At 55.5% G+C, this 61,809-nt stretch overlaps 1 protein-coding gene and 1 long non-coding RNA gene across 5 annotated transcripts; one reads left to right on the forward strand and one right to left on the reverse strand.

Moving 5' to 3' along the window:
- The first annotated feature begins 28,459 nt into the window (after positions 1–28,459).
- C32H15orf39 (chromosome 32 C15orf39 homolog) lies at positions 28,460–42,431 on the forward strand. 4 transcript variants are annotated; one of them, XM_072809715.1, is made up of 3 exons: positions 28,460–28,640; positions 36,494–39,213; positions 40,983–42,431. In XM_072809715.1, the coding sequence occupies exons 2-3, from the start codon at positions 36,546–36,548 to the stop codon at positions 41,348–41,350; spliced, it is 3,036 nt and encodes a 1,011-aa protein (XP_072665816.1). In that variant the 5' UTR covers positions 28,460–28,640; positions 36,494–36,545; the 3' UTR covers positions 41,351–42,431. The 4 variants fall into 4 exon arrangements, with proteins under 4 accessions (XP_072665816.1, XP_072665815.1, XP_072665818.1 ...); XM_072809714.1 differs by lacking the exon at positions 28,460–28,640 and adding an exon at positions 33,586–33,742; XM_072809717.1 differs by lacking the exon at positions 28,460–28,640 and adding an exon at positions 33,586–33,742 and having other exon boundaries at positions 36,494–39,265; positions 40,983–41,121.
- On the reverse strand, positions 39,850–48,512 carry LOC140623322 (uncharacterized). Its single transcript, XR_012022972.1, has 4 exons — positions 48,383–48,512; positions 45,458–45,595; positions 42,892–43,132; positions 39,850–40,303 (listed from the first exon to the last, which is right to left on the reverse strand). It is a non-coding gene; the product is annotated as an uncharacterized lncRNA (long non-coding RNA).
- Between the last annotated feature and the right edge of the window lie 13,297 nt (positions 48,513–61,809).

Genomic DNA, 61,809 nt, shown 5'->3' on the forward strand with positions numbered 1-61,809 from the left:
CTGTACAAATTACATAGTGGTCTTGCCTCCAACGATATCTTTCTGATGTCACTTCTCACCCTAAATTGAGTCCAGTGACTCCCCTGAGCCCACACAACCCCTCTGCTCACTCACAGCCCAATCACTTTACACTGAGAGCCCCTACTCACTTATCTGTCTCCTCTAGACACACAAGACAAATAAGTCTCCGAATCCCTGGAGGGCTGGGCAGAGCTTACATGTACCCCACACCGTATGTATTTAGCGCATAGCAGGTGCTCAGTAAATGCATGTTGAAGTGAACAGTCCAGATAGTCGACGGCCTGGCCCACTTCCCTATATGATTCTGGCCAGAGCTGGGCTTCAATCCATTTCTCTTGCTTTGGAGCCAAGGCAGTCCTCCCTGCCCTCCTGCTCTCCTGACCACTGGCTAAAGGCCAAAACCAACCCAGACCAAAGCCAAATATAAATTTGTTTTTCTGACCTAGGACCCAAATTAATGTATGTTGTTTTTCCCAAAGGTACTCCGCCATCGTCTAAAGCAGTTAAAATCAACTAATCCAGAACATTAGAACATCCCAACTATCCAGGACCGGGTGGGGTAGACGTGGGGTGAGGACCAAATTACCACCCAAGGAGGACTGGGACCCTGCTGGGTCATGAGGGACTCAAACTGGATCCCAGGCAGGAGGAACTGGTGAGGTCTGAGCAGTCTACACTCGTGTGTGTGTGTGTGTGTGTGTGTGTGTGTGTGTGGCAGGAGGAGTGGCCAGTGCTGAAGCTGGATTTTACAGCAGCAAGGAAAGGAAGGGTACGGCTTAGACCAAGTCTGCCAAATTCACCACACAATCCCCTTACAGCCTTTCATCCATCCATGCATCCATCCATCCATCCATCCATCCCTCCATCCATCCGGCAGTGGATGTGCTAGTGAGGAAGAAAAACAGGTTCCAACCTGTTTAATGCTTTGGTTCCAATCCTCTTTGGAATACGGCAGTCTATAAACAATAGCGGGGAAACAAGCCATCGGTGCCCATCTGGCTCCCTGCACTGGACAGAAGCTCCACGGAAATACCCTCCAGGCTTCTGTTGTCTTGAATAGCAGTCCTCTCCTTGCTCGGGGACCCAGGCCCAGGTCCAGAAGCTGGGTCAGGGCCACTGGTTATCTAAGCATGCAACAGGCAACGCTGCACTGTGCTCTGAACTTCCCCCTGGGTGCCAGGGCCCCTCTCTCCTCCCCCAGCTGTGTTCTCACCCAGCCGGCCCTGGGCCCCATGTGACCAGTCACTAGTGGAGAACAGACCTGCAGCCACCAGGTCTCCTTTGCCCATCCTGGAGGCCTGGGAGGTAAAATGGGCCCCGGCCGCCAACAAACACTTGAACATCGTGTGGCTGCCCGGCTCTGGGCACAGTTACCCTGAGGAGGGTATGTCCAGCCCCACAAGGGAAGGAAGTCTGCCTTCCAGAGCTCTGGTCCCCCAGTATCTTAGAGCACCCGGGGGAGAGCTATCGGAGAGACGATGACCGGGCTGGGCAGCCTCTAATTCAGGACAGTCTGAGCACAGATGATCGGTGCACAGGTGCTCAGGAGCGAGAAGAGAGGCGCGCGGGGGTGGAGGGGGGACGGAGGCCAAAATAAAAGATTTCCATGTTCTAAATTCAAAGAAAGAAAAGACTTCTGGGCCCACGTCCCAAGTTGTGAGCAAATGACCACAGAGCCATTTGAAACCGGGCCGGGGACGGCGTTGCTTTGTGCAACCGAGAGCTGGCCTGGCCTTGTGGCAGCCTCACCGCAGCCTGCGCCTCTGGAGGTTCCCCTGTCCCCGTCCACATGTCCCTGTCCTGCCTGGCGGAGTCCCCGTCCCATGTCCCTCTGTCCCCGCCCGATGGAGTCCCCGTCCGCATAGGGCCAGCTGTCCTGTGTGCAGGGCCCATGTGTCAGCGGGTTAGGAATTTGGCCTCGGGGGTAAGACGTGGAGCCCAGCGAGGAGCCCAGCGAGGACTTGGCCTGCAGCTCCGGCCCGGTGGCCCTGAGGGGACCGCAGTGGCCACACACACGCCAGGCCCGCGCTGGGCCCCTGGTTTCAGGGCCACTTCTCTGAAATCCTGTCCCCTTCTTTCCCTGACTGGTCCCGAGCGGGAGGGGGGAGGAAGGCTGTGGCTCAGGAGGACGCCCAATGGGAAGCACTGGTGGGGGGTAGCTCCGTGGGGTCTTCTGTGGGTACCCACAGGCAGGAGGAGGGCTCAGCCTAAGGGGAATCTGCAAAGCTCTGTCTCCCAGGGCTGGTGTGAGAGGACAGTGACAGATGGGAGGACATCCACGATATCACATCTGCTTGGCGTGGTCTGAAGGGGGGACAGGCCACCTGCCAGCACTCAGCGACACTCTAAATCTCCCAGGCCGCACCCAGTTAGGCCCCTCTCCCCTGGACATGCACCGAGTTTGAAGTCAGTGGAGAAGGGAGCTTAAGTGAAGAAATGCTTCCCACGGGAAGTAGGCTGAGGTGGAAGGTGGGACAGACCCTAGCTGGGGCTCTGGGTCAGGGGAAGGAAGAGGACACCCCTCACCCCTGCTCGTCTTCTTCCATTCCTGTGCCCCAGTATCCTGAGGCTAAGTCTCGGGTGGGGTGAGCCCGGAGCAGGAACTCCTTGCAGAAGAGAGCTTCTGTGGGCCTTGGGCGAGGACAAGCGGGCAGGGTGGGCATTTGGAGTGGCAATATGCAGAACCAGCCTCCTGTGACATTTCTGTATCCTCTCGCCCTGCTTGCCCGCGCGTTCCCCTCCCCACAGACACCTGCCTCTGCAGCTCCCCTTCACATCAGAGCCGTGGTCTTCCCTTGTGCAGTGGGCACAGCACCTGCTGTGTCCCCTTGCTGCAGTCTGGCTCCTGGTGTTCTGTCACTTGGCCTCCCACCCCCCACCCCATGCAAACCTCCCAGAAGCTGGTTTGCATACAATCTTGCCCCTGTTTGCCGGTGGCTTCATTTGGAGCCAGCCAGGAACTCCTAGATTTGGGGTCCAAGGAGAGCTTTACTACGTGCCTATCTGCCTCAGTAGGACGAGGTGCCTCAAGCCTTCCTCCTGGGGTCCAGGCCGGTGCCTCAAGCCTTCCTCCTGGGGTCCAGGCCGGGACCAGGGTAAGGCCAGAAAGGTGACTACAGTGAAAACAAAAGGTAAGCAGGTGATCACTCTCAGGTGCCAGCCCTGCACTTGCCAGACTCTGAGGGTGAGTGCTTCCTTAAATCTTGCACCCGAGGTTCCTCACTGGCCTTACCTGAGCCCCTGCTAAGTGTTCTTTCCTCAGGGGCCCGGAATCCAATGTCTGGAGCTGGCCTCGGCACTCCCTTCCCTGGCCCCTGACCCCTCTTGGAGGAGAGCTGGAACAGGTGGGAAGAGCGCATGAGGTAGGTATAGGACTGGAAGATGAATATAAGGATCAGGGGTGCAAGGGGAGCCCCCCCACACACACACACCCAGAAACTGAAGGAATCGTGGAGTGACCTGCCTGCAGAAGAAACCAAACTGGCCAGGCTGTGGTTGGGACCAGTGCTGATGTGAAAGCCAGAACTCTGAGTTCAACTCGGCCCCAGAAGGGTCTGAAGGGCTCGGGAAAGGCCAGGGTTTAAATCCCAGGTCTCTGATCGGAATTAGCTGTGAAAGGGGGGCTACTGGGACACCAGCAGGGACAAGCAGTAAAGGTCCCCTGACTGTGTGGACATGGCGGGGGCGGGGGGGGTGTCCCCTGTCTGCATGCCCAGGAGCCTGCACCTGGCCAGGCACTGGGGTGGTCCCAGCCCTGCCCATTCTTCACTCAGCAGGTAGCTTTATCATTCCCGAGCCCTTAGGTAACCCTCCTACTTTCAAAGTGCATCCAAGCCAGAAACCCTCTCTGTGCCTGGGTCGCTATTTGTGGTCTCAGGAAGTATCTTCTTGAGTCTAGTAGAGGAGGACATGGCCGGCTCCCTGGCCCCTTCTAGTGATTGGGCGCCAGGGGTCTTACAGGCCTGTACGACTGGGACAGGGGGTGACCGGGTAAACCAAGGGCAAGGCGAGTTGTCCTTCTCGGTCTGGGGAGATGCTGAGCCAGAGCCGGGCTGTGTGTGTAGGTGCCCCTGGATTATTCCAGTCCAGGCCTTCTACATTCTCTGCATGTCTGGGAGGCCTGAGCTCACTAGACAAACAGCACCCTGGCAGCTGGCCGGCAGGGTATTGTTTCCAGGAGGTGCTTCCTCACTTTGGTTGAGAAAAGGTAAAAACAAAGACAACTGAGGATTCTGAGCCTCACCGGCCACAGTGTGAAGTGATCCCAAACTCCCTGCCTCCCCTGTTTCTCCTCCCAGCTTCCTTGGGGCTGGGAAGCTCCTGGGAGGATCTGGACCAAAGCTTCCCCCCTGACATTCAAGAGACCTCCGATCGGTGGGCTTGTGCCTCACCCTGGCTTGCATCCCTCCAGTGACAGGGAGCTCACTGTGCCCCAGAGAATATGACGGGGTAAGGAAACAGAACAGACTTTGGAAACAGACTAAGAGGTGGTAACCTGGGGAGGCTGGAGGACGTGCGTATAGACTGGAAGTGGTCAAGTCGACCCCACAACACTGGCCCTGCAGCTTTGACAGTAAAGGGAAACAGAATACGCCACCTTAGAATGTGCTTTGGTGTGCGGATTATTTGAAGCTGGAGAGATCAGGGCCAGCAGACTCAGGAAGGGCTTTTTACCTCCTTAACTGCCTAAAAGAATTTAGATAGGGAGCCTGCACCAAGAAGAGAGCTATAACCAGAGATAACTTTTTATATCAGAAAGAATGATCTGCAGGGCATGGCAAACATTTGTTTACCAAACATTTGCTCTTCCCATCTTCCCCCGAATGGGCTTCCTCCGCTTTGAAGTCCCAGACCCTTACCCCCTTCTGAGCTCAGGATAGCACATAAGCCTCAATTGCCTGACTACCACTGGGAGTCTTGCATCCTTAAGGGGTACCTGTATATATGAAATGTGTTTTTCTCTTGTTAATCTGTCTTATGTCAATTTAATTATTAGACCAGGCAAAGAAGGAGAAGGAGAACATTTTCTGACCCGACAGTGGTGTCTGGGGCCCGCTAGCCAATGAGGTAAGTTAAGTCCCAGGGAGAAGGAGCCCAGCTCAAGAAGAAGGAAGCAGAACTGGAGGCCAGGGATCCGGGAAACTGATGAGTTCTCTGTCACGGGAGGAGAACAAGTGGAGCGTAGCCCATAGGCGGAGCTGTGTGGCTTCCAGAGGGCCCTCAGGGGGGACAGGACCCTACTGACAGAGGTCGGCCCAGTTCGAGGTCCCCGAGGGTCCTGGTAGGACCAGCCAAGAAGGTCCTTGGCTTCACACCTGATAGAAATCAAGCGAGTGGGAGGAGGTGAGAGCAGAGTTTCCTGAACAGTGTGAGCGAGAGCCCGGCAGATGGGCGTCTGGGAGACTCGGGAGGAGAAGGGTGTCTCCCCGCCGCTCGGGTCAGGGGTCTCTACTGGAGAGGGGTCCGGTACGTGTTCCTTCAGGAATCCAGGGTGGGGGTCCCGTGGGAGGCGAGTGTCAGATAAACAATAGGTGTTTTCCCACCAGTCACTGAAGGTGGGGGGTATCGATGCCAGGGTTGCCCGAGGTTTGTTTGAAGCTTCTGTCCTGGAACATGTGTGGGATCCAGTTCCTCTTAGATGTGATCAGGTGTTTGGGGGCCTAGGATGAAACTTGGAGAATGGTTAACTTTCTCGTCTCCCCTTGGAGCGGGATCGTGGCTTCTTTGGTTTACCTGGATGCGGAGTATAGAGCGTGAGTCCCTGGGACTTAGGAGAGAAGCAGCAGAAGCGGAGACTTTCTGAAAAGGAGTCCCTCCAGTTTCCCTATTTCACAACTCTGGGAAGATGGCCAGGAGGGCACCTCCTCCCCAAACCCCAGCTGGCCTGTCTGCGAGAGGGCTGGGGTGGAGGGACGAGCGGTGGAGCCTGGGCCTCGCCTGAACAGCCTGCTCTCGGAACAAGGCTCTCGTCCTCTGGCCAGCAGAGCCTGCCTTGCCTTCCTCCCCAGCTCTGCTTCTATCCCAGCTCCCGTCAAGACCCAGCAAAGTCTTGCAGCCAGGTAAGGCAGGACTGCTGAGGAACCCCCGCTGCCCGCGTAGACCAGAGCACCGCGGTGCCCTCGGATTCTTCAGGGCTGGGCCTCCCCCCTCACCCCGGGAGGAGCTAGTAAGTGAGGGCCCTTCCTTCCCAAAGCCCAGACCTGCGGCTCCAGTGAAGTGTCTGGCGTCTGATCCACAGCCCTTGCCCCTCCCGCGCTGCCAGCCTTGGCCTCTCCCGGGGAGAGCTTCACAGCCAGGCACTGACTGGTAGGGAAGGGGGCTCTGTGATACTGCCTGGGGGAGCTGGGGGGGCCAGAAGTGGTCCTCCCGAGTCCTAGGATCCTATAGGGGGGTCTGTTCTGGGTGTGAGGCAGCAGGGATCCATTCAAATGAGATGCAAATCACCCCACAGTGTCCCCGCCAGTCCCCCACTACCCCTTCCTCTTCCTCCGGCCCCAGGGGAAGCCACACTAGGTCGAGAGCAGCCACCAAGGAGGCTCAACGCTGGGTCAGGCCTTCCCCTCAGCCTCACCCTCAGGACAGGCTCCTTTCTTCCCAAAGTCTCAGTTTCCCCACATGAAGCCACGTCTAAGAGAGCTTGGCTCAGGTGAACTGAGGCTGTCCAGCCAGGCCTTGGGGTGAGCGGCGAAGGAGGCGGGGAGGTCTTGGAGGCCAGTGGAGGCAGGAAGCAGTCTCGGCCCTAGGGCCTGACATCCCAGCAATGTGGCCGGCCAGCCTCCAGCTCAAAGGGGAGAGCTGATCTGATGGGCCCAGGGTGGGAACAGCCTGTGCTAGTGGTATATACAAGTCAGGATGGTGGGAGCTGTGTACCCCAGGTGCAGGCAGTAAGGGTGGGGGGGCACCACATGCAGAGAATTTAAGAACATTAATACTATAAAGTCTATCTGGCTTTTATTTTCACCCTGTGTTAGCAGCTTTAAACCATGTCAGTGGCAAAACACTCCTCTCTGAAAGTCCGTTATTGGTCAAAGTTCTAAGCAACGGCTACAATTACTATTGAATTTTTATAATAAATAAATTACGCATCCCATTAGCACCTCCGCTGCTTACTCATGACTGTTGTGTCATTCATCGAAGTTGACTCAGAATTCCCTGCTGCACACGTGCAGACCGAGCTGCCAGCACACGTCTGCAGTTCCTGCCGGTCTCACCGCCCTGGCCGGGCCATTCCTGTCCCCAGCGCCTCGGGACGCAGTCCTATGCTTGAGCGGTGGATCCTACATCAGCAAGGTTGCCCCGGGGGTTGCAAAGGCGAAGGAACAGAGCTTACGTGTCTTCCATTCCCGCACTCTGTGATAGCTTGGAGGCTTTATTTCTGTTTAATACTTAAGCTAGTTAAGCTGTGCAAAGTAAGAGGTGTAATCATTTTTGTCTGATAAATGCAAACTTTAGTTCATTATGAAATGTATTCGTTTCATTTCATCATCTTTATGGTATAATCATGTCGAGGAGGCAAGTATTAAAGAATGATCCCCTGAAAGTCAGATGTACTTGAGATGCCATTGGCTGCAGCAGCTCTGCAGAGGTCGACCCCGCTGCTTCTCCACCTGGGGGACCCTGACCCCACAGGGAGGGCAGAGAAAGCATTCAGCCCCCCCAGACAGAGAAATGGCCTGCGCTGCCCTTCCCAGCAGTAGGCAGCCACCCTTCCGGTTCAGCTGTGGGTGAGTGTCCTCAGTGTAGCCTGGAGCCACCCCAATGGACCAGGTCAAAGGGCAGAGAATGGAATGGCTCCAGCTTAGCCGTGAGCAAGCTCTGATAAGGAGTAGAGGCCCCAAGTGGCCCAACCTCAGCCAAGGAGGGCATCCTGCAAGGCGTCTAGAAAACCGATAGGTGCCCTCCGGCTTTGGCCTGCGTCTCCTATCCTACCCCACCTTCTCCCCTGCGTGATTGGATGGGTATAAAATATGCCACTGTGTCATAAGGATTATTTTGAGCTGAAGATATTTGAGAATCAACACATACAGGAAGAGGCTTTTCTTCTGAACCTCCCCTTATCTGCCTAAAATCAGAGCCTCCCAAAAGAATTCAGGTGTCATAAATCCCCTCCCCAGGAGTTTCACAACCACCGAAGATTGACCCCTGTCACCTGAGACTAGGATAACAAATCACCTAAACAGACATTATCACAAAACGACTCTATCTTCCATCTATTCTAGAGGCCCATCTATCTTCCCTAAAAGTCATTTGTTTTCCCCTAGCTGTCATTTTTACCCTCCCCCTATGGAGATAGTATCTAATACCTGACAAGGGGTAAGTATCTGAAATACATAAAGAACTCATGAAACTCAATAACAAAAAAAAACACAAGCAATCCAACTAAAAAATGGGCAAAAGGACTGAGTAGAGATTTTTCCAAAGAAGACATCCAGATGGCCAACAGACACATGAAAAGATGTTCCACATCCTTCATCATCAGGGAAACACAAATGGAAACCACAATGAGAAGTCACCTCACATTTGTCAGAATGGCTGTTGTCAAAAAGACAACAATCATTGGCGAGGATATGGGGAAAAGGGAACCCTTGTGCACTGTTTGGTGGGAATGTAAATTGGTGCAGCCACCATGGAAAACAGTATGGAGGCTCCTCAAGAAATTAAATTAAATTAAATTAAAAATTAAAAATAGAACTACTGGGGCACCTGGGTGGCTCAGTTGGTTAAGCATCCAACTCCTGATCTCAGCTCAGATATTGATCTCAGGGTCGTGAGTTCAAGCACCGTGTTGGGCTCCCATTGGGCATGGAGCCTACTTAAAAAAAAATACAACTACCATATGAGTCAGCAACCCCACTTCTAGGCATAGATGCAAAGGAAATGAAAAGGAAATGAAAACAGGATCTCAAAGAGAAGCCCCATGTTCATTGCAGCGTAATTCAGAATAGCCAAGACATAGAAACAACCTAAGCGTCCATCAACGGATGAATGGATAAAGATGTTGCATGTAAAAAAAAAAAAAAAAAAAAAAAGTGTTGTATGTACAATGGAATATTATTCAGCCACGAGGAAAAAGAAAATCCTGCCATTTGTGGCATCTTGTGTGGACCTTGGAGGGCATATGCTAAATAAAATGTTAGGCCGAGAAAGACAGATACTATATGATATCCCTTATATGTAGAGTCTAAATAAAAAGCAGAACTCATAGAAACAAGAGAAGACGGTGGTGATTGCCAGCGGCTGGGAGGATGTGGGGAATAGACAGATGTTGGTCAAAGGGTACAAACTTTGAGTTATAAGGTGAGTAAGTTCTGGAGATCTAATGTACTGCATGGTAATTATAGCTAATAATACTGTTTTATATACTGAAATTTGCTAAGAGCAAATCTTAATTGTTATCACCCACAAAAAAGAAAAGGTAATTATAAGGCGTGATTGGAGGTGTTAGGCAACCCATGGTGGTCATCATTTTACAATACACAGTTGTATTAAGTCAACACACTGTGCCGCTTAAACTTACACAATGTGATATGTCGATTATATCTCAATAAAGCTGGAAAACAAAACAGATGATACATGAGCTCCAAATCTAACAGCTTTTTTGAGTCACATTTTCCATGAGCTCCTGCATTAGTACATGAATAAACTTTATCTTTTCTCCTGTTAATCTTGTAACCTGTCACTTTAATTCGTGGGTCCTCAATCAGTGAAACTAAGTAGGTAGAGGAAAAGCTTGTCTTCCCAACAGGATTATAATAAAAGTCATACTAGGTAACGTTCGTTGGCCATGTACCATATGCCAGGCCCTGTCCTAAACCTTTATATGTGTTATTTAATTTAATCCTCCCAATATCCCTTTGAGGTAGATGCTATAAAACAAAAATAAAGGCATAAAGAGATTAACCTGCCCAAGGCACAGAGGATAAGTGGTGGAGCTGGGATTTGAACCTAGTCTTACCCAGAGTTCAAGGCTTAGGAGTTGGGGCTACACCACAAGTGCTGTGAGTCCTGCTTCTGGCTCTGCCACCACCCGCTCTGTAACTTAGGGCCTCAGTTTCCTTGTCTCCACAGGGGGGTTGTCATGTCCCTCCTAGCTCTGACAGTCAGTCCTCAGGCCCAAGACATCAGGGCTGGCAAGGAAGGGACCAGCTTGAGTGTGATCTGTGGAGGTGGCCCACAGAGGCAACGTCAGGCCGCAGAAGGAAGCCACTGGCTGCAGAGGGAGGGACTCTGGGCTGAAGCCCTGAGATTCAGGTGTGCCCCCCCCATCTCTGCCACTGCCTTACTGTGGACCTTTGGCCCACCTGTTTGTCCTCTCTTGAGTTTCAATGCCTTCGTCTCTCTCTACTTGGTCTTCAGTCTTGAAAATCTGAAGAGGGAGTGTAAACTATATAGAATAGACTCAAAATGTGGAGTGTATCGGAGCGTGAACTGTGAGTCCCAGGGACATTGTGAGCACCTCTCAGCATCAACGTACGGTGGTTGCCTAATTTGCATAGTTATCCGACTACAGCCAGATTTGAGGGGGTCATGAAGCCTGCGTATCCGCCAATCCTCTCAAGAGCAACGTGTCAAGTTGCATATTGCCAATCATAGTGAAGAAATGAATGGCATCCCCCTTAGGGGAACTGTGGTAAGATAAAAAAATATACATGTGATTATATGTGATACATTTTCCATGTGATATGATACATGTAATGTATATCTACACTATATGTATTCCTGGCACAGAGCTCCTAAAACCCTTGGAATTTCCTGATAGGAGTGTCTTTTGTTATTCACAACAAGGCCTTCCACTATTCCGGAATTTATGCTAATGAGGTGACCTGGCGTGGGGAGGCCCCCAGATGGTTCAGGATGGGGACTGACCACCAGAAACACCAAATGAGCGACTAGAGTGGGAATTTTCAGCTCCGCCCCCGCCCTGCCCCAGGAGGAGGGGGGCGGGGCTGGCTACTGCATTATAAAACGCTTAAACGATGCGATTCAGAGAGTTTCTGAGTTGGTAAACACTCGGAGGTGGTGGGAGGGTGGCGCACCTGCAGAGGGCACGGAAGCCTCGCCCCATCGCCTGCCCTAGGCAGGTCTTCCATTTGACTGTTTCTTTATATCCTTTGTAATTACCCAGTATAAGTGAAGGTAGAGTCTTCCGGGGTTCCGTGAGTCATTCAAGCAAATTATTAAACCTGGGGGGGTGAGGGCGATTGTGGGAACCCCTGAGTTTTTAGTTGGCCCAGCAGAATTGTGGGGAGCCCAGGCACCCCATTTGCAACTGGTATCTGAAGTGAGGGTCATTTTGTGGGACTGAGCCCTTTAACTTGAAAGATCTGGCACCAACTCCAGGAAGTCGATGGCACAACTGAGTTGACCTGTTGGACACCCAGTTGGAGAATTGGTTGTTGGTGTGGAAAATCTCCACACAGGAAACAATCATATAAAGGGAGTTCTCGGGGCGCCTGGGTGGCTCAGGTTAAGCATCGGACTCTTGATTTCTGCTCAGGTCATGATCTCAGGGTTATGAGATCAAGCCCCGTCTACGGTCATGCCACCCTGGACGCGCCCGATCTCGTCTGATCTCGGAAGCTAAGCAGGATCGGGCCCGGTTAGTACTTGGATGATGGGAGATCGAGCCCCAAGCCCTGTGTGTCGAGCTCTGAGCTTAGCAGGGAGTCTGCTTGAGATCCTCTCTCTCCCTCTGACCCCTCCATTCTCTCTCTCTCTCACACATTCTCTCTCTCTCTCAAATAAATAATCTTTAAAGGAGGGGAGGGGAAGTTCTCCACTGCAGAGCCTAAGAACCCCGAGCTCTCTCGCCCTCATGCTGACCGCATCCCGTCTCTCAGCAACATGCACCAGGAAGTTTGAACTAAAAGCAAATCTCCATCCGGAGACTCAGTGTGTTGCATGAAGAGCTTCAAACCAGAGCTGATGCAGAAGAACATTCTAGGCAGCCACCACAGTTAGTGAGAGAGGGCATCTATCCCAGAAAGCAGACACCACAGGCATCCTCCTGGAGCCCGCAGCCCTTTTACTTCTGTCCCAAAGCAGTGTGTACGCGTGCAGATGTATTAATAGAGACTGTTATCTACATAGATGGAGTAATTCTATCTTAGGACCTTTTATGTTGAATAATCATATAATAAATGTGAATAATTTGGAAATGCTACCCATCTTGTCCTGGGTCCCCTGAAAAACAAGAGTCTGGTGCAAGGACTAAGGTGCTAATACTTTATTCGGAGATAAAGGGAAAGGAAGGAGGCCAGTGGGCCGCAGCGTGGGAGTTGTGGCTGGTGCAGCCTGTGGCTTCACGACCAACAGGCATGGTGCTCTGTGCAGGGATGTGGCCGGAGGGCTGCATGGAGGAATGGCACCTTGGAGCAGTCCAAGGAGGGACAAAGGAAGGAGAATTCATCTGCCCAGCTGTTTCCCATCTCCTATTTCCCATTGATCCAGTGGGAATGACCTCGGTTGGAATGAGGTCACCCATACTTAGGGTTCATCACCACATTCCTCAGGGGGGACATCCATGCCTGTGATGTGGTATTTTCTCCAATTCTAAAAATGGAGTGTGGCCCAGTGCTGGTGGCGTGCCAGACAAGAATGAAGCTGATTGCGGAGTGAAGCCGAGCAAGCATGCAAGGTCTGCACCTACGGATACTGTGCTGTTTGGGTTCCCGAGTTATTCCAAAGCCGGTAGAATTAACACAATGTGTTCACTGCAGGTTGGCTCACAGTTTCTCCATCTGTAAAGTGAGTTTCTTGGGGAGGAAGGTGACCAGGGGCCCAGCACAGCTCAAGCCCACCTCCACCTTCTGCTGCCTGTGACCATGCCCCCCCCCAAGCCATCTCCCAGCACAGTCCAGCCAAGGTCCAATAATGGAGCTCGCATTCCCCAATATTGCCTGCTGTACACCATGGACTCACAAGTGACTCAGACCCTGTCTCTACTATTTGATTGCTAATAATCATAATGGTCCCCCCAGGACCACCTGTTATTGTAGCAACAGCTTTGTGTCTGGCACATAAACAGGGACACAGACACACACACACAGGAATCTTGTTTAATCCTGACCGCGACCTTGGAGACAGGCCCCACTTTCCCATTCTGCAGATGGAGAAACTAAGGCTTGGACAATGCTCTGGGATTTGCCCAAGATCGTCAAGGGGGAGAGAGGCCTGGTGTAGACTCAAAACACTCTGTAGTTTGAATTTCTATGGGGAAGCCACTTGAGGAACATGCTAGAGGGGTGCCCATTTTTCCTTAATCAGACAGGTTTTCTCAATATGTTATAAATTGGTTTGTGGCCAATGTCACACACTTCGGGCTAAAGGTCCTGGCGGCTTCCTGTCTAGATAGCTGTGCGTGCGTGCCAGTGCTCAGCTGGAACAGTCGGCCCTTCCCCCTCCTCAGAGCAGCACAGCCTGCTGGCTAGAGGGCTGAGCTTGGGCCCCCACTGTGGGTCATCATCCAGACAGAGCTCAGGGGCACACAGCTCAGCCGAACTTTGTCATCAGGCTCCGGGGTCCTCTTGTCCTTCGCCCACACTCTGCGGCCCTCCTCCCTGGTGAGACGCCCCACACAGCAGCTGGCCTGGAGCCTCTGGGGCTAGTGTGGTCTGAAGAGTGCCTCTTCCAAATCCTCTCTATCAGAAAGACGCCTGGGACACCACGGCCATTCCCCTCAAGGGAACAAATGACCCTTCTTGGTACGTGGAAATACTTTTTTAAGCCAAGACACTGCTGCTCTAAATTTTGCTAAAACTGGGTCAATATTTGGCTTTAATCCCCAGGACACATATCAGGATGGAGAAAGGTTTTATAGCTGTAGATACTCTACAGACCAAGGAATGCAACCAATTGCATGTTGTACAGGTGGGCAGTGAATTGGGCGTCTGCAAATGTCATCTTTCATTTGTTTAGAAGCAAAGGGCAGATTTTTAGGAAGTATTTTCAAAAAGAGCAAAGCGGCCCAATGCAAATATAACACGGAGGAGATGAGGCCTAGAGTTGGGGATGAACGGTCCATAACAAAACCATATCTTTTTGTTTCTTTAACGAGCTCTTGTCCACTTGCAGAGTGCGCCGAGTGCTTTCCCCAGGTGAGGGAGCTTCCTCGCTGAGGAGAACCCTTTGGGAATCTCTTGGGTCTCTCCTCCCCCCAGGATCCCGGAGGATCTCCTGCAGTTCCTGGGGGATCCTGTAGGGGCATTCTTCCCTTACTTGGGTGACACACTCAGGGTCCCAGCCCAGGGCCCCTGGTTCAATGCACTGGGGTCATGGGCCTTTCGGAATTCTTCACCATTTTATCTTTGAACTTGTGTAAATGAAGTCCAGTGGTGGTGATGGAGCTTGTTGCCAGGGGCTCAGGGCCTCCTGCTCACAGCGGGCCCACCTCCTGCCCCCTCCCAGTCTCCCTGGCTGAGATCTTGGCTGCAGCTCCCTACCCCCTGGGGCACCTGCCCCCCCCCCACTCTTCCCCACCCCACAGCCACTGGCCTCCCTTCCCTAGACACGCAGCGCTATGGTGTGTCCAGCTTGGCATCGTGGACAGGGCGAGCCTCTCTCCCACTGCCACCGGCTGCCTAAGCATACCCTGGCTTGGAGATTGGGACCTGTGTGGGGACCCCAGGCCTGTGGGAATGGAAGATGCCTGGCCTGACCTCCTGGGGCACCTGTCCGGTGGCTGGCAGGAGGGGCAAGCTGGTGGCTGGTGGGCACCCTGTGAGGTGCCGTCTTGGGGCCTGTCCACTTCCAGCCCCTCCTGGCAGGTCCTTGCTTGCCCCGTGAGTATCCTCACACTGCAAGGAGTGCAACGTTCAATAAATAATAATGACATTATAGTGGATCGACAGAGAAATCACAGGAAGAAGGAAAACGCTCTCCTTCTGCTTTTTGAACAACGGACCCTGTAATTTCATTACGCACTTGGCCTGGCAAATTATGGAGCCGAGCCAATCCTGTATGCAGGGTTGTGCTGGGGCCGGCTCTCACTGGCTCCCAACTCCAGGATCATGACGTCACATTAGAAGCTTGAAAGAGCCATGGTGATAATATTAACAATACAGAAATCAGGCAAATGCTGCAAAACAGGACTTTTTTTTTTTTTTTTTTTTAGAACTGGTTGTTAAACATTTACCAGCACACTGTTGCACAGAGCATTAAATAACTCTGGAAACTTCTTACTCTTGTTCTTCTTACTGACTAAACCTGTAGGCCCAAACTCCTGTGGGGACAGTGCAGAGCCATGCACAGCAGGCGAGGGAGGAAACGCTTAGTGCCAGGCACTGACCCAGATCGCTTCACCACTGTCACAGGGATGAGGATGTAAGCTCGGAGAGGTCATGGAACTCACCTGAAACCACACAGCAGGACAGCTGCTGAGCTCGCGTTTGGAGCCAGAGTCCTAGGTCTGGGGAGAGGCTCGTCAGAGCCACACGGCCCCTGTCCCCACACAGTGCTTAGCACAGGGTTCTGAGTGTCAGGAATAAACTGAGACGAGGGTGCTCAGAAGGAGCAGGCAGGAGGGAGAAGGGGGGAAGGACCCAGAAGTCCCAACCCTGCAGTTCTGTCCTCTTCCAGGATCTTCACGGCCTGAGGCAGAGGCCTGGACAAATGAGCCACAGGACAGAACGTTCCAGCAGCCACTGACTACATCAGAGGCACAAATATTTGCTAAGTCCAGGGGCCTCCCAGACATGCTGGCAGGCCTGGGGAAAGCAAGTGTGTGGAGCCCCTCCCTCTGGGGCAAGTGGATCCAGAGAGGAGAGAAGCCCCTCGAAGGGGTGTCCCCTGACCTGATTCTCTTTGTCATATTTGGGGTTTTTTTAAGATTATTTATTTATTTATTCAGGAGAGACACACACAGAGAGAGAGAGAGAGAGAGAGAGGCAGAGACACAGGCAGGGAGCCTGATGTGGAGACTTGATCCGGGGTCTCCAGGGCTAGGCCCCGGGCCGAAGGCGGGCACTAAATCGCTGGGCCACCCAGGGGTCCCTGTATCTTTGTGTAGGAGTCTCACAAACTTATAAGTACGTAAAGCGCTATCGCAAAGCACCTTCTGAGCCTGAGCAGGACAGAGAGCTGACCCCCATTTAAAGATGAGGAAACTGAGGCCCACAGAGGGAAGGGAATACGCAAAAGGGCTGGGCAATGGGAGAGCCTGAACTAGAGACAGGACCAGAAAGCTGCTAACACCCAACACAATAGTCTCCCACCGCTCTGGGGCCCGCGGCTGCCCTGCTCAAGAACGTGCCTTGAGCCTCGCGGGCTTGGGCTCCCCACGAGTCACTGACCACTGACCCACCTCCAGACCATCTTCTCCGGTCAGACCTCCCGTGGCCTTGCTTCTTACAGCTCCCTGGGCTGCTCCTTCTCTTCTTACCTCCCGGCTCAGGGGGCCCTCCTAGCCCCCCACTCTCTCCTAGGCTTGACCCTCCCGCCTTGCCCAGACCTCCGGTCCAGGAAGCTGTTCTGCACTGCTCCTATCGCAGGGCTCTTGAAGGGCGGGGTAGCACCATCTGGATCCTAGTTTCGGCCCTGTCACCAGCTCGCCGGGTGACCTAGGGCTCCCCTGCTCTGAGCCTCACTCAGACCGCTCGTCTAGACTCCACTCTCCTGCCTCACCAGGGAACTGAGAATCTGGGTGGGAAGATCCTGGCAGCGGATACAGGCCCCAGCAACTGGAGATCTTGGTGGCATCCACATCGTCCCCACTTTGGGTTCCTTCCAGGAACGCTGTCATCCGGCCACACCTTCTATTGACTTCTGCCTCTTTGAGGTAGGGGGGCTGCTGTGCCTGGCCTGAGAGCTCAGCTGGGGTAGGCACCGGCTCTCCTGCTCTCCTCCACCGACCCCAGTGAGCCAGACCTGGGCACGGGGCTGGGGGTTGGCAGCGGGTGCTGCAGCAAGGGAGTTGGGGGGCCACCTGTTATCCCAGCCCCTAGCAGTCCTGCCCACCAGGGTGTTCACAAGGGCCCCTGGGGAACGCTGGGGTTCCCCCCCCCCCCCCCGCAGGCTCCTGGAGGCCCAAAGAAGGGCTCCCCACAAGGCTTAGAATCAGGGACTGTCACAGCAACGCCCTGTAAGGTCCAGATGGGGAGACTGAGCCCTCAAGAGATGAGGGGACTCGGCACCATACGGGGAGTCGCTGGTGCGTGCCATGGGGGGCCCTGGTCTTGAGGGCGTGGGCCTGCCAGGCTCGGCGTCTTCTCTGGTTTGAACGTTATTTGTTGTGGCTTTAGGGTTCGGGGCTCAGGCCCTTTCGGGGTCTCCGCCTGGCACCGCCCCTGCCCCGGGCCTTAGGTCGGAAAGAGGAGCATCCCCGCGGGCGCCAGCGACCTCCGGGCTCGGTTCCGATGGCCCGGACTGGGCGGCGCGCCCGGCCGTGCCCCCCCGCCCCCCACCCGGCGGCGCCCCTGGGGACCGTGACCCCCCAGGGCTTCCTCCCCCGTGGGCCGGGCGCAGGGTTGCATCACGGTCCCCGCAGCTGCCCGCCCGCCGGTGTCCCCGGAGCCTCCCCGGGACTCCCTGGAGATCCCGCCCGGCACCTGGTGCAGGAGCTGCGCCTCAGTTTCCCCGTCTGAAACCAGGGGCTGCGTTCGTTGAGTGTGGCTCCCGGGGGGGCGGCCGGGGCCCTGGGCGGGAGGGGGCCCGGGAGGGGGCGGGAGGGGGCCCGGGAGGGGGCCGGGAGGGGGTTGGGGCCCTGGACGGGAGGAGGCCGGGAGGGGCTCGGGAGGTGTCCCGGGCCCTGGGCGGGAGGCGGGCGCTCGGCGAGGGCGAGCCGAGGAAGGGCGCCTGGGAGAGCCTGGGGCCGGAGGGCCGCCCCGCGCAGCCTCGGCAGCTTCCCCCTGGAGCCGGAGGCGCCGGAACGCCCTGGAGCACCGCGGGCCGCAGCTGGTCCCCGGCGGCAGCGAGGATGTGGCTGGATGCGCTGCGGCTGCAGGACAGGTGACCCTGCCCCGAGCCCCACGGAGCTGCTGAGCACTTGCAGCCTAGGGTGAGGACCCACCCCCACCCCAGAGCTGGCCTGATTATTTCAAGACATTTGAGATTCGATCAATTCAGAAAAAAAGCTCCCTCGGAGCTTCCCTTATCTAAAAGTATGAACCTCTGGGAAGTGAGGCCACATAAACCAGCTCTTCAAGGGAGTTTTGTGGCCTGGAAGAGGATGAGACACCATCATATCTGTATACACAAATATGATCCCAAACTTTCTTCTCTTTCTTATGTTCCCCTAAAAACCCATCTGTCCCTCCTAAAGAAAGCTGTTTGTTTTTTTTTTCCATTGGACTATTTCTCCCCGCTCCCTTTTCCCTAGTAAGGTTTGTAACCCTCTAACTGGAATTGTTCAGGGGGGCTGCTGCTTCCCCTGTTGCCTCCTGTATGCATAGGAGATACTCTTTTTTTCTCAGTTAGTTTCTTTTTGTCACTTTAACGGGACTTCCCCAGCGGCCGCACCTCAGAGGGTGGAGGGAAAGGTTTTTCCTCACCTACGGAGCTAGTCCCCATTGATAAGTGCAAGAAGTGTAAAACACACACAGGGTTTCAAAGACAGCATGAAAGAAAAGAATGGAAAATATAGGGGCAGTTGGCTTCCTCAGTGGGAGGAGGATGCAACTCTTAATCTCAGGGTCATGAGTTCGAGCCCCATGTTGGATGTAGAGATTACTCAGATAAGGCTTTGGGGTGGGACGCCTGGGTGACTCAGGGCCTGATGCAGGGTCTGGGGATCGAGTCCCTGCGTTGTGCTCCCTGCGAAGAGCCTGCTTCTCCCTCTGCCTGTGTCTCTGCCTCTCTGTCTGTGTCTCTCATGAATAAAGAAATAAAATCTTTTTAAAAAAATTTTTTAATAAAACTTTGGGGAAAAATGTCAAACATATCATCAATAACTCCATATATTGATTACATGTGCTATCATATTTTGGATAAATTGGATTAAATAAAATATATTGTTAACATTAATTTCACCTGTTTCTTTTCACTTTTTTCCATTGTCTACTAGAAAAACTTTAAAAAACATGTGGTTGGTATTATATTTCTATTGAAAAGGACTACTAACTGTCAGGTAACTTTGTACCTTTGGGTTTACTTTTACCAGGCAGCCCCTTAAGGCTTTATTAACCGAATGCTGTATGTCAGGTCCGGAGCAGCTTCGGCAGCGGGGGGTGGAGGAGAGGAGGCACCATGCCAGCCCTCGGGGAAGCTGCCAAGCCCCTCTTGGCTCTCAGCTCAGGCTGGCTGGGTCCTCCTGCAGTCCTGCCTCCCCTCCTCCACAGGACACTCAGGCCAGCAGAAGGCTGGGCAGAGGGTTCTGGGGCCTGCCAGGGCTCTGGGAACTTAGGGAAGGAGCTTCACGCAGGCCAAGGGTTCAGAAGACAGTGTGGTCAGTGGCCAGGAACCATAGCTGGCCCTCGAGAGCTGTTGCCATGGCCAGGACCACAGACAAGCCACCCAGCTGCCCAGTCCAGGCCTCACCGCCCAGCACCTTCTGGCTGTCTCCTCGTGGCCGCAGAGCCCTCCACCAGCCCTGCCAGCACCACCTGGCTGTGAGGAATAGGCTCCTGGCCCGCTCCGTCTCTCTTGCCACCTCCTGCTCCTCACAGGCTCCACTTGATTAAAAGGTGTTCCTGATAATCATTCAGGGGTAGTTTGGAGAAAAAAGATATCCCAGACTTAAAAAAAAAAAAAAAAAACCACCCCACAACACCAAAACTGCAGCTGGTGTTTCTGATTAGCAGCCCAAACCTAGCAATTTGGAGGGACGGTCCTGCTTGGTATGACCCAGGTTTAACCCATGCAGCTGATACCCATGTGACAGCTTTACAGCCCTGTAAAGCTAACCAGACCTGTACCTAATTAAACAACCTTATCTAACATTCCTGCTTCTATATAAACTCACTTATAACAGCAATAGCTGATGCTCTTGTCATGCGTATGGTGTGCCAGGTACTGTGCTAGTAGCTTGCGTAGATGAAGCCATTTAATTTGAATTCGGTTAGATTTCAGGCACCACAACAGGCCTGTGAGGGAAGTACTATTACCAACCATCGTTCCATCATTCATGGATGAAAGAAACTGAGGCACAGAGGAGTTTAGGAAGGTCACACAGCCAGGAAGGTGCAAGAGCGGGCTTGAAACCAGGCAGTCTAGGGAATCCCTGGGTGACTCAGTGGTTTAGAGCCTCCCTTCGGCCCAGGGCATGATCCTGGAGACCCAGGTTCCCTGCATGGAGCCTACTTCTCCCTCTGCCTGTGGCTGTGCCTCTCTCTGTCTTTCTGTGTCTTTCATGAATGAATAAATACAATCTTTTTTTTTTTTTTTTTTTACAATCTTTTTTTTTTTTTTTTTTTTTTAAAGTAGAAACCAAGCAGTCTGGCTTTAGTGTTTGTGCTCACATCACTCCATTACACAGCGTCACCCTGGATGCTGGAGGATTCTGTTGTGTTTTTTTTTTTTTTTTTCTCTGTGACTGGTTCCCCTGCTAGCCCATTTATGATAAACCTGTGACTCGCACTCATGATCTAGAAAGTGTCTGAGATTGCTTTAGCAGATTAAAAGTGATGAGATGGGACAGGGACCAGACTTGTGGGGAAAGAAGAAAATTTCTATCATCCTCTGTCCATCTCTCTACATGGGTGTCAAGGTGCCCTAACGGAGGATGGGTGCAGCTGTGAGAAGGTAAACCCGAGCTGAAGGGCGCTAGGTAACTAGGGGCCCCCAGCTTAGCAGGACGCCTGGTAGGGCTCAGGAACCCGCAGTCATATCTGGTTTGCACATGTGGGTGGGGGCGGAGGGCTAAACTGCCATGCACGAGGACAGGAGGACAAGCGTCGCAGCAGGGGGGAAGGGGGGGTCCCAAAAGGAAGATGCCAACAAGCTGTGACCTGAGTGGGATGTGGCTGAACAGGAAATAGCTGGGGGGGGGGGGAGCCAAAACGCCCACCACTTGTCTGCCTTGCTCGTTCTGAGTGAGGATGTGGATCCTCCTCATCCTCCTGACCTTTGGTCAAAGCCTAACGCCAACCCTGTGCCAGCCAGTGCTGAGGGGCTGAGCGGCTGGAGAGAGGGGTTCAGCTTGGGAGGCCATGGGCACACGGGGAGCTGCTGGGTGGGAAGGCTGCCTGGAGAAATGTGTAAACTGCTCTGCCATCCACAGAGTTACCGGGGTCCCTGGGGCCCTGCCGGTTGCAGGTTGGGCGACGCACAAGGGGTGTATTGCCAGGATGGCATCTAGCCCCCCAAATCCAGTACATGCTCTGCTCCCAAGTCAGGCGTCCTGGCACAGGGCTCTGTGTGCCGGGAGTGGGTCCCATGCCCAGGGCATGTGGGCAGGCGGCGGCCCTGTGGGGAGCCCCTGTTGAAAGCCAGAGAATTGAGGCCCCTCGGGCAGCAGTCTCTTGGGCCCCACACACGGCGTGGGTCCTGGGCTTCTGCTTTGGACCCTCCAGAGTAAGAGAAAGCCCTATTGGGCTTTTCCAGGCCTTCCTTATCCTGACTTTAGACTCAGCCTCCCACTTTTTTCTGAGGCTGCCTCTGCAAGCGTACACTGTCCTTGGGACCTCAGATGCAGAGCTGGGGCCCATGATGAGGGTCCCTAGCAATACGCTATGACCAACAGAGCATCTGAGTTTGCTAACTAGGCTTTTGGTATTGTTTTAAGAAGTTAGAGTAGACTCAAGAGTTAGTTCATTTATTTATCCCTTGGTTTCTGTTGTTTATATTGACGTATACACCAGAAACATTGGTTTTTCTAATCTACTGTCACAACATAGCTTTTTTTTAAGTAGGCTCCACGTCCAGAGTGGAGTCCAGAGTGGAGCCCAGTGCGAGGCCTGAGATCAAGACCCAAGCTGAGATCAAGGGCCAGCCACTCAACCAACTGAGCCACCCAGGCGCCCTAATATCTTTAGGTATTTTTATTCCCAAATTTCTTGTTTTTCTTTTTTTAAAGATTTTATTTATTTATTCATGAAAGACACACAGAGAGAGGCAGAGACACAGGCAGAGGGAGAAGCAGGCTCCATGCAGGGAGCCCCATGTGGAACTCGATCCCGGGACCCCAGGATCATGCCCTGAGCCAGAGGCAAACGCTCAACTGCTGAGCCCCCCAGGCATCTCTATTCCCAAATTTCTAATGAGGAAACTGAGAGGCAAGGGGTAGCTGGTATTCAACCCCTGTCTGGATGGTGGGGTCTTCCAGCTTGGCAGGGGTGAGGCTGGGGGCAGGCTAGGGTTCAACCCTGGACTGAAGGAGGGGATGAGGGGAGCAGGGTGTGCCTGCGGACCACAGACCCGCAGAAGAGCCACGTGGGACAAAGGGGAGCTTGTGAAACGCAGCTGGAGCTCGCACAAAGATGGGAACTAGGGAAGGGGGGACAGGGTGCTCTCAGGGCCTTGTGGAAGCAGACGGGGCTGCACAGATAAGAGGCTGGTGGACGCCCAGTGGGAACCGCCCCACAGAGGTGCCCTGGCATGAAGTGAAGGGCTACCTCGAGGGCAGGGTGGGTTGCCCAGGTCTTCTCTAAGCCGTGCAGGAGGGAGGGACTCCAGCGGGGTGAGCTGGGCCTTCCCCCATCCACAGGCACTGTCCAGGGCAGCTGCTGGGGGCGGGGGGGACCACCTCTGTCCCAGGCAGGTGGGAGTGGATGAGCACGCGAGCAGTGTCTTGCATGACACTTTTTTATTTTATTTTTTTTTATTTATTTATGATAGTCACACACAGAGAGAGAGAGAGAGAGAGGCAGAGACACAGGCAGAGGGAGAAGCAGGCTCCACGCACGGGGAGTCTGACGTGGGATTCGATCCCGGGTCTCCAGGATCGCGCCCTGGGCCAAAGGCAGGCGCTAAACTGCTGTGCCACCCAGGGATCCCCGCATGACACTGTTCATTCAAGATCCCCTCTTTCCTCCCTCCCACTGAGAACACAAGAAAGCCACGAGCCCCACTTCAGCCCATGAGAAAGTGGGCTGACGGTGTACAGTGACGCAGCCGAGGTCACAGAGTTAGGCCAGGGTGCAGCCAGGAGGCAAACTTGCCCTTGCCGGTCTGGTGGAGGAACTTGGTGTAACCCTGAAGTGATGAGTGCCAGGCATGAGGTGGGGGAGCCAAGCTGGGGAGGGGGGAAGGGGTGCTTGAACACCCCCACCCCCCCACCCTCCCAGCTCCTTGTTCTGAGCCAGGGCCTTGGAGGGCCCTCCCGCCTTAGGTGACCGGCGGCCCCTGCGGGTGACACAGAGGTCACACACACAGTGTGGCAGCCGGAGAAAGCTGGTGAGCGGACGAGGGCAGGGACGCAGGGAGGGCTGGGCACAGGGTGCTGCTCCGTGGACGTGACAGCCTTGTCCTTTTCCTCCGTGGACGTGACAGGACTTGTCCTTGGTCCTCTCAGCGCCTGGGAGTCCCACCCGGCCAGGAGGCCTCCGCTCAGAGGCAGGTGGCGGGAGCCCAGTGTTGGGAGTGAGGGACCCCAGGCCTGCCCGGCTCCTGCTGGGGAGACCTCAGGCAAGTCCCTTCTCCCCAGCTTCCTCCTCTGCACGCAGACCTATGACCCCGTGCTCAGGAGACAGCGTGACAGCCACCAAGCTTCATGAACTGAGAGTCTCTGCGCCGCCGTCCTCCTTACAAGACCGGTCAATACCCCAGGACAGAGTCTGCAGGGGGGGAACGGGGCGGACAAGAAGCGGGGGAGGTAGAGGAAGGGGCAGAGCCGGCTGGAGAGCAGCGCACGCCTCAGGCGGGCCCCTCATCCAGAAGGGGCGCCCTAGCTCGTCCCGGACCCACAGTCCCCCACGGGCATGGGTGCTGCTGGCGGCGCAGCCCAGCTTGGGCCCCCAGCCCTCGGCGCACCTCCTCCAGGAAGCACCGGCATTGCCACGTCCCAGCTCACGCGGGTTCCCCGTGCTCACAGGCTCCTGTCTGCCTGATTGTGCCGTGGCAGCGGGGACGGCTTCCTCATTTTATACCTGCATGAACTTCAGGAAGGTGAAGTGACTCGCCTAAGGCGACACAGCCAAGAAGTAGCAGGGGCGGATGGGAGCCAAGGAAAAGCACCCATCTTCCTGGCTGCCCCGGCCCGGAGCGTGGGCCCCCTTCCCCCGGTCCCCTGGCCCCAGGAGCACATTCCTGAGATCAGGGACGGCCCTCACGCTGCTCCGTGAGCCTGTCCTGACTTGTCGCGGGGTGGGGAGCCTGGCATCCTGTTGGACGCACAGCAGGTCACGGCGCCGGTCCTGCCTCCACCCCACTGAACCTGGAGCGTGGGCTCAATCAGGGAGCCCCTCAAAGTCCCCGGGGGTGCTGGCCACCTGAGGGGCTGCAGGAGGGGGCCGGCCCGGCAGCTGCTGAGAAGCTGAGAGGGCTGTGCCTGGAGAAAGCTGTGCTGGGGCAGGCCCCGGGCGGGGTGGGCCTCCCGCCTCCAAGGCAGGGTGCTCCCTGCCAGCTCCCAGCCTCAGAGCCGAGCAGAGCAGCGGGCACAGCCCCCCCCCGCCCCGGTTCCCCCAAATGGCTTTACAGACCTTTTGCCCTCAAGGGCTTCATGCTGCCACTGCCGGGGACAAACAGGGACTTGGTCACAGGCAGGGCTGGGGCGGACCGCAGCCTCCACTGGGCTGTGCTGCGCCGTCAGGTCGCAGGCAGGCCCAGAGACTCCGGGACGCCGCTCAGAGGGTCGCTGTGCTGGAGGAGGACCCCGCCTGGGGCCTCTAGGGACCGAAACATGGGCGTTTCCCTTAATTGAACACCCCCCACCCCCCCACCCCCCCCACCCCAGCCTTTTGTCCCTCTTGGGTTGTCCTGGTGTGCTTCCCGGGTGTTGCCTCAGGATCGGGGTGGGACTGGAACCCGTGGCGGTGAGGATGGGCAGGACGGGCGGGGGCACCGAGGGCAGAGAGCGGGGCTTGAAAGCAGGAGATGTGAGCGACCCCCGCCCTGCGCCCCTGCGCCCTCCGCAGGGTCTGGGCGGCCCCACGTGGTCTCGGGCTACAGGCCTGGGCGTGGGGGGGCCTGACTTCCTGCCCCCTCCGTCCCCCCTTTCCCGCCAGGCCTGACACGCACTCCGTCTCCCCAGCCTGAGCGCCGCCGCCCCGGGCCTGCGCTGCTGAGTCCGGGGGAGGGAACGAGATGTGGCTTCCCTTGGCCTCCCTTGGCCCTCGCCTCCGGCTCTGTGGCCCGGTGCCACTGCCACCTGCCTCCCACCCCCGCAGCGCTCTTGTTCACCCCACACCCTGCCTCTTAGGATCCTCTCTGGGCCCTGGGGGCGGTGAGTCTTACTGTCCCCGCGTTAGAGCTGGGGACACCGAGCTCAGTCAGGGGACCTCGCTGCCGGCCCGGCCCCTGGAGCCACGCCGACCCCACACTGCGAGCACCTCAGGACTTACCACCGCCTCCGGGCTCTTGCGGGACCCTCCGACCCCAGCAGCCACAGGCCACCCCACCCCAGCCCTGCCCTTGCCTCCCGGATGGACTCCAGCTGGTTTTGCCTCCTTCCCTAGGGGAACTGGGGACCTGGCTGTCCTCCTACCCTTCCCTGCTGCCCTGCCGTGTCCCCATAGCCTAGCGGGCTGGGGTCCCCGCATAAGCAGAGCTGCTGAGGAGGTGTGTGGGGGTGTGGGTGCCTGGGACGGCTGGGAGAAGCCCGTCCTGCCTGGGGCTCCTCGCCCCCCCCCCCCCCCCCCCGCCGCCCTTCTCCAGTCCCCGAGGGATTCTTTGGGGGGCGGGCACTGCCCTGTGTGGGGAAACTCCTGCCAGCGAGTGCCAGGGGGCATCTGTAGGTGCAGGGAGACCAACAGGGGCCTTGGGGTCTGGCCCCAGGCCTGCCTGGACTTGCCCTCGCCCTGGGCCCCTGAGGTCACAGAGACCTCCCGAAACCCCTTCCCGGGGGAGCCGTTCAGAGGCAGACAGGCCTGATGAGGTGCTAATTACTGAGCTAATTGGAGCCCGTGTGAGCTGCAGATGGCCTGGCTGCCGGGGGGAGGGGAGGGGCTGCCCTCGAGGTAAGGAGCCAGGCCCAGGTCCTGCAGGCCCTGTTATGTGTTCGTTCACGCATTGCGGGCTCACCCGTGCTGACCGACCGGCTGCTTTGAAATGTGGCCCAGCCCCCCCATACCTGGGCCCTGGCTTTCTCTCCACAGGACTCACGCTCCGAGGCCCTACTTGTCGGCAGGTTTCACGGAGCGCTTGCGGGGGCAGAGTGCTCTGCTCTGGGGCGTGCGCGAGGAGAGGGGAGCCCCGCCACCCGGTCCCGGGGCCTCCAGGCCCGCCGCAGGCACACGTCGGCTTAGGTGCCACCGGAGGCGGCCTGTGAGCACAGCGGTGACGTCACGGAGCTGGGTCATCTTGGAGGCATCTGGGTCTCACCCCATGCGAGCCTTGCCTCCTTCTGGACTTTGGCCTGGGCCCTGTCCTAAGGACAGGCCTGTAAGGCCTCCTAAGGGGCCGGAGAGCCTGGGAAGATGGACTTGTGCCCCGTGACCATAGAGACCTTACAGATCAGGGATGAGGTTGGCCCCTGGAGGGAGGGCAGAGGAGTCAGTGTGGCCATTGTGCTGCACCCAGGACAAACAAGTGGCACCTCCCTCCCTCCCTCAGATTCCCTGCTTCAGGCCCCCCCTGCACAGACCGGTAGTTCCTAGCACCCGGGAGCTAGGGGGCACCCTGGTCACTTGGGGCCAGACCCCAGCCTCAGCAGGGCAGCGTGCGGCTGTTACTCACATGGGCCTGGGTATCTCAGCAGACCCCAACTCTAGCCCCGGCGCCCCACGGCTCCTGCATTCTCTCTGGTCTCCAGGCCTTTATGAGGCTGTCCACCCCACCAAGCACCCCTCCTCCTCCACTGCTGGCTGCCTAGTAAGGTCCTTTCCGCTCTGCTCAGGCTCCCTCTGCTCCGTGACCCCCTGCTTGACCCGCACCCCAGCCCCTGCTCCTCCTGTTCCCCTACACTCCTCACTCGGCCTAGGACCCATACTCACATAACCAGGAGACAGAGCTGGGAGGCTACCGCCCCCCCGCCCCCCCGGACCAAAAAAGATGATGGGTATGAAAGGCCTTTAGTAGTAATACCGGCTTACTAACACGGTGATACTTGCTCCAATTTTATAAACCCCTACTTCTGGGCCACGCATCGTGCTTGGTACCTTCTTAGAGCAACCCTCCAGGAGCTTTTCCTGTCTTTACTTTCCAATGAGGAAAACAGAGGCTCAGAGAGGCCAAGCAACTTATCGGAAGTCACACAGCAACCAAGTGACAGCCTGACAACTCCCACGTCATCCGCCTCACAATGACAGGGGGGTTGTTATTATTTTTTTACCAGCCTGTTTCCTTCCCCCTTCCCCCTCCCTCCCAGCGTGTTATCCTCTACCTGGTGAGTTTGCATCATTACTGGGGCCCCCGGGTCCAATTAGGGGGCCTCCCCAAGGGAGCTGACTGAGGCAATCCCTGCCCCAAGGGGGCCTCCCTGAGCCAAAGTTTTAATTAGCCGTCACTGCTCTTCCTGAAACTCTGACCCGCCCACGGCTACACCACAAGCAGCCCAGCCTGGTTTTGTGGTGGGAGGCGGGACTGGCATCCAACCCAGTGGCACGGTGAAGCCACCCCAGCAGGGCAAGGAGGCGTGCCTGGGCCCCTGTCCCACCACGGCTCCCCAGGTATACCTCAGCATTACCTCATTTAAGCCATTAAACGGATTAATCAATGGATTAAGTCACTTAATCCATTAAATGGATTAAATAAATTAAATGCACTAATATTTATAAAGCACTTAAACCAGTGCCTGCCACCTAGCAAAGGGCTATAGAGTAGTAAGTTGAAAACACAAGGCGGCAGGGATGGGGGGAGCGAAGGGCAGGGGGTGCAAGTCTATTCTTGGACATGACGATGGCACGTTCCGACTCACCCGGCAATGCTGGGCGGCCAGCGTGTCAGCATCTGTAACATCTGCCCCCTTGCAACGTGGGAAACCAGGGGCTCGGGGGAGGGGACCCAGCAGGTACGGAGAGGCCGGGCGCTGCTCTGAGCATCTTCTACACTGCGCGCTGCCTCATGAGACGGGGCTAGCGTCGTCCCGTTCTCTAGAGGAGGGAACTGAGGCGCAGACAAGCAACAACACATCCAAGGCCACACAGCCACCCGGAGGCCGGGAGATCTGACTCCTGTGTCCCCCACATCGGGCCACAGGGGGGTGGTCAGTAAGGTTAAGGCCACACCCCGGTCCCTGAAGAGGGAGGCCCGCCTCTCGGCTCCCACTTGGCTTCCCCCAACCTCCCGGAAACCTGAGGGCTCTGAGCCTGGTGTGCAGGGCCCTGGACGGCCAGGAGGCCCCTTTCCCGGGGCTGGGCCCGAGCCGAAGCCACGGGGATGACAAGGAGTTCTGAGCTGCAGAGCGAGGCCCCACCCCCTGCCGACGACGGTGACCCTGGCCTCAGCCGGCCTGGCCGCAGCCTCCCCTGCAGCAGCCGCCTGTGCCAGCCCCAGCCAGAGCCAGCCCTCCCGACGCGGTTGCCTGGTAACCAGCCCTAAGTGACGGAAACCCCAGCAGGCCACTAACGGGGGCAGCGCCAGGCACCTGGCCCAGACCTCACTGCCCCTGTGGCCCGAGGAAGGTTCCGATGGACAGTGCGCAGGCCCGCCCGGTAGGAGGGGATGTGCTCCGGCACAGGGGGAGGGGGCCGGGCAGGGCGGGGAGGAGCTCTGTGGGCAGCCCCCCAAGACCTTTGAACTGGGGAGCCGCGGGAAGGTAATTCCCAGTGGAAGCCCAAGTGAGGCGGGCGCTGGGCAGGAGTCGGGGCTGTGGGTACGGCCCGCCCAGGCCCAAACCACCATCCTGGAAACAGCTGTGCTGCTCTGCCCAGGGCACGGAGGTGGGGGGAGGGGATCCCCAGAGAGAGGCCCTGGATGGGGAAAGGAAAGGAGGTGATTAGGGAGGCTGGCAGGAGTCCAGGCTCCGGCTAGGGGGAGCAGTCTCCTGCAACACTGAGGGGGAAATGCATCAGCCTCTCCTCTCCACTGAGCTCCCTCTCCTCCTCTCCTCACCGCCCCCCCCAACAGGCTAGGGGCCTCCAAGGAGGGGGCTGCAGGCAGCTGGAAGCTCAGGTGGAGCTCAGCCAGGTGTTTTTCCATCCTGGGTCTGGGGATGGAGAGGGAGAGGGAGGAGCAGTGGCAAAACAAGAAAAAAGCAGTGTGCAGCTGGACAGGCCCCTGGGAGACCTGGGTTCGAGGCCCCCCCGCCCCAGGCCCGAGGGCCCGGGCATGTGGCTGCTCCTCACTGGGCCTCAGTGTTTCCATGTTGAAATGGGTACTGGCAGCAGCGGGCTGCTGATGGTCTGAGGTTTGCTGTCATGGGTCTTGAGGGGCTGAGAGGCGGAAATACAGGGGCTTTAGGGGAGCTTTTGGCTTAGAGGCCCCTTTCTCTCCTTTCAGGTGAGCGGAGTTCTCCTTTGCCATTACTCTTTCACTCCCTAACCATGGCCCGAATCCACCCCGTGCTGGGCACCAAAGTGTCAGCATCCGGGCAGACCCAGGCCCTGCCCTGGGAGAGAGCCCTCCCCAGTCTAGCAGGGGAGCCGGGCATGTAACCCGGCCACGCTAGCACAGGGAGCTGCGGTTGGGCTAACCGGCTAATGCAGAGGGGAGTTTGGAATGCTGTGAGGCTTCAGAAGAGGTGACCCAACCCAGCCTAGAGCTCTGGAAGGCTTCCTGGAGGAGTGGGTCTGAAGTGTCTTGGAGACAGGCAGGAGCTAGCCAAGAAAGAGCTGGACAAGCAGCAGAGGCTGGTGCTCTCAGCCAAGGAGAGCATGTTCCAGAGCACAGAGGTATGCCCCAGCGAGGACCTTGGGCTGGCTCTGGGGGTTCTGGGGGCTCTGGGGGCAGGTGGTCGGAGAGAGCCAGTCAGGAGGCAGACAGGAGCCTGTGGGAAGTTGGATCCCACTCAGTTGGAAGGTGATAGGCTCAGACGTGGGCATTAGAAAGACCTCTCTGGAGGTAGGAAGGTAATGTTTCCCACTGCTTCCAGCACCGAGCCAGTGGGCTCAGCATAGCCAGAATGGGGGACCTTACCCTGACTTAAGGCCCGGTGCCCTATTCCTCAGGCCTCGTCCCTACACGAGCACACGTCACACGGGACGGTCGTGGTCTGTTTCACATCTGTGTCCTTCACTGCACTGGGAAACAGTACTAGAGGGAAGGACGGGAAGGAAGGTTAGCCCACCGTGGCCCCTACTGAATCAGAGTCCTCCCCGTCCCCTGTACTAAGTTCCCCCGAGTTTCTGTAGATGGGCTTTTCTTTCTAGCCAGGAGGTGGCAGGCACAGTCCTCCAGAGGGGCCCAGTGAAAGCCCATCTCCCTTTCTTGATCTTTGGGATTCCCGCTCTGGAGAAGCTCTGATTTCCTCTGGAGGCAGAGTGGGCTCCTCCGGAGTTTGGGGCCTTCCCACTCCCTGCCCACCTGTCAGAATCACAGGCTACCACCCCCCTGGCCCTCCCTGCCGAGGGAAGCTCTGGTTTGCCACCCACCTTCAGGAGAGGGCTGAGCTCAGTCTGATGAGGTCCCGTGCCCCTGCCCCCCACCCCAGTCCTATCCAACCCGGGCTGTCTAAGACATTGTGAGTCCAGGATGATGGCCCCAGTCCTCGGGCTTTGTATGCTTGAGCGCTAGAGAGATCCTGGCCACCAACTGTACCTGAGTTTTCTCTCAGAACAGTTTGGGGTCACACAGTTCTTCGGGGGGAGTCCCAGATCCTCCATTTCTTGGCTCTGTGGGCAAGCCACTTCCCCCTCCTCCTTTAGAGCTACTACCGGTAAAGGTCTTACTCTCAGGCAAGCTGTGAACTCATCGGGTCTGCAGGAGGCCTGTGATATGTTCTCATTATGCCCATTTGACTGATGAGCAAACTGAGAGGTTGAGGGGCTGCCTTAAGGTCACAGAGCTCGGTCTGCCTGCCTTTCAAACCCCGGCCTCATATGGCTGTTGTAAGAATTAAGTGAGATGTCTATGGGTGACTTGCACGGGGCCAGGCTCCCAGTAGAACTCCTCGCCTTGCCCACCGGCTCCGAGCTACTCCTCTACTGTGAGGAAGGAGGAAGCGGAAAGGGCCGGTGTTGCGGTGGCGGCAGCGTCCGAGGCCTCCCTGCAGACGCAAGGTGCGCGTGCAGGGCTGGCTCTGAAGGGGCAGGAGAGCACTGCTGGGCGTCTTAGGGGAAAGCGCCACACCTCCCTGTTTCTCTGCCTGTACCGGCTGCCAGCGCCACACCTCCCTCCTCTGGGGCGAGAAGAAGCTCCTCGGAGGAAGGAAAGGATTTGGAAATAGCAAGTGTGGCCTCGTTAGAGGGGTCGACAGTATTAGTGGCCGTAGGTCCTGCTGAGGTTTGGGGAGCTGACCTTTTACCTCATCTGCCCGAGAGCTGGGGTGGGAGGAATGATCGGTGTCGGGGTGGGGTGGACAAGGAGTGTGGAGCCTGTGTAGACCGGGGGTGGCAGGGTGAGGGCTGGGGCCTGGGGGGAGTGTGAAACCTCCCTTCCAGGCTTTTCTAGGCTATTTTCCTTTGTTAATCCCATCCAGAAAGCCCACAGAAGGCCAGACTGCTCCCTTCTCCGCTTCTGTTAGCACCGTCCCTTCCAGCCCTGGCACCAGCTCTCCTCTCCAGGACCAGGACCACAGCCTAATAAACCCCAGGAAGCCCCCCAGGGCCTCCCGAGGATGGCACCTTGTATCGGTTGCCTTCCTTCATCCAACAGACCCCTGAGAGCCACTTTTCTTCACAGGCTCTGCCCACACATGACCCTCCGGGTAGAGAAGAAAAACAATGTCAGGGCCTTCGGGAGCTCACAGCCGACACGCTACACAGCTTTTTGTCACTTCCAAGCAAACTCCCACACTGATTTTGTGCGACCCTCACCTCAGTCTGTGAGGTAGGTCTCACGGGTTGCCATTTTGCAGATGAGGAAACTGAGGCCCAGAAAGTTACAAAGCAGCTCCCGAGTTCCCCACCCCGTGGGTACCTCTCTTTTGCAGCGCAAGGTATTTAGGTGATGCTGAAGAGGAAGGGAGGGGGGTGAGACAGGTAAGACGCCGATTAAGGGGGCTGCTGTCTTTGTGAAGTGTCCCTGAATTGAGGCAAGACTCATCAGGGCCGCAGAATCTGAACAGGGCCCTAGGGTCTCCACGGGTTCATCCTGGCCTGGGTGGGAGATTGGAGAGAACACCAGGTGACCCGAGCGAGCGCACGACCTGAGAGCGCTAGGCCTTAGGAATCGAGCATCCTCCCCTCCTCCCAACCCACAGCGGGTGAACAGGACGGAGATGGGGAGGGCAGAGTGGTGAGGAGCAGGAGTAGGGACCAACGTCCTGTGACCTGAGGCTTGGCCATGACCCCCACTTGTCACACACGGGTGTACTGTCCTGATGAGAAGGCGTGGGAGCCAGGAGATCTGGGGTTTATCTCAGCCTGCAGTGTAACCTCGGGAGAGCCCCAACCCCGAGTTGCTGCCGCTCCATGCTCGGGTCTGTCATCTGTCCAGACCCTCAGGAACCCCTCCAACTCTCAGCTAAGTGACACTCTCTCCCCTCCCCCCAGGTAACTGCCGCTTCCTCTTCCTTTTCTTACCTGCTGTGTCCAGCCCCTCCTCCTCAGCTCCAGCTGCTTCCTCTTGGAACCTGTGGCCTCAGGCCTGCTCTGCCCTCTGACTCAGGCAGCCCTGACCTTTGGGATCTGAGCAGGTAGCCTGGGTGCTTTTGCCCCATGAACTTGCTCTGACCTTCGGCATGTCCACCTGCCTCCCCCCTTCCACTGCACACACCTGTTCTTAGCCCCTGGGTAGCCCAGGAACTGTTAGGGACCAGGTTTCTTTAGAGAAGGTAGCAGCATCCAGGGGCTTCCCATCCGAGGTCAGACGGCCCCCCAGAGGGTCAGGACCAATGGGGACAGCCCGTCTGCCCCTCCAGCCCCTCTCTCTGCAACAGACCATTCCTGGCTGGGAGTGCTCCACCTCATCCCACCTCCCAGGCTTCAGGGGCTCAGGCCTGTCTCATGGAGGGAGGTCTGCCAAAAAGGCTCCCCAACTGAGGCCACTTGGCAACCCCAAGCGCCCCCATTCCTGGCCCACTAGGGTGATGGAGGATTCACCCCTCCCTCAGATACACGCAGCGCCCCAGCAGGGGGGGGATATATTTGTCTGGAATCTGACCCACGGGCTGAGCTGTGGGGACCACTGAGGAGCCCTCTGCAGCTCCCTTCTGCGCCCCGTGCTGGCCAGGGGAGCCCGAGCACCTACTGTGTGCCAGGTACCCTGGTGCGGCCTCCTCTAAGCCTTCCGCCGCCAGCGCTGATGAATAACGCCAGTTTTGCTAAAATAAGGAACCCGAAGCCCAGCGGGGTCGAGTCGAGGGGCCGCGTAGCTGGAGGCGGCGACGGACGGAGGGTCAGGGAGGCGCTGCATGCGGGGGGGAGGGGGGGCTCCGCGGGGCCGAGCGCCCGGCACCCCCGAGGCGCGCGCGGCTCAGCCCCCGGCGCGGCCGCCCCGCCCCCGCCCCGCCCCCGCCCCGCCCCGCGCGGGACCGCAGACGGCGCCCAGCGGCGGCGCGAACGGCCGCGAGGAGGGTGGCTCCGGCTCGGGCTCCCGCGACCCCCGCGACCCCCGCGACCCCCCGCGCAGGGCCCTGCGGGACGCGGCGCCGCGGGGCTGGAGGATGCGGCCGCGGCCCGGGCGGCTGCAGCAGCGGGAAGCAGGGGCGCTGCAGGTACGGGCCCGCGCTCGGGCGCCGAAAGTTGGGCCGACTCCGCGGGCGGCGCGTGGAGCCGCTGCAGGGCGCCCCTACCGGCCGGCCGGGGCGCGGCGGGGGCGCGGGGCGCGGCGGGGGCGCGGGCGGGGGCGCGGCGGCTCCGACCCTGCCCGGACCCGGGCCCCCCCCGGGCGCGCCCCGCAGCTCTCGGCGGGGTCCCGGCGGCGGCGGCGGCCGGCTGGGGGCCCGCTCACGTGGACGCCGGGGCGGGGGGCGCGCGGCTGAGACGGGGCGGCCCCGCGGTCTCCGCGCCCCGGCTTGACCCCGCGCGGGTCTCTGGTGCGGGCCGCGGGGGCCGGGGGCGCACGTGCGCGGGGCGAGGCCCCGGGGCAGAGGCGCACCGGCCGGCGCTCGCGGGCAGGGGGGCGAGCGCGGCCGCGGCCTGTGCGGGGCCCCGGGGTGCACGTGCGCCCAGCGCCCGCCGCCGGAGCGTGGGGACACCCGGAAGCCCGCGGGGGGCGGAGCCTGCGACCCTCCCCCTCCAGCCGCGCCTCGGCCGCGCCGGGTCCAGCAGCGCCCGCGGCCTCAGCTCGGGGAGGGCGGCGCAGCCCTTGGGGGAGGCCGGGTGCCCGCCGCGGCCCGCCAGGATCCCGCCAGGATCGCTCCCCTCTTCCGGGCCTTTCCCAGCTCCCAACGCCGCTGGCCTCCGGGAGAGCCGCGGGGAGATGAAGAGGGCACGGATGGCGCAGGGGTGGGGGCTCCTTTCCTGCACCCTGCCCTGGGCCCTGGCCAGGTTGGCCCTCCCAGCCCCAGCCAGCAAACAGCCTGGCGGCCCGAGGGGTGATGGACCCTGCTCCCTGGGGTCCCGCCCTGCTCCAAGCAGTTGCTTGCCTCCCCAGTGTGTGGGGGTGGGAAGGAGGCAACATTGTGGCTGTTGTCTTGAGTGGGGAGGGGCTCCCCTCAAGGGACTGTGCACTGGGCTCTTTGTACTGGCAGGAAGTACGATCAGCCCCATACCCTTCATAGCCCTCTGCTGACTCCCTAGAGCCCCATCTCTCCCTCAAAGACTCCCCAGGGTCGCGAGTGGCTTCACCTCTATTGGCTGGGTTCCAGGAAGTCTCCGGGGCAAAGGGCTCGAAATGGGCAGAGCCCAGGAGACAAGACTCAGGGGGCTGGGGTGGGTGTGGAGCAGGCCCCAGGAGGCATGTGGGGAGGTGAGACCACAGCCAGCAATTAATCCAGAGCTCCCCAGGGTGGTTGGGATGGGTGCAGGAGGCTCAGCACCCCCGAAACCATTCAACTCCTTCTTGGCAAGGTTGCTGTGCAACAGGATGGGGCTTTCCGTCTATCCCTGTCCTAGAGCGAGCATTGCTATCAGCACCGTTACCCTGTTGTCTCTTCCGGTCTTTTCTAGGAAACATCCCCTTGTCTAGGCTGGCCTGAGGTGTTGGATTCTGGCCAGGAGATGAGCCAACTTTTTGAGAATCCCGCCTGGCTTCCTTGGTGCCGTTAGGCTGGGATGGGAGTGGGCATCGGCCCTCGTACGAACCTTGGCTTTCCTTGTCCCCAAGATGCGTTAGTCTCCTCCTGAGCCTGTGGTGGGCATTGGAGAGGGGGCTGGTTAGTGATAGAAACTTGTGGCACCTGGCCCATGGCCTAATCATAGCAAGAGTGAGCTGATTCATCCTTTCTAAGCCACCTGAGGGTTTCGGGGAACAGGATGCTAGGGGAGGTAGAAGCAGGGCAGTGCGGCCCTAGAAGACTGGCCTCAGATGACCCTGCATGGGTCATTGAGTAGCTGCTGCCTTGAGGAAACCCATGCGCGGCCTCTCAGGGCCGGAGTCTTGCTCTGCGTCTGTATCAGTGCAGTAGGAGTAGTTGCCAGCTAGCCTGTGGCCCCTGGGGACTCTTTCCCTGGACATTCACATCCTCCCACCTCCCCACCTGCTGGTCCTTGTGCCATGCTGCCCTCATATGCCTTAGAATAGGCAGCGGCAGCTTTGGGGCTGAGACACAGGCTCTCCGGCTGCCGCTCTTGGGACCTTCCTGCCGGAGCCACAGCACCATCTGCTGGTGGCCGCGCCTCCGGCTGGGGCCAGGCCTGGTCGCCGCTCGGCTTCCCAGGCTTCCCAGGCTTCCCAGGCTTCGCACCGCTTCTCCTGGGGGAGTAGCCCTGCCCTGTGGAACCAAGCCCAGGATCTGTGTTGCTCTGGGCCTCGGGACCTGGGTTCCAGGCTTGGCTCTGCCGTTTTTGACAAAGGTTGGCAAGTCCGAGAGTGAAATCTCAAGAATGTCTCAGGACACCTGAATTCATAGGCAGCGTCCAGTTCCACATCTTAGCTGCCGTGGGCATCTTGAGATCCCTATGGCATCTGGAATAAGAGCTGTGGTGGGAGGTAGGAAGCCTGCCTCTTGTCCCATCTCCTTTATCAGTGACTTTGGGATGAATGGGTCTCCTCATCTGTATATGGGGAACGGGGGGAGCCAAGAGAATTGGTCCTCGTCAGACGGTGCCCTGCAAAGTGTGAAACCCCAGGAGAGGGGCTTGGGAGTCCTATGGAAGGGAGCTGAACAGAAGGGGCTCCTGGAATGGGGGTGGCGGGTAGAGGTTGGAAACCTCTGTGTTGTATGACTCATGCATTCATTCATTCATCGTCTTCATCAAGCATCTACTAAGTGCTAAGCCCTTCGGTGTGGCGATGCGCCAGTGAGAGCAGCTTGTCTGTAGCCCTTCTGACAGCCTCTCCCTTTCTCCCTCTCCTCTCCCAGGTCAGCAGTTGAGTAGCTGGGGCCCCCCCGAGGGCTTGAAGCCTTCCCAGTGATGGCGGAGAAGCGGCCACTGGGGACCCTGGGGCCTGTAATGTATGGCAAGCTGCCCCGTCTAGAGGCAGACTCCGGGCCTGGGCACAGCCTGCCCCCCTCTGCTGGCAACCAGGACCCCTGCAGCTACAAGGGTGCTTACTTCTCCTGCCCTATGGGGAGTGCTCCCAAGGCAGGGTCTGAGCGGTTAGCATCCTGGATCCCATATCCACCCTTGTACCCTGCCAGCATGGCAGGGCCCCCTCTGCGGACAGACAACCTGTTGACCAGCTGTCTGCTCTACCGCCCACCAGCGGAGAGCTCCGAGAAGGTGCAGGACCCTGGCCCTGTTGAGCTCCTGTCCTTCGGTCCCCAGTCTCATTCCTACCCGGGCCCACCGTTGGCGGCACCCAAACCTGTCTACCGCAACCCTCTGTGTTACGGGCTCTCACCCTGCCTGGGGGAAGGGGCAGCAAAGAGGCCACTGGATGTCGACTGGACAATGGTGACTGGACCTCTGTTACCCCCGGCTGACCCACCTTGTTCCCTGACGCCGGCTCCTGGCAAGGGCCAGTCCCTGGATGGCACCTTCTTGCGTGGGGTGCCGGCTGAGGGACCCGGCAAAAACTCCGTAAGCTTCTCCCCGTGCCAGGCCTTCCTGGAGAAGTACCGGACCATCCACGGCACGGGCTTCCTGCCCTCTAAGTATGCAGGTCCTTACTCTGGGGACTCCAAGCAGGCGTTGTCCGAGGGACCCCCCAGCCCTTGGACCCAGCTGGCCCAACCCCTGGGCCCCGCCTGCCAGGATACAGTGCCTACCCACTACCCACTCCCCCACCCTCCCCAGGCCCTGCCTTGCCCATCAGCCTGCCGCCACCCAGAGAAGCAGGGCAGCTATGGTGCAGCGCTCCCACTACAGCCTCTGGGAGCCCACAAGGGGGCTGGGTACCCGGCTGGTGGGCTGAGCAGTCCCTACCTGAGGCAGCAGGCAGCCCAGACACCCTATATGCCCCCAGTGGGCCTGGACACTTTTTCCTGCCCCTCTGCCCCCCCGCCAGCACCCTCACCAGGCCTCAAGCTGGAGCCGCCTCTCGCTCCCCGGTGCCCCTTGGACTTTGCCCCCCAGACGCTGAGCTTTCCCTACGCCCGGGATGACCTCTCTCTCTACGGAGCATCCCCCGGGCTTGGAGGGACGCCACCTTCCCAAAACAGCCTCCAGGCTGTGCCCCAGCCCAGTGCCTTCCAGCGGGCGTGCCAGCCTCTGTCCGCCAGCCAGCCATGCCCCGAGCCTGGGAGGCCTGTGGAGAAGCCAGCCCAGGAGGCAGAGGAGAAGATGTGGCTGCCGAGCTGCAGGAAAGAGCAGCTCCAGCCCCAGCTCGACGAGCGCCCCGGAGCGCCCATCGTCATCGGCAACAGTCCGGTTCCCCACACCCCCCCGGGACTCGCGCCCTGTGCCCAGGAGCGCCGGGCTCTTCTGCAGAGTGACGGCGCGCTGCCACCCGGCTCGCCACCCATGCCTGTCATCGACAATGTCTTCAGCCTGGCCCCGTACCGCGACTACCTGGATGTGCAGGCCCCCGAGGACCCCGCTGAGCCCGCCCCGGCGCCAGCCCCCAGCGGGAGCCCTGCAAAGGACGGTGGGGCGCCCCTGGCCGCCCGGGAGGTGCCCGCAGAGCCCCTGTGCTCCCGCAGAGAGGAGGTAGCGCTGGACCTAAGCGTGAAGAGGCCGGTGCCCGAGGCGCCCATCGGGGCCCCCAGTCCCGCCGCGCCCCCCCAGCCGCCTGCGGCCCCCGAGGCGCCAGGTGCGGGCAACGCGCTCCCAGAGCTGCCAGACCCGGCAAAGGCAGCCCCCGAGGCCGCGGGGTCCCCTGTGCCGGCGACCGCCGACGAGGCCGCCCCCAGGACCAACTTCCACAGCTCCGTGGCCTTCATGTTCCGAAAATTCAAGATCCTCCGGCCCGCACCCCTGCCTGCGGCCCCGGCCCCGGCCCCGGCCCCGGCCCCGGCCGCGCCCCCCGCGGCTGTGCCCCCCGCGTCCGTGCCCCTCGGGCTGCAGATTCTCAGCCCGCCGCTGCCCGTGGCCTGCTTCAACCTGGCGCTGCCCAGCCCGCCCGCCGTGGCCCTGGCCTCCCGGGCCCTGGCCCCCGCCCCCGCCCCCGCCCCGGCCCCGGCCCCGGCCGCCGCCCCCGCCGCCAGCTCCCCAGAGCAGCACTTCACGGGCCTGCACGCGTCCCTGTGTGATGCCATCTCGGGCTCCGTGGCCCACTCCCCGCCCGAGAAGCTGCGGGAGTGGCTGGCCACGGCGGGGCCCTGGGGCCGGGCGGCGTGGCAGGACTGCCAGGCGGTGCAGGGGCTGCTGGGCAAGCTGCTGTCGCAGCTGCAGCGCTTCGTGTGCACCCAGCAGTGCCCCTTCCCCCACGTGGTGCGCGCCGGGGCCATCTTCGTGCCCATCCACCTGGTGAAGGAGCGCCTCTTCCCGAGGCTGCCCCCCGCCTCCGTGGACCACGTGCTGCAGGAGCACCGCGTGGAGCTGCGGCCCACCACGCTGTCCGAGGAGCGGGCGCTGCGCGAGCGGGCCCTGCACGGCTGCACGTCGCGCATGCTCAAGCTGCTGGCGCTGCGCCAGCTGCCCGACATCTACCCGGACCTGCTGGGCCTGCAGTGGCGGGACTGTGTCCGCCGCCAGCTGGGTGAGCACGGGGCGTCCCCGGGAGCCCCCGGAGCGGTGTGAACGAGTGCCAGGTGTGTGGCTGCGTGAGTGGTCGGCGGGGCTGGGCGCCGCGGGGCCGCGGACGGGGTGGCCCTGGGGGGGGCTCTGCGGGCCGCCCCCCATCCCTCCCCACCTGGGCACCACTGGGCCTCCGAGCCACCGCTCTGTCCCCATGGAAATGTTCTTGGCCTTCCCCTGTGCGGTGGCTTCGCAGCTGCCCTCTGCTGTGCCCAGTCCGGCTTCAGGGCAGACTTCTCCTTTGGGGTCTGGGGTTCGCCGAGGCCCTGTTCTCTGTGTGAGGTCGTCTCCCCTGCGTCTGTGTCCCACCCAGCCTCCCTCCTGAGCTTGAGCCCCAGGTGACTGAATGCCTGCTGGCCTTCTGCACCTGCCATCTCCCCGACCTTTAGCTCCTCCCAGACCCACACTCCGAGCTTTCCCCTAAGCCGTCTGCCGGCACCCCCACACCCCCACACCCCACCCCCGCCTTCTCCACCTCAATGAATGACCCGATTCCTGAAGGTGGGCAAGGATCCCCTTCTTCCCCCCAAGCACGGTTGCCTTATGAATGTGCAGGGTTTCAGTCCTCCCGGTATTTATATTCACGGAAGTGCACCCATGAGTCAGAGCGATGTTTTGTGGTTTGCTTTTCCCCTACTAAATGACATCTCGCGCATATTGTTCTCAACTTGCTCTTTTGATGTCTTGGAGCGTTACATGCATTGGTTCAGGCTGTGGCCCTGCTCTTGGGAGCTGCTGCAGGGTCTCAAGGCGTGTACACTCACTTCCTTGCCCGGGACGCCGGCGATGGTGCCAGGTGGTGCCCATCGTGGCCTCTCCTACAACAGGACGTCTGGCGTATCAAGGCCTCTGACAAGCCTCTGTGTGGGCTGTGTCTCCACAGGAATGGTTTCTTGTCCCCTTGCCATCCTGGCAGCCTTGTCCCAGCCTCTGACCCTGTCCTGGCTCCAGGTCAGCATGGGAAGGCGCCCCAGGCAGTGAGGCACAGGTGTGGAATATCTGGGTGACAAGTATAGTGGCCCTTGAGCACTTGAGAAGTTGGAGCGTTTGACCTAATGGGTGCAGAGAAAACGCCAGCAGGATTGTTGAGCGTGGTGGGGCGGGGGCCTCTCACATGGCTCAGAGGCTCCAGCCCCGTCTTCTCCCTGGACAGCGGGGCTGTTGGGCCCAGAGAGGACAGGGCCGTCTTTCCTGGGCTGCCCGCGGGGCCCTGGGGCCTAGTGCAGAACTGAGGGACCCAGCTTCTTCCTGCCCCTGGCTGGATTTGGCACCCTGGTCCCCGCTCCCTCCCTGAGCTGAGTCCTTCCCCGATGTGGGGAGGGGGGTGCCGCCCATCTGGATGTCCTATCCCGTCTGCTGGGTCCTCCACTTCTGGGCTCTGGGGCTGGCAGAAAGACAATGGCACTGATGTGTAGCAGAGCCCTCTTCCCCATGCCTCAGTTTCCCCGGCTGTGTAGGCCCATGGTTCCTGGCCCGTTTCCTTTTCATGTGCCAGATGCTTCTGAGTGGTGGCGTCACCTGCTAGAGCTGCGGCATCACCTGGGAGAAGCACCCCCTTCAGCTTAATGGTCTGGCCTCTGGCACATGTGGGGACAGGTCCATCCTGATGGCTGTGACCCTGCTGGGGCCATCCAGGCCTGAGGCCATCCACTGGTCTAGGTGGCTTTGGAAACCAGGAGATGGGACCTGAGGGTGTTGGGTCTGCAGCCTGACTGTGTGTTCGTTTTCCAGGTGACTTTGACACTGAGGCTGGATCTGTGCCCTCCTCAGAACCCACCATGGCCAGAGACGAGCCGGAGAGCCTAGCCCTGGCTTGGAAGTCACCCGTCCCCAAGGCCAGGAAGCCAGGGAGGAAGCCACCAACCCCTGGCTTGGAGAAAGCAGAGGCAGCCCCTGAGGAAGGGGCCCGCGGTGCCTCACCCGCCCCTGCCGCCAGCACCTGCCCCCAGGGCCCCATACTAAGGGCCCGCTTCCGCAGCCTGCTAGAAACTGCCTGGCTCAATGGCCTGGCACTGCCCACTTGGGGCCACAAGGCCACAGGGCCGGATCGGTCCATGCCCCAGCCACAGGCGCTGGGCGACCAGAGCCATCCCCTGTAGCACTGGTTGCTGTCTGGACAGCTGCCGTGTGGGGTCACCCTCTGTACCCCTACCTGCTATAGGCCCGGCTGCCCAGGGCCAGAAGCAGACATGCCCTGGATGCTTCTCCTCTCGCTGCCACCTTCACACCCCATGGGCTGAGAGCCCCCGAACTTTTAACTTGAGGGCCTTTATTATTAGGACAACTTCCTGTTTCTTCCTGAGAGAAAACGTGTGGGCTTTGGAGCTCACCAGACTCGGGCTCAATCCTGGCTCCGGTGTTCCTTGCTGTATGACCAGGCAAGTCACTTCCTCCTGTGAGCCCTCAGTTCTCCATTTGTAAGATAGGACAACGCAGCCTACCTCACAGGGTTGTTGTGGGGGTGATGCCTGGCACACACCCATTCAGGTTTGCTCTCTGCTCTCTCCCCAGGACAGGGGCCTGGAGCTCAGCCAGGGCCTGGGATAGGAGGCTAAGGCAAGCAGAACTTTCTAGAAAGTCTTCGTGTGTCATAGGTCATTTAGGGTGGTACAGTGTACAGTGTGGATGACTTCTACTTCCTAGAGTCCTTTCCTGGGAAAGCCTGGGACTGTGCCCCAGCGTCTGGGATTGGGCCCTGACCCCCAGCCTGGAGCTCCTTGGGGAAGCCTGCCCCTTCCCTCCGTCACTACAGGGGGTGCCAGGATGCAGCCTGGGGCTGGCATCCGTGTTCTGGGCCTGCTGCTCTTACCTCTGGGGGGCCAGGCCGGTCCTGAATCGACACCCATGACTTCCCTGAGCTGACTCCTCCACCCGGTGCGTTTTCCCAAGAAAGTTGTACGTTTGCTGGAAGCCAAGAGGCTGCAGGGACTCAGGGACGAGACAAGACAGGCTGAATGACAGCTCAATCCTGGGAGGTCTCTGAAGATCTGGACTGGTGGCCTCGGCCCTCCCCAAGCCAGAGCCCCATCGGTCATGCCTGCTGTGAGTTACCTCCTTGCAGAGTGCTAAACTGAGCCAGAGGCTGGCAACCTTGGCCTTTGGCCTGGCTAAGGTTTCTAAGAAGGCTGTGGGTCCTGGAGGCAGGCCATTAAACATTAAAGCATTTGGGTTGTTTTTGGACCTGGGGCCTGGCTGTGTGTTGTGGAGACGAGGGGAGGGAGGAGAGGGGAGGGGCGCAGATTTAATAGGCCATCCCCCAGTCCTTAGCAGTTGTCCCTGCACCCAGCGCAGAAGGTGCTGAGGCTGTCTGGCACCATTGTGCCATGCGGGTCCTTGTCACATACCCAGTGGGCAGCCACATCCCTGCTCAGGGACAGCCCCTTCCTCCTGAGACCTCGTGGGTCCTGATGGTTGTGAGGTCTGTAGTGCACTGCCCGGTGAGAAGTGCCAGTCACCTTCTTCCAGCACCAAGGCCATGCCCGCCAACAGGTACATAAAAGTGCAGCTTCATCCACCTCGTTGCCAGGGCCTTGCTGGATTGGCTGTTTGTTCTTTCCCTTCCTTCCTCCTCCTTCCCTCCCTGCCATCTTCCTGCACTTCCTTGCCCAGCCCTGGTGTCCCTGCCCCCCGGGCGGCCTACCTCTCAGCAGATCCGGGGCCCAGGCAGACACAGAGCTGCTCAACACCCGAGGGCATCCTGTGGACCTGGATTTCGCTGGGAGAGGTGCTGCTCCCAGAGGACAGCTGCGTCCCGTCCCGTGCCGGGTGGGACGGGGAATGTGCCGCCCCGGGCTCCCGTGTGACAAGGCCGCGCTCCTGCCCCTCTCCGGCTCTTCGGCAGGCCCACTCCATTCTTCAGTAAGGGTGTTGCTGGCTGAGAGCTGAGGGCAAGGAAGGGTGTGCGTTGGGGCAAGGGGAAGCCACAGCGTGCCCCATCTGGGCTAAATGTGGCCCTTCTGGCCCCAGGGTCCCCCTGTAACGGTCCAAGGCTTCTGCTGGGCTGAGCCCAGGTAACTCTTCTCGGAATCATCTGGAAAATGTTTTGCCAGGCCCCGTCAAGAATGGGCCTAGGCAGAACCCAGAAAGCTGGATTTGAATCCAGCTCCCAAGGTGATGGAGTCCAGTGTGGAGGGATCCTTGGAGGAACACTGACGACTCCCTTCAGGTTACGGGAGGAAACAGGTCCAGGCACTTGCTGCTGGTCACGTCAAGTCAGGGGCTGGGTCAAGAGGCCCAGGTCCTCTGGGCTAGTCAGGAGGCAAGAACCCTCCGCACCTGCTCCGTCCCCGGGCTGAGCCCAGCCCTGCTTGCCAGGCTTCTCTCTACCTCCGATGGCCTCACCAGGTAACAGGTGTCTCTAGCCTAAGTCAGCAAAGGGAGGATGGCGCTCAGGTGAGCCTGCAGCCTGACCGAGGGAGGCGCTGCCTCCTGGCTGCCCTACTTGGCACTGCAGCCCAGGGGAGCCCAACCCACTAGCCTCCCTGCCACCTGTTAAGCCGTAAGCCTGCAAGGTAAGTGACCGGGGCAGCTTTGTCTCGAGCCTGTGATGGGGGGAAGAGGAGGGCAGGGCTATGCCTGACCAGGGGCTTATGAAGACCCCCTTGGTAGCCTCCAGGTGCTTCCTGCCCTGCCTTGTTCTCAGTCAGGGGTTGCTGGGGAAGGGCTGGGTCTCCCAAAACCCCCACAGGGGGAAGGGAGCAGGACCCACCTCCCCTCCCTGAACGTGCCTCTTCTGACCCCACAGCCCTGCTAGAGGTGGGGGTAGTACCTCCAGCCCATGGGCCGCCACCCCCCAGCCCAGCCTGCTGCCCCTTTGGCCCCGGCCGAGGAGGGCCACAAGGACGCCCCAGGCGGGGGGCGCTGAGCCCTGCCGTTGACTCTATTCTCCCGTGTGCTCTCCAGACCCCTTTCCTGGGCACCCCTCCCGGCCCAGCCTAGTGCAGCCCCCCCACCCCCTCCTACCTCTTCTCTAGCCAGCAGAAGCCCCTGGACTGGACTGAGGCTGACAGGCAGAGGGGCTGCCTCTGGGGCCCCTGACCCCGGGTGTCCTGGCTGCTGCCCCCTCGGAGGCCTCTACAGCCGTAGGGCTACACTGACGCGCGCCCCAGCCTGCTGGCCCCTGTGCCTCCAGCCTCTGCCTGTGTCCTGGAGGAGGCCGACTCCCAGGCTTCTGTGTTCTCGGGCCAGCGAGGGCCTGGGCTGCTGGGAGGAGGGTGCTGGGCCTCTTGGCCCCCCTACGATTATTAGACCCGGCAGGAGGCCCCTTGTTTCCTCCACTAGACACCAGATAGTCCTCTACAGGCCTCTTCCCAGAGGGGTGATGGGGACGGAGCAGGCTCCTCTCCTACCTCTAGTTCAGGTCCTGGGCCCCAAGATTGGCGGCTGCTTCTCCAACCCTGTAAACCTCCCAGACCCCAGCTCCCCGTCAGAACTGGAACCTTGGCCTGGGGCCCCTCCTCCCAGAGGCCTCTGCTGCCCTCCGCCCTTCCTCCTGGGTGTCCTTAGGCCTGGGCTCCCATCCACCTTGAGTGGGCAAGAGATCTCTGGGGAAAGCCCCTACTCCAAGAGGCCTGGGGCCCCCAACAACCCGGGACCCCTGCCTTTCCGGGAGGCTTCGCACCTCCCTCCCTTCTGAGAGCCCGGTGGCCCCATGCGGCCTTCACTGCCGCCCCCTAGCCTGGCACCTGTGGCCCTGAGGACACACCCGGTCTCCCCAACCCCTGCCCCTGGCCCCAGCCACTAGAGGCCTGGTCCTCCCCAGATCCGCCCGCTGCCTCCCTCACCCTGCCTTGCAGCTCGGGGGGTCGCGCTCCCCCCAAACCCCCACCGCCCAGCTTCTGGTGCCCAGTCCTTCCTAGCCATCACCAGCTTGGAGCTGCCTGGATCCGGGAGCGCCGCCGTCCCACCTGGAACTGGCTTAGACCCCTGTGGTCTCACTGGCACCTCCAGTCCCAGGTGCCCGCTGTGCCAGGCCTCTCCCAGCTCAGCCGAAGCCACGCTGTCTGCGCCAGACCCGCTTTCCCTGCAGCTGCAGCAGGTGGCCCCTTCCCCTGGGGCCCGCAGCCGCCTGCCACGGGGGCCCTAAACCTCCCAAGCAGAGGAGGTGACGAGGCTTTGGTAACACTTCTCGTGCTGGGCTCCCGCCCGGGGACCCCCCAAGCCTGGTTCCGTGGACCTGGCACGGCGCAGGCCCCCTTCCTCCTCACCCATCAGGGGCTCCGTGTCCACCCAGGCCGCTGCCTGTTGGGGGGCTCAGAGCCACAGCCCCCTTTCCGACTGCTGGTCTTGCCACAACCTGGGCACTTGAGCCTCTGGGCAGAGGTTTGATGGCCCCCGGGACGTTCCTGCCAAACAGAGAGGCTCCCTGGGCTGCGCTGGGCAGCGGGAGGGCTCGGGCCTCCAGGGCAGAGGGGCTGGGGCCGAGGAGCCAGCACCCCCAGTCCCTGCCGCGTTTCCGTCCGATATCCCATGTCGGAGACCCAGCTCTTACCCGGCTGCTGGGTCCCCGTCCCAGCTCACCCAGGGCTCACGGGGAGACCACACCAGGGAGCCGCGCCCAGGGCCTCTGCACCCCTGTTTATGGGGCCACTTGGGCGGAAGGGGCTTCGGTTCTGTGGGGGGACTTTAGCTCCTCTCTTGCCAACCCCTGGGGGGGCAGCCCGGGGATGCGACTGCCCCTGTCCCTAGAGTCAGCCCGGAGTCTCCAGGCCAGCCCTGCCCTCAGGCAGAGCCCCGTTTGTCCCTCCAGCTGGTCTGCAGCCCGAAGTCCCCGTGGTGTCAGGCGGCCCGTGTCCCTTGCCCCTGAGGGGTGTCTGGCTCCGGTTCTGGCCTAGAATTTGGACACCCTGAGTTAGCCACACCTGGCAGGTTCCAGGCGAGCCGTCCCGCGCCGGGGCGGGTACACGTCTGACGCCCAGGCTCCCGCCCTCTCCGGCCCCGTGGCCCCAGGTCACCTGTGCACCGCTCCTGACGAGCCCGGCTGGCAGGCACACCGGCCGAGAGGAGGACGGGACCAGCTGAGCGTTGGTCAAGAAGCGGGGAGCCTGGTTGGGGTGCGTGGGGAGGGCCCGAGGCAGGATGTCCCGGAGCTCCTGCCTGCCTGCCTCCTTTCTCCTCGGCCCTGGAGGAAGGCACTTAGGCCTCCGCCCCTGCCCCAGCACGCACCGCACGGCCCCGCGCTTTCCCTCCCTAGAAGGGGTATCGTCCTTTTCCCCGTGGGACTGACAGCTTTGTTTTGCCCTCAGTCCACGTGAAATGTGGTTTTCCCTGCTTTCCTCATCAAAGAGGGTCAACTGAGGCAGAGAGATGAAATGGCTCCCCCTCGGCCCCAGCCCCTCTCTGGGTGGTCATGCCCAGCGGGTGCCAAGCTTAGGGGCCTCCCTCTTACCAGCCTTCACTCAGGCATGAGCTGTCCTCATGCCCAGAGCCTGTTTCTTTGAGTCTTGGCTCCATGGGGCTGGATCGGGTTAGGGCCTAGGGTTAGGGCCCTGCCCTGTCTGCCTGTCAAGCCCCTTCCAGATGAGGGAGAGACGTGGGCCTCCACTGCTACCGATGCCCACGAGCCGCCTCCTCTCCGCACCTGCTCCCTGCAGCCAGAGGTCAGGCTGGGGGCACAGCCGAGTGGAGGTCGAGGGGCAGATTCCACCCACCAGCTCGTACCTATGCCCGGTGGCAGCCAACACGGGCCAGCTCACGGCCCTGGCCTGGCTCAGCCCCAGTGGGGAGTGGGAGGATGCTTGCCATCTTCAAGCACATGCCCGCCCCTCTTTGTACCTCCTGGCTTCCCTCCCTGGTAGACCTGTCGCCTACCTCTGACTGCCTGGAGGCCCAGCTCAAGCCTTCCCTGCCCACCAGAACCTTTTCCTGAAGGGCCATCCTCCACCTGTACGCCCCCTCACCTCAGAGCTCTTGGTAGGGGTGCATGTTAGGGTTGGATATAGGCGATGGCCTAGAAGGGTCCAGAGGAGGGCCCAGATAGCTGTAACTCCTACAGGGCCAGGCCCTCCTCTGCCCAGCCTCACCCTCCAGGACAGCTCTATGTCCTGTTTCCTTTGGTCTTGGGTCTGCTGGGAGCTAGGGTTGTCCTTGCTTGATTTGACTTTCAAGGCAATACTGACATCTCCAGAAGACAGAAGGGAAGACTGGCCTAGCAGGGGTTGTCCCAGGTCACCACAGGGTCCTGACTAGGTCAGGGTCACCACAGCAGGGCCTGGGCCTTGGCACAAGGTGGCCCGGGGGCTCCGTTCAGGGTCCTAACGCCCTTCTAGTTTTGTGTCCTGCAGGGTATACCTGGAGTACCCGGAGCCCGTGAAGCTGCCCATCACCTTGGTGATCCTGGGATCAACACCCTGCTTATGGTGAAGGCCAACCTGCTGAGCAACCTGAAAGCAGGTGCAGCCCCTCCACCTTCCACAGCCTTTGAGTCTGGAGGATGTTGTTCTTAGAGGCGTAGGGGATGGGAGCAGACCAGGAGGACAGGACATCTCAACACCAAAGCTCATAGGTCGTCCTCCTCAGGGAACGCTCTGGGCTCCAGGGATGGGACCTCTGACCCTGGCCCTTCCCCAGTGGGTCTCCAGACTCAAAAAAAAAAAAGAGCATTTGTCCAAGGTCACCCTGCAAGGACGGGCAGAGTGGGACCCTGGCTCAGATACAGCTTTCTCTCCCCTCCGTCTCCAGGGAATAGAGACCTGGGTGGCCTGTCCAGTGAAAAGTTCACCTTCATTTACATCTGGGAGGGCTGGGAAGGAATAGGGAGCTCAGGGGTCTCCCAGCCCTGCCTTCCCTGCCACCTCTTCTCTCATTGGAGGACGGATGTCATCTGGGCTACAGCATTAGACAAGGCATCCCCTGGCTCATCACCGGGCCCTGGGCAGAGTGCTCATGTGTGCTTCCTGAGGCAGATGCCCAGAACCTTGGGTCTGTCTCACTAGAGGTCTTCGGCCCCCAGCCCTGGAGCATTCTCTGCTCCCAGTCCTGGAGGATCCCAGGGCTTAGCCATCCCCATGGCTGCCACACCAAGACAGGCTTTGGCCAGTGCAGTTTCCCCCTGGAGCCTCAGGCCGTTGCCCTGCCACCTTCCCGCCCCTGGAGGGACACTCAGCCTATAGCTCCTGGGCCCTCAGCCAGACCTGGGTCCTTCTGTCCTGGATGAATCGTCTTGGCAGATTGGACACAGCTCTGCTGGATGTCCTAGGCTGGTCTAGGCCATCTCCCCATAGCAGTAGGATCTATTTGTTGAGGCCCAAGCAGGCTCTGAGCTGAGGGTAGGGAGGGGTGGAATCTGATGTAAGTGGACAAGATGTCCCAGGACATCTGCTTAAGTTCTTGGCTCCGGTGGTCTCTTTTGGGCATGACACCTTATCATGTGTAGGTTCCTGCATATGCCCACAAGAACCTCTCCCCCCACCCTCCCTATCTCAGGCCAGTGTCAGGGCACCTGTGGTTCCAGGCAGAAGCCCAAGTGCACAGCAAGCCAGGCCTGGTGAATAGTCCCCAGGTGCTGATGCTGATGGCCCTGGCCAACCAGCCATGGCTCCAAGCTCCCTCACTGTGGCTGATGACACCCACCACCCTTCCCCAGCCTGTTGTTCCTCTGGGAGCCAGGTGTGGCCCCGCCTGACCTTTATCTGCCTTTAGCCTCTCTTCTGCCTGCCTGCCTGGCTCTCACCTGAATGCAGCTGTCTTGCCTATTTCCTTGTATAGAGCCACTCAGACATCATGTCTTTTGTCTACCAGGCCCTTGCCAGAGACATGACCACTTCAGTAGGCCTGGGGCCAGGCTTAAGGTACCCAGTGGCTCCTGTAGGCCTTTCTCCATCTGAGCCAAGACCTACCTGATGGGCAGCTGCCCCTTCTCCAGTGCAGGGCACCCTACAGGGGCAGGAGAGTGGGGAGGAAGGTCAGGCAAGAGCTCTGTTTCTGCCTCCCCGGCTTAAGGTTTGATGAAGGTAAGGCGTCCATCCCTGCCTACCTCCCCTTCCCTGACTTCCCCTCTAGATTCCATTTTGAGGTCCCCAATGAGTGTCGAGGTGGGGTGGGGGGCTGGGCCTCAGCACTGCCCCTGACTTTCAGGGCCTGGACAACCACTGGCCCAAGAGAGCCTTAGCCAGCTTGTTTCCCACGGTCATCTCCCAGTACCTAGGGCTGCATGCTCTGTCCTCAGCGTGGGCAGAAGAAAGGCAGAGTTCCTACCTTCCAGGTTCAGATCCTAATAAAGCCACTGCTGTGGGGTTGTGGTGGTTAAGAATGCAGGCTGGAGTCATTTGGACAGCTGGGGTTTGAGCCCAGCCCTGTCACTTTGTGATCTCGGGCAAGTCACTTAACTCCTATGCCTCCCTTTCCTCAGCCCTTATATGGGGACGGTAGCACCTTTTCACAGGTACTGAATGAGCAGTAGGTTGTTGGCAGGAACAGAGTTCTGGAGGAGGCGGCAGGCAGAGTGGTTGAGCCTCTTATCCACCTGGAGAATGGGGTTGCACGGTGTCAGTGTTGCTGTGAGAATGGTGCGTGTGCTGCTGGTGTGGGCCGTGGGAAGAGATCCTGCAGCCCCATCCTGCCCACAGGGAAGACCCATTTAGGAAAGACTCACTCATCTGTACGGGGGAGCTGGTATTCCCAGCCCCAGGCCAGACCCCTCCACCATCCTCCTGATGCTGGTGATGGCTGTCCAGCCTGATGGCCATCTGGCTGACTCACCTCTCCAAGTGGACCCTTTCTCCTTACATGTTGTGGGTATATCATGTCATCTCCAGAGAGGCCATGCAGGTGCGTGGGTTCTCTTCCCTTTGCCCCCCTCCCAGGGTGTGTGCCACCTCCCCAGAACCCACAGGGTTGACTCAATGTGTCTGAACTATATCTTCATGCAAATCCTCACATGAGGCTTGACACAGCTTGGTCTGTGGAGGGCCAGGAACCAAAGCCCAAAGAGGGGAGGGGTCAGCTCCCACCAGGCTTTGTCCCCATTTATCCCATTACTTTGCTCTCAGGTCAGCTACGAGGACTCCCATGGTAATGGAGGTGGCTCAAGAGAACAATCCCTAAGACAAACCTAATGGGGATGTTTTAGACATCCTAACAGTTGGGGGAGCATCTTCCAGGGATCCCTCTGACCCCTTGGCCTCCCCTGGCCCTTTAGTCAGAGGTTGTGGAGAATGAGGAGTGATTCAGGATATGTACATATATCAGGTTGATCTTTGAGGTGCTGGAGTAAAAACTTGGGGGACAGGGATCCCTCAAAGGATCCTCAAAGGATCTCAAAGTAGAAGAACATGTAACAAGTCATGTGACTGGAACATGTCACCCCTGTGTGGTGACCTTCTTGCTGACCCTCTCTGCCATCTTTGGCTGGGCCCTGGGCTCCTGGGGCACCTCATGAGGCCTGCTGGCTCTTCTGTAGGTGGAGGAGCCTAAAGTAGGACTACATTTTTTAATTTTTTATTTTATTTTATTTAAATTCAATTTGCCACACCCAGTGCTCATCTCATCGTGTAAGTAGGACTACATCTGAGTCCCCATTTCCTTCCAGGTCTTGAATTCAAAGTCCATTCCCCCTGTGCTGCCAAATCTCTCTCATGACCCAATGGGCCCAGGAACTGTTGGATTTTTGTGAATCAAGGCCTTTTCCCACCTGGATGTCACCTGCAGGTCACCAAATCTGCCTGCAGATGGCATGATGCTATACATTGGAAACTCTAAAGACCCCACCAAAAAACTATTAGAATAAATGAATTCAGTAAAGTTGCAAGATACAAAATTAATATATATCTGCTGCATTTCTATACACTAATAATGAAATAGCAGAGAAATTAAGAACACAATTCCATTTGTGATTGCACCAAAAAGAATAAAATACCTGACAATGAACTTAACCAAGGAGGTGAAAGACCTGTACTCTGAAAACTATAAAACACTGACGAAAGAAATTGAAGATGACACAAAGAGGAAGATATACCATGCTCATGGATTGGGAGAATATTGTTGAAATGTCCATACTACCCAAAGCAATCTATAGATTCAATACAGTCCCTATCAAAGTGCCAATAGCATTTTTCACAGAACTAGAACAAATGATACTAACGTTTGTATGGAATCACAAAAGACCCTGAATAGCCAAAGCAACCGTGAGAAAGAACAAAGTGGGAGGTATCACAATTCTAGATTGTAAGATATACTGCAAAGCTATAATAATCAAAACAGTATGATACTAGCACAAGAACAGACACATATATCAATGAAACAGAACAGAGAGATCAGAAATAAACCCCACAGTTATATGGTCAATCTATGACAAAGAAGGCAAGCATATACAGTGGAGAAAAGATAATTTCTTTAATAGGAGGTGCTGTGAAAACTGGACAGCTACACGCAAAAGAATGAAGCTGGACTGCTTTCTTGCACCACAAAAAAACACCTAAATGTGACACCTAAAACAAACTCTTAGAAGAAAACATAAAAAAAAAAAGAAAGCATTAGCAGTAATCTATCTGACATTGGTTTTAGCAACATTTTTCTAGATGTGTTTCTTCAAACAAGGAAAACAAAAGCAAAAATGAACTTTTGGTACTAAAATAAAAAGCTTGCACAGTGAAGGAAACCATTGACAAGATGAAAAGACACCTACTGAATGGGAGAATATATTTGTAAATGATATATCTAAAAAGTACTTAATACCTAAAATCTATTGAGAACTTCTAGAACTCAAAACCAAAAAGAAACCCCAAAACCCAATTCAATTAAAAAATGGTCAGAGGACCTGAATAGACATTTTCCCAAAGAGGACATACAGATAGTAACAGATACATGAAAAAATAGTCAACATCACTAATCATTAGGGAAATGCAAATCAAAACCACAATGAGATGTCACATCACACCAGTCAGAATGGCTAGCTACAAATAAATAAAATCAAAAAAATAAGAAATAAGTGTTGGTAAGGATATGGAGAAGAAGGAACCATCATTGTCCACTATTGGTGGAAATGCAAACTGGTGCAGCCACTGTGGAAAACAGTATGGAGTTTCCTCAAAAATTTAAAAATAGAAATATAATCTCATAATTCCACTACTGGATATTTACCCAAAGAAAATGAAAACACTAATTTGAAAAAATCTATGTACCCCTATGTTTATTGCAGCACTATTTACAATAGCCAAGATATGGAAGCAGCCTACGTGCCCATTGATAAATGAGTGGACAAAGATGTGGTATATATGTATACAACGGAATATTACTCAGCCATAAAAATAATGAGACCATGCCATATGCAACAACATCAATGGACCTAGAGAGTATTATATTAAGTAAAATAAGTCAGAAAAAGACAAAACCAAACTTCAGTTGGGTGTGAAATCTAAAAGAACCAAAGCAGAAGCAGACTCATATATACAGAGGACAAACTGATAGTTGCCAGATGGGCTGCAGGAATGGGCCAAACGGGTGCAGGAGAGTAGGAGATACAGGCTTCCAGCGGAGGAATATATAGATCACGGGGATGAAAGGTACAGCATAATGAATATAGTTAATGGTCCTGTAGTGTTGTCTGGTCACAGATGTAGCTACACTTGCAGTGGGCAGAGCATAACAGAGTTGTTGACTCCCTATATGGTACACCTGAATCTACTGTAACATTGGGTGTCAACTGTAATTTTATTTTTTTTAATATTCTTTTTTTTAAGATTTCATTTATTTATTCATTTCATTTATTCACAGAGGAGAGAGAGAGGCAGAGACACAGGCAGAGGGAGAAGCAGGCTCCATGCAGGGAGCCTGATGTGGGACTCGATCCCAGGACACCAGGATTACGCCCTGGGCCAAAGGCAGGCACTAAACCACTGAGCCCCTCAGGGATTCCCTCAACTGTAATTTTAAAAAAAGTTATGCGAATGTGGTCTTTCTGTCTCAAAATATCCTAGTGTACTATACTCACCCTTCTTGTGATGATGTGAGATGACAAAATGCCTAAATAATGACATGAAGTGAGGTGAATGACACAGCTACTGTGATGTAACATTAGGCTACTAGTGACCTTCTGACATATGGCAGGATCATCTGCTTCCAGATTACGCTTGACTACAGGTAAAACCACAAAAAGCAAACACACACACACACAGAAAGTGAAACTGCGGATGGTGGGGGCGGGGGGGAGGGCGGGGAAGAACTGCTGTATACATATATAAAACTACACACATACATGTGTCTAAATGAGTATGGTTACTTCCTTTTTATGGAAATTTTCTATCTATACAGAGGTAAAGAAAATAACGATCCCATCACTCATTTTTAACAACTACCAAATACAGATAATCTTATTTCGTCTGTACTCTCCATACCCTGCTCATACGGAATTACCTGAAGCAAATCCCAAGCTTCATATAACATCATCTGTAATTCTTCAGTATATATATATTCAAGGTAATGATTCTTTTTAAACAAAAACATATGACTATTATTAGACCTAAAATGTAAAATTAACAATTCCTTAAAATTATCAAATGTCCAGAAGTCCATCATTCCAAGTTCCTAATTTTTGTTTCTTTTTTCCCAGATGAATATGCAAATTAAGATTCTTAAAATATCTTTTTATTGTATAAGTATATACAATGGAATATTACTCAGCCTATCTTTTTATCATATAAAAGGATGAAAAAAACCTGTATTTTTTGGTTTCTACCCACTTTAAGAGACTATCTCATTTTCGAAAAAGCACAATTATTAGTGTAAGAGCTAGTATACTACAACTTTGTTGTAATTCCAAATCTTTTTTCTATGTAATCTGTAAGACTAATGCATTTAAAAGAATCATTAATTTATGTTTTTGGACACATAATGTATAAAGATGTAATTCTGTGGCATCAACAACCAAAAAGACTGAGGATAAAGTCGTAAAGGAACAGAAGTTTTTTGTTTGTAAATAGGCTCCATGCCCAACATGGGTCTTGAACTCACAACCTCAGGATTGAGAGTTCCATGCTTTACTGACTAAACCAACCAGACACCCAGAATACTTTTGTATGTTATTAAAGTTAGGTTGGTATAAACTCAAATTAGAAAGTTCTGGCTTTAAGATGTCAAATGTGAGGGGATCCCTGGGTGGCGCAGTGGTTTAGCGCCTGCCTTTGGCCCAGGGCGCGATCCTGGAGACCCGGGATCGAATCCCACGTCGGGCTCCCGGTGCATGGAGCCTGCTTCTCCCTCTGCCTGTGTCTCTGCCTCTCTCTCTCTCTGTAACTATCATAAATAAATAAAAATTAAAAAAAAAGATGTCAAATGTGATTCTCACAGTAACTACAAAGAAAACAGCTTTACAATATACACAAAAGGAAATGAGAAAGGAATTTAAACATTTCACTACAAAAAGAAAATCAACTTAACCCAAAAGAAGATGTGAATGCAGGAAATGGGGGACAAAAAAACTATAGGACATACAGCAAACAGCACAATGACAGACATCCTTACTCATCAGTAATTACTTCAGATATAAATGGGTTAGATTCTCCAGTTAAAAGACAGATATTGGGAGGCCTGGGTGGCTCATGGTTGAACATCTGCTTTCGGCCCAGGGGTGTGATCCTGGAGATGGGGGATCGAGTCCCACATCAGGCTCCCCGCAGGGTCCCTGTGGTATTGGCATAAATATAAACATAAAAACCAGTGGACTAGAACAGAAAGCCCAGAAATACACCCTCACATATATGGTCGAATTATTTTTGACAAGGGTGCCGAGACCATTCAATGGGGGAAGGATAGTTGTTTTCACAAATGGTGCTGGGAAAATTGTGTATCCACATACCCAAGAATGAAGTTGAATATTGTCTTATACCATATACAGAAATTAACTCAAAATGGATCAAGAACCTAAATGTAGGACCTAAGTTAATAAAACTCTTAGAAGAAAACAGGACAAAAGTTTCGTGATACTAGATTCCTTAATGATTTCTTGGATATGACACTAAACCAAACAAAAAAAATAGACAAATTGGACTCATGAAAATTAAGAGATTTTATGCTTCAAAAGACAGTATCCATGGAATAAAAATTCAACCCATAGAATGGAGGGAAAGATTTGCAAATCATACATCTGACACCAGGTTAGTATCTAGACTATAAAGAGAACTCCTAAAACTCAACAGCAAAACAACCTGATTCAGAAGTGGGCAAAGGGGGGATCTCTAGGTGGCTCAGCGGTTTGGCGCCTGCCTTTGGCCCAGGGCGTGTCCGGGAGTCCCGGGATCAAGTCCCGTGTTGGGCTCCCTGCATGGAGCCTGCTTCTCCCTCTGCCTGTGTCTCTGCCTCTCTCTCTCTATGTCTATCATAAATAAATAAATAAATAAATAAATAAATAAATAAATAAATAAATAAATAAAACCTTAAAAAAAAGAAGTGGGCAAAGGACTTGTATAGACATTTCTCAAAGAACATATACAAATGGCCAATAAACACATGAAGACGCTCAACATCACTACCTATTAGGGAAAATGCAAATCTAAACTACACTGAGGTACTGCTTCACACTTATTAGGACGGCTACTACAGAAAAACAAACAGAAAACAAGTGTTGGCAAAGGTGTGAAGAAATTGGAGCCCTTGTGAACTGTCGCAGCAACAGAAAGTGGTACCATTGGTATGGAAAACAGTATGAGTTTTGTAAAAAAATTAAAAATAGAATTATCATATGATCCAGCAATTCCACTTCTGGGTATATATTTAAAAGAATTGAAAGCAGGATCTTTAAAAAAAAATAAATAAATGGTTTTATTTATTCATTTGAAAGAGAGATAGAGAGAGCCAGAGAGCACAAGTGGGGGGAGTGGCAGAGGGAGAGGGAGAAGCGGGCTTCCTGCTGAGCAGGGGGGCCGAGGTGGGGCTCAAACCAGGATCCTGGGATCAGGACCTGAACAGGCAAATGCTCAACCGACAAGCCACCAGGCGCCCTGAAGGCCGATCTTGAAGAGACATTTGGACTCCCGTGTTTGTGGTAGCATTATTCCCAGGAGCTAAGCCTGGGAGCAGCTCAAGTGTCCGTGGGCAGAGGACTGGAAAAGCAAAACGTAGCATATGCACACGATGGCCTATTGCACGGCCTTAAAAAGGAACGGAATTCTGCTACACACGTGAGAACCTTAGGACGCGATGCTAAGGGACATCAATCAAGCCAGTCACAAAAGGTAAATACTGTATGATTCCACTTCTGTACTTACAGTAATCAAAACCATAAACACAGAAAGCAGAATGGTGGCTGCCCGGGGCCGGGGAGGGGGGGTTGGGGTATTACTGTTTAGTGGGTACAGACTTCCAGTTGGACAAGATGGAAAGTGGTGGACGCGGTGTGATGGCTGCTCGACAATGTGGATGTATTTAATACCACTGAACTCGACACAGAAAAATGGTTAAGGCGGTAAATTGTATGTGTATTTCATCACAATAAAAAAGAATTTTCCCGGGACGCCTGGGTGGCTCAGCGGTTGGGCGCCTGCCTTCGGCTCTGGGCCTGATCCCCCACCAGGGATCAAGTCCTGCGTTGGGCTCCCTGTGAGGAGCCTGCTTCTCCCTCTGCCCGTGTCTGCCTCACTCTCATAAACAAGTAAAATCTTAAAAAAAAAAAAAAAAAGAGGGACGCCTGGGTGGCTCAGCAGTTAGGTGTCTGCCTTTGGCTCAGGTCATGATCCCAGAGTCCTGGGATTGAGTCCCACATCGGGCTCCCTGCATGGAGGCTGTTTCTCCCTCTGCCTGTGTCTCTGTGTCTCTCATGAATAAATAAATAAACTCTTAAAAAAAAAAAGAATTTTCCCTCACCAACTCTCATATTTGGTAATCCTAAAATATAATTTATATAAGATATAAGAGAGGCAGAAAAAAATACTTGATTCTTTCCATTTTACTTACCAGTTTTTACAATAAAAGTTGGTTCACGAGAATACCCCAAAGGTAACTTATTTTTTTTCTAAATAAATAGAATGGCAGACTTGATTTAGTCAACAATCAACTTAGAGCAGGGATGCCTGGGTGGCTCAGCAGTTGAGCATCTGCCTATGGCTCAGGTTGTGACCCCAGGGTCCTGGGATCGAGTCCCACATCCTGCTCCCTGCATGGAGTCTGCTTCTCCCTCTGCCTGTGTCTCTGTGTCTCATGAATAAATAAATAAAATCTTTTAAAAATAAAGGTTTTATTCATGAGACGCAAAGAGAGGCAGAGACGTAGAGAGAGAAGCAGACACCCTGCGGGGAGTCTGATGTGGGACTTGATCCCAGGATCCTGGGATCACAACCTGAGCGAAGGCAGACGCTCAACCACTGAGCCACCCAAGTGTCCCCAGAAAATATTATCTTTTATATTCTTCCACATATTTATAATTTCAATGTTCTCCATTCCTTTGTTTTGTTTTTTTAAAGATTTTTTAAAAAGATTTTATTTATTTATTCATGAGAGACACACAGAGGGAGAGAGAGAGAGGCAGAGACATAGGCAGAGGGAGAAGCAGGCTCCATGCAAGAAGCCCGATGTGGGACTCGATCCCGGGTCTCCAGGACCGATACTGGACCAGCTAAACCGCTGAGCCACCCAGGGATCCCCTCTCCATTCCTTTGTGTAGATTTCCATCTGGTATCATTTTTCTTCTGACTAATGAACTTCTCTTAACATTTATTATATGCAGTTCTGCTGGCGATTATCTCCACTTTTGTTTTGTGAAAAACTTTATTTTGCCTTCCTTTTTATTTTTTATAATACTTTCATTTACTATGTTGTTGTATTGAGATATAGTAGAGTTAAAAAAAAAAGATTGTTTTATATAATACCAGTCCATTTTTCTCTTAATTCTTTTAGGTGCTGAGAAAACAAAATGAGAATTTAACAAAATTTGCCTTCATTTTTTTTTTTTTTTGCCTTTTTTTTTTTTGCCTTCATTTTTAAAAGATTTTTTCCTTAATATAGAATTCTAGGAGGATGGCTTTTTTTTTCTTGCAGCACATTAGAGATAGCATTCAACTATCTTTTAAAAAAGATTTTATTTATTCATTTGAGAGAGAGACAGAGAGCACAAGTGGGGGAGGGAGAAAGGGGGAAGGAGAGGTATAAGTCGACTCCCTGCTGAGCGTGAAGCCTGATTTTAACTCAATCCCAGGACCCTGAGCCAAAGTTGGATGCTTAATGCCTGAGGCATCCAAACAGCCCTCAACTATCTTCTAGTTTACATAGTTTCTGAGGGGAAGTTTGGTGTCATTTTCATTCCCCTGTGCATAATAAGCCTTTACTCTCTACCTTTTTCAAAGAGATTTATCATTTTTTTCCTAAGCAATTTTACTATAATTTGCCTTGGTGTAGTTTTCTTCTCCTTGGGGTTTATTGAGGATCTTGGGTTTGTAGAATTACAGTTTTCATCAACTTAGGGGAAATTTTGACCATTTCTTCAAATATTATTCTATCTTCTTCCTCTTTCTTTCTTGGATTCCAATTACCTGTGTGTTAGATCTCTTGATATTGTCTTCCAAAACACTGATGTTCTCTTCATCATTTTCAGTCTCTTTTTCTAGCTTTTATTTTGGATAGCTTCTACTCAACTTCACTGCCTTCAGGTTCACTGATCTTTTCTCTGCAATGACTAATCTGTTAACCTCATACTTTGTTGACCTTTTTTTTCCTCTAGAAATTCCTTCTTTAATATCTTCAATTTATCTCTTCTCATCATGTTCAGATTTTTGTCTACCTTCTTGAACACATGGAACATATTTATAACCACTGTTTTTAAATGTCCCTATCTGCTAATTACATCATCCCTATCATTTCAGGGTCTATTTCCATGGATTGATTTTTCTTCCTGTAATAGCTCCTACTTTCTTCCTTCTTTGCATTCCTGGTAATTTTTGAGTAGGTGATAGATGCTGTGTTTTTGATGTTGTAGATGCTGAATTCAGTCATTTTCTTTTCGATACTTTTGGACTTTGTTCCCATATCATTTAAATTACTTTTTTAAAAGTTAGATCTATTCAAGGTTTGCTTTCAAGCTTTGTTAGGACAATTTCAGAGCAGCCTTTATCCTAGTGCTATTTGTGCCCCCACCCCAAAGCTTCAGGAGCCACCAGGAGTCACCTCATTAGAACAGAAGAGGCTCCGATTACCTATGAAACTTCAAGGGATTCTGTTGCTCTGTGTCAGGAACTGAGAGCAGAGACCAAATACATATTTCTTATTTGTCACAGTTGCATATGCATGGAAAAAAAAGCCAGCTAGGACTGTTAGAGCATTGGGGACAGAAGGAGTTTACTAATTTTTTTTGCTTGTTTCCTTAACTTTTCTGTATTTTGTGATTTTTTTCATGCCTTTTTGTATTTATTTTATTTTTTTAAAAGATTTTATTTATTTATTCACGAGAGACAGAGAGAGAGAGAGAGAGGCAGAGACACAGGCAAAGGGAGAAGCAGGCTCCATGCAGGGAGCCCAATGTGCGACTGGATCCCAGTTCTCCAGGATCAGGCCCTGGACTGAAGGTGGCGCTAAACCACTGAGCCACCCAGGCTGCCCTTGTGTTTATTTTAAAATGAAATGTGTATAAGTTTTTATTTTTTTAATATTTTATTTATTCATGAGAGAGACAGAGAGAGGCAGAGACACAAGCAGAGGGAGAAGCAGGCTCCCTGTGGGGAGCTCAATGCAGGACTTGATCCCTGGACCCGAGATCATGCCCTGAGCCAAAGGCGGATGCTCAACCGCTGAGCCACCCAGGCACCCCAGGTTTTTATTTTTTAATCACCATTGCTCACCACAACAAGCACACTCCTTAATCCCCATTACCTCTTTTACCCCCACCCCCAACCCCACTTCCTCCCTGGTGGCCATCAGTTTGTTCTCTATAGTTAAGAGTCTGTTTCTTGGTTTGTCTCTTTTTGTCCCTTTGTTCATTTGTTTTATTTCTTAAATTCCACATATGAGTGAAATCATATGGTATTTGTCTTCCTCTGAGTGACTTGTTTCACTTAGAATTATACTCTCTAGCTCCATCCATGTCATTACAAATGGCAAGAATTCATTTTTTATGGCTAAGTAATATATATATATATATATATATATATATATATATATATATAATCTTCTTTATTTTTCTCAAGATTTTATTTATTCATGAGAGACACAGAGAAAGGGAAAGAGAGGCAGAGACCCAGGCAGAGGGAGAAGCAGGCTCCATGCAGGGAGCCCGACGTGGGACTCGATCCCACCGACGTGGGACTCGATCCCAGGACTCCAGGATCACGCCCTGGGCCAAAGGCAGGCCCTCAACCGCTGAGCCACCCGGGCGTCTCAAAATTTTATTTTTAAGTAATCTCTACATCCAAAGTGGGGCTTGAACTTGTAACTCAAGGTCAAGAGTCTCATTCTTCACTGACTGAGCCAGCCAAGCTCCCCTTCTCATCTTCGTTATCCATTAGTTAATTGATGACATGTGGGCTGCTTCCATAATTTGCTGTTATAAATAGCTGCTATAGTTGTAGGGATGCATCATCCCTTTGAATTAGTGTTAATGTATTCTTTGGGTAAATATCCAGTAGTGCAATTGCTGGATCATAAGATAGTTCTCTTTTTGACTTTTAGAGGAATCTCCATACTGTTTTCCACAGTGGCTGCACCGGTTCGCATTCCCACCAAAAGTGCAAGAGGGATCCTTTTTCTACATCCTCACCAACACTTGTTGTTTCTGGCGTTCTTGATTTTAGCTATAGTGACAGGTATAAGGTGGTATCTCATTGTATATTTGATTTCCATTTCCCTGATGAAGAGTGATGATGAATATCTTTTCATGTATCTGTTGGCCATCTGTAAGTCTTCGTTGAAGAAATATCTGTTCATGTCCTCTGCCCATTTTTAATTGGATTACTTGGTTTTTGGGTGTTGAGTTGTATACATTCTTTATATAATTTGGTACTAACCCTTTATTGATTATGTCATTTGCAAATATCTTCTCCCATACTGTAGGTTGCCTTTTAGTTGTATTTTGTTATTTTTATTTATTTTTATTTTTTTTAATTATTTTTATTTTTTAAAGATTTATTTATTTATTTATTTATTCATGAGAGACAGAGAGAGAGAGAGAGAGAGAGAAGCAGAGGGATGGGATCCCTGGGTGGCGCAGTGGTTTAGCGCCTGCCTTTGGCCCAGGGCGCGATCCTGGAGACCCGGGATCGAATCCCACGTCAGGCTCCCGGTGCATGGAGCCTGCTTCTCCCTCTGCCTGTGTCTCTGCCTCTCTCTCTCTCTGTGACTATCATAAATAAAAAAAAAAAAATAAAAAAAAAAATTAAAAAAAAGAGAAGCAGAGGGAGAAGCAGGCCCCATGCAGGGAGCCTGACATAGGACTCGATCCTGGGTCTCCAGGATCAGGCCCTGGGCTGAAGGTGGCACTAAACCGCTGAGCCACCCGGGCTGCCCTGTGATTTTTATTTTGACAATCATGTTTAGTTATGTAATTTTCTTTTTTATTTTACTTTTTTTTAAGATTTTATTTTTAAGTAATCGCTACACCCAATGTGGGACTTGAACTCACAACCCTGAGATCAAGAGTCACATGCTC

This window comes from Canis lupus, chromosome 32, assembly GCF_048164855.1.
Source record: "Canis lupus baileyi chromosome 32, mCanLup2.hap1, whole genome shotgun sequence".
Lineage (NCBI taxonomy): Eukaryota > Metazoa > Chordata > Mammalia > Carnivora > Canidae > Canis > Canis lupus.

What these genes read in the sequence shown, in the direction of transcription:
- C32H15orf39 (XM_072809715.1), top strand. Translation starts at nt 36,546, where the DNA reads ATGGCGGAGAAGCGGCCACTGGGGACCCTGGGGCCTGTAATGTATGGC. An exon ending in CTGTGTCCGCCGCCAGCTGG is followed by an intron (nt 39,214 to 40,982) that starts GTGAGCACGGGG and finishes TTCGTTTTCCAG; the next exon opens with GTGACTTTGACACTGAGGCT.